Source organism: Rhyacophila brunnea, unplaced genomic scaffold (assembly GCF_057557595.1).
Source record: "Rhyacophila brunnea isolate RB1 unplaced genomic scaffold, BYU_Rbru_1.0 scaffold_40, whole genome shotgun sequence".
In the NCBI taxonomy this organism is placed as follows: Eukaryota; Metazoa; Arthropoda; class Insecta; order Trichoptera; family Rhyacophilidae; genus Rhyacophila; species Rhyacophila brunnea.
The window spans coordinates 1,290,837-1,362,925 of NW_028233069.1; positions in this window are offsets into that span (position 1 = coordinate 1,290,837).

Sequence of the window (72,089 nt, forward strand, 5' to 3'; positions counted from 1 at the left end):
ATCTGCCATAATCGGCGAAAAATTTCAATGGGGTAATGGTGTTTTAATATTCAAGGATTGTTTGATAGAAAATAATGTTATTGTTGATGATGAATCGATATTGGTTGATAAATGCAAAATTGGTAATGACTGTAAAATTGGAAAAAACTGCATAATTGACACGGAAGCTGAAATTTTATGTTCAACTATCATAAGCGATCAAAAATATGAAAAGAAATCTTAAAGAATAAACAGCAATTATCGTAAAACAAGCAGGATTGTTTTTTATTTTTGTGTAAAATAATTTTATAAAAAATCAAAGAAATACATTTATTCTAATGCTGTAATCAACGATGTAAATTAAATTTTGAAATTATGGCCTAAATAATTTAGTTTTATAATATATTTTAAAATTATCTATGCCTTCCATTTTTTTGTATGAATAAATCTTTTATATTTTATTCGTGTGTTTTATTCCATATTTATATATCTCTAATTGACTTATACATTTTTATTGGTCGATTCTTTACCTTAATCCATACAAATAAAAACATATAACATACATTTGTTCTATAGTGTTTAATGGTCAAAGCTTAAACCTGAACATAAGCTCACACTATAATAAGATCTATAAATAAGCATAAGTGTGACAAATTAAATTTATTTTTAATGACGTCTATAAAAAAGTTAAGACTTAATCGACACAAAACAACTTAAAAATCTCAATTTACATCAAAAGGATAAATTTGATATTATAATTTTGCTGCATATTTGATAAAAGTATGCAAGAAGTTACTTTTGAAAAACTAAATCTAAATGAATTATACTTATAATTGCGTTTTTGGTGCTAAAAAATCATTAAACACCCTTCTTCAATAAATAGTTTTTTTCTGCAAAAGAATGAATATTTTATTAAAGTGAAAGTTAATTATTATATATTTATGCCTTCTTAAATTACAGAAAAACTTCATCAGTGTAATATTATCTTACAAAATTATTTCCCCACTAATTGGATAAAGCAAAATTTTTCCGCATAACGCTTTTTACACCGAACATAAAACTATAAATTATTCCATGTTTTCATAAAACGGCTTTATTCATTTAGAGTTTCGACTAAATAGATTTAGAAATAATATGAGTTTCAAGGAATTATTTTCTACTTTAATATTTTAAATTATTCACACACTGTTAGAATATAAAAATCATTCTTAACATGATTTCAAAGCTGACTTAATAATTCATTTCTGTCTTTTTTTTATGGTTTTGCTCAAAATCATCCTTAAATTTTGGTATCATCAATATTAACATTGTGTTTAATTGTTAATTTCGAAAATCACAAAATATTTAATATTGGGTTTTAGAATTTATAAAATACATAAAATTTGATATTTTCATGGAGATATAAAACAATAATTCGTTGCTGTGAGCTATATATTTTAAAAACTTTGGCCTATTTTTATAAGTACAAGGCACTTATATAAATGAATTCCTTTTTTAACTTTTATTTATAAAAATTAGTGACATTCATATTTAAAAATATGTTAAGGAGTTAAAAATACCAGACGAAGTAGAAGCATACATGCAAGCAACTACACGCCGCAAGACACTTGAACTCATCTCATTTATAAAGAAGAGCAGTTGATGTGGATAGATCAGGGGAAGGTGTCAAAAGATGCATCAAGAATTGTGCAATATTACTAATGATCTGACCTCGTCTCAATAGATTGAATTGATAAAAGAAACTTAACCCAAAAATATAAAAACTTTTACTTTTGCTTATCAAGGAGTTGTGCAATATTCTCAATGGGCTGACTTAGTCTAAATAGAAGAAATTGATAAAAAGAAACTTAACCCATAAATAAAAAATTATAATGTCATAATTAAACTTCATGATTTATTCTTTTTGTTTTCTTTATACCTTTGACTCTCTGTAGGGTAAAATTTAAGAAATTTTTTTCTATTGAAAATTACATTCCACATTTTATTACATTTTTCTCGGTTTTTATTTTTTTAGACTTAGGATAAAAATATTAGCATGTCTTTAAAATATTTTAAATTTAGCATGCAGCAATCGTTTTGATAAAATAAGACTTCTACACATGTTTTAAAGTATTCTTGACTGTAATATGATGTTTTACATGTCGTTTCTTTAGTATTAAAAGTTTGCTGTTTAGCTAACCTTGTGCCATAGTTCGGTTTTTCTTTATTCTCAAAACTTTTTTGTAATATAAAGATCCTGTTGAATCAGAATAAAAACTACATAATGCATTTTAATATCATATGATTTAAATCCATGTTTTACACAAATAAAACATCATTTGTTCCTTTAAATCAATCCCTTATTTCATTTCCAATTAAGAAATGAAAATAGGCAAAATAACTTTCTATACTAACAAAATATCTATTTTGATTTTTAAATCAGGTGTTTCAAGCAGTATTAATATTTAGTATACATTTCAATTTCTTAATAAGTATTTTGATTATTAACCCAAAAAAAATATCTGCACAAAATTTTAAGCGATATCTGAATGTAATTAATCATAATGGTATCAGTTAGCCATATAAAAATTATTTTATGTTAAAAAATAAATCCGCATCATAGATATAGATGTATTTAACGGTTAAGCAATTATGTGTGAATTTAAAAAAGTTATAAACTACAAAGAAATATCTATATATCAATTATCGGTTACTTATTTTTTGTTGTCACTAATAAAATCCATTTCGATACCCTTTTCTTTGGTGTGTTAATATAAAAATACAATCATTGATGTCAATTTATATTATCTTCTGTTTATTTATATGTAAAATAGCTTCAAAAAATAATGAAGTCTTCTTATCGGTATTGCATCTACACCCTTATATCTACCCTTCTCTATTTAGTTTTTCTTTCGACATCTCTGCTATAATTATGTATACGCGGGTTATGTTCACAATCATTTTGATATATTATAGGATTTAGTGTGATATTTCAAGCAATAAAGGATCTTTGCTGCCAAAACATGGTGTCAACCGTGCTGTTTTAGACACTTACCATGGAATAATTTGGATTTTACATCAGTAAATTCACCATGTGTTTGTTTTCGGAGAAATATTTATTCAATTTCTAACTGTAATATGCTGTTAGAATTGAATAAGTGAAAATTCAATTATCTTTCATTTAATAAATAAATTCTTTTCAATTATCTTTCATTTAATAAATAAATTATTTTCAATTCCATATATATAATAAATGAATTTCGTTTGATAGCTTTAACTTCTGTACAGTATAAATACTAACCAATAATTCGAGTTTTATTTGCGGGTTGATTTTATATTTTACTTTTGCATTTTGTTAGATTGATTCTGTGACACAATCTTTGGTACAAACTTCATAAATACCTTTTTATCATCTCTATCTCTGCTAAATACACATCAATACCCCTTCTTCTCTCAAGACTTATCAGTTCAAGAGTCTTCTTCGATTTTAGACTAGTCAATAATATATAACATTTTTTTGATGCTAACTGTTTTTAATGTTGCCTAAGCGAAATCCAAGATCTTTACACACCAATAAATGTTCATTTTCATTCTACTATGATTTACAATCACACAAATTTTAGTTAAATTAATGCCAAATGGACTAACTTAAACTCACATTAGGTCAAATTTATACATTATAATATTAAAAAAGAATTTTTTTGTGATTGGTTTGACCTAAAAAGATAGATATAGATAGCTAAATAAGGTCTTTAATTACATAATCAATATTTTTCTTTTTTCTTTCTTGACTTTTCTTATGATTATGAAATTCTTTTTGATCTTCACTTTTAATAATATTACCATTTTTGTCTCTTAAAATTTTATTTTTGTGAACATATCCTTTTTTGAAATTTATTTTTATTTCGCCGTCTACTTCGTAAACGCTAACTCTTGTAATTGTATTATAGCCACAAGATTTACAAAATATCAGCTCGTGGTCAAAAATAGTGAAGCATCCATAGCATCTATATTTCCATTTCTTTTCACGGATTCCCTCTAACCCATTAAATTGTGATAATGCTTGTTTTACACCATTATCTTCACTTAAACATACTACTTTATTTTCGTTTTTAGAGATCCAAACATTAAATTTTTGGTTTGATAATTCCAATGTTAGAGCAACAAGATCAATATCCGGTTCTGATAATTTTAGATTCTTCGTATCATTTATATTTTTGACTCTGTCAATATAAAATTTGGATGGTTCTTTAATTTTTATATTGAAACTGTTAAATTCAAAATAAGCTCTCGTGTCTGGATCTCTTAATTCTGAAAAAACCGATGATGGTACATAAATTTGTTCATATTCTAATGGATTCAAAATTCTTTTTATAAATATATTTGCGTCTGCAATTGCAATCATTTCGATGGGATGAAATTAATTAGCATCTTTTTAAAATATGTGGTCACATAAAAAGTACGTAATATATTTTGGATGAATATTCTGAGATGAAAATTTATTATTACACCAATATCTCGAACGGAACCAAATACACATCATAAAACCTGTTCGTCCTATTCCGAGCAAAATCCACACCTTTGATAGTCTATTCTTTCTAAATTCCTTATAATTTTTTCTTTTATACATTATGCTCTTTGATTTCATTTTACTCAATAATAGCAGCTATACATAATCAATATATCATTTTAAAATCCATAGTTTAGCGCATTTAAAAAGAAGCACAGTCCATTACTTTAAAACTACATTAAAAGGATATTTTTTTCTTATAAAATAAAATACTGATAGATGCCATTCAATGACAAGGCTAAAAGCATATTAATTTAAATAGAAATTGAAACATGATTTTATCTCACTCTGTGATTTTTTCGAATAATTTACCCTTATTTATCAAGACAAATGGGGAATCTTATCATTTAATATATAAAAAATTTTAATAATTGTGTTTTTAAACGATAAAATAAAACTGAAAAGATATATTTCCCATGATTTAATGCAATAAAAAATTTGTTTAATAAAGTTAATTCATATCTTAAATCATGGTGTTTTTTTATCTTGAAGAAAAAACGCATCTAGAATATTAATAGCCTTATATCTATATAGCGGATCTAATATCAATCTGGTTTTTAGAATAATTATCTGGAAATTTCTTCAAATTAAAAATTTATTGCATGTAAATTCCCTTAACGTGTTTCTTACAATCTATGAATTTTTTGATTAAAATAATCTGATTTAGAGCATAGAAAAACCATATTTTTGAATATTTTCAATTTTATATTTAATTCATGAATTATAAGATTTTTTCGGGATTTATAGATTTTAATGTAGAATACATTTAACTTTTTGGAACTAAATTAAATATGATTTTTTTTAAGTACATAGTAGATATCAAGCAAATTCTAATAAACCATTTCTAAGCTTTAATTAAGAATTTCTTAATAAAAATATATTAATAAATAATATTGATAAAGAAAAAACTTCAATTTAAATAGATGCAAAAGATTTTTATAATGTATTTCATTTTAGTATTAGGGCGTTATCGAACACGAAAGTATATTTTGCGCAGTTTATTGAGGCAAAACTATCTATTTAATTCAAATGAAACCTTTAGAAATAAAATTGAAAATGAGTTCATAGATCTCGTAGATACAAAGAAAGATAAAGGAAATTTAGAGGTCAAGAAAAACGAACACACAGAAAATATAAACGATTCTACGTATTTTATCATGCGAAAACTATGAAATACTATTTTTGATTTAAAAAAAGTTAAATCACATCTTTTGGGCTAATAACACCATATATACGAGAGAATATTGCGAATTTATATTTTCATAAGTTACATTTTAACATATGCACATATTTTTTTGAATGCAAATACTTTACTTCTAATTATTATTATTTTTAAAAACATGGAGTATATAATATTCTTTTTCAAGCCATGTGTTTTATTTGGCACAAAAATTTATGATTAAGTATAATCAATATTTTTTTTCATATCAAAAATGAGAATAATATATAACATATAACGGGGGGAACCTTAGTCAATATAGTTTTTGCATCAAATTTTTGATTTTATGTTTCATATTCGGATAAAGAAATACTGTTAGATATTCTTTTATAAAAATTTTCAAGTCTCAAATAATTATTATTCACCTGATCTAATAATATCTATGGTTTAATAAAATAACATTGACCTAAACATATTAAATCTATACCAATAAACAGACTAGATCTACAAAAAATAAATACAGTGACGAGTTTTAATCTAAAAATAATGTACGGTTCATATATATTTTAGTTCATCTAATCGCTAAAAATATATAATACAACTGCTTATCTGTAAGAGCTTCAAATTATAAAATATTCTTATGCATAACATGTAGATCTTATAAATAGTCATACTTCTATAATTTGTAGTTTTTTTGTGGTTTTTGGTTAAAAAAATATTTAGTAAGAAAAATACTTACTACAAAATTGATGGGCAGTAATTAAATCAAAAGGTTTTCAAGATTAAATTATATATAATATTAGATACTTGATTGTAAAGATACATACAGCGTAATTTATTAAAACACCAATTATTTAAAAACAGTGAAATTTGCTATTTTAAATATATATTAAAAACCCTACTCTTTTTAATTAAATTGTTTTTAAAATAAAAATCGATATTAACTATTGTGAAAAAGGCTAAACTAACAAATTATACAGGCTAAAAATAAACGTATAAAAAAAATTTCGATGTTATCTAAGTTTAACCAAAAAAAATATTACTGGATTAGAAAAGCCGTTTATTTGATTAGAAAAACTCCAATTCATTGATTTATCAAAAATTTATACAGCATAAGTTTTAATAAAATCGATTTAATATTATTAAGGGTGTGGATTCAATCACCATCATCAATTAAAAAAACTCATGCATAAATGTAAACAGAAATTATTTTCTATTGAGTATCTATATATCGACCATAGAAACATTTTAAAACACAATATTGTTAAACCTAAGTAGATTTAAATTTTATTATTCCTTTATATGTTTCTTAAATACATAAAATGAATTTTAGGCGGATAAATAACATGAAAAATTACCAAATGCATGATTTTGTATACAGTGTGAGCATTTTTTTCGGTAAAAATAATAAATGTAGACACATTTGTTATTTTGATTGGGTGCAAATGACCAATTCGTGCTCAAAATATTGTTTATTGATATTTAAAAATAAAGTTTGTTCTACTAAGAATGAGCTGTTAGTCTACCAGAAAAATATAATGTATACGTATAAAATTACAAGATAAATTTGAGTATTTTTATCTCACACCACCTGAAACATTACACATCGTCTGATTGCATAAATTTAGGCCATCGACATAATATATCAGTATTTAGTCATAAGTGCTAAAATTTTATTTATTTCAAAAACAAAATCGTAATATTACCGAAGGAATTTGGTAATTTTTTATTTTATTTTATTTTATTTTAATTTAATTTAAGATAAAGTGAATAGAATAAAATTTATTAAGCCATTATAGAAAACCTATTTACATTACTTCTTCTTATAAAAATGAGGATAGACATATCGATAGATACTCAGCTCATTCGATTAATTTTCTTTGGCATGCAACTAAAAGGGTCTAATTGGGTATATTTAATTTACTGTATCGGATAAATTCACGATTCAATATTTGTTTTTTTAAATATAAAGATTTAGTTGACGTTATTATACCTTTTAGATATCATGTTATCGAAGATAATATATTTTCAGCATCAGCTTTTTTTTTGAAGCTGTCAAAAACGCATAAACTCTGAGAATATTGTATTTAACAAAATACCATGTTTTCAGTAAATTAAGATTAAATGCGAAATAGGGATGATTAAGAGAAAATTTAGCGGAATGTTTATTCATGGAGATAAACCTCTGAGCAGCAATATTTTTATTCTCGTGTTATGATCAATATATTTAATTTTTAAATAAAAAATTACGAAAATGGATAATTTACAAATTTAATTTTTTTATCTTTTGAATTTCATTTATTTTAAAATCATATTATTTTAAATCTTTTTCTCTATCAATTTCCATTTTTATAATCTTATTTAAATTTAAGCTAAAACATCGTATTCCAGTTATTTATAATATTAAAATAATCTTTCTGACATTTACTTCAGTTTAAATTCCAGCGTATAAAAAATTTAAAATTACATTTACCAATAAATTTTTTTCTGATCGATGCACTAGCTTTCGCAACAAAATTATTTCCCCTCCCAATACTCAGAATTCATCAACTTCAATATTTCATCGAATTTTTTAAAAAAAACAGTTCAAAAGGATAAAATTATGTTTAAACTGAATATTTATATTAAAGCCAACAATTTTTCCAGTATTCGTTTGGCGTGGATTTTTTTGAGCCTGTGCTATTCGCATACGGATGACTTTCCGTATATTTGCTTTGTTTTTATTTATCATTTTATTTTTTAGCTACTGTTATTTTTTTCAATTATGGGACTATTAACATCTTTGTAGCATATTTTCTCGAACAAATTAGAGGTTGATTATTTTTGTATATATAAAAAAATGCCATGAATATATTTGAAAAAGCATTTTTATCATGATTGTGTCATTAAACAAAACTCTAGATGTTATTTTTACTAAAGCATTAGATTCAAAGCTATTACGCTATTCTGTATCTAAAATATGACAAAAATTCTACCATGGTGAAGTTTATAATGAAGCCTCAATGAATGCAAATATGCATCTAAAATTGTAAAATATTAACTTCAGTTGCTTGAAGATGAGTATAAATAACACATAATCAATATATTCAGAGACCAACGATCCAATTCGAAACTTAAAATGATTACTGTTATCTCTTATACACGCGTGCATATGTATTGCCAGGATGACTATTTAGTTTAAAACGTCATTATAACATTTAAATACTTATCAGATGGTTACTTATAAGTGTATTTGTTGCTTTTAAAAAATATCAACTGGGATTTCAGGCACATAATATTGTAAAATATTTATAGATTTTTTTTATAATTATTGTTAAATTTTTTTTCCGCATATAAAATATCGAAATTTGGTTTGTTTTTTTCGTGTGAATAAAATATATACAATGCAATAAAATAAATTTTCATTAATCCAATAATCATTTTGGAAAAAGCGAATTTAAGTGTGCATAAATAATATCAGTTGTAGCCATAGTTAATTTTTATATATACATAATAAAATTTTATTTTAAGAAAAAAATACCAAATTTCTTGCAATTTTATCAATCAAGACTATAAATATGAATATAAAAAAAACAATATAAACCATAAAAACTGCAGTAATACATAATCCAATTAGAAATCTAAGAATTCGAGATTCGATTTAAATCGCAAAACTCTTGATAAAAGAATTTATCTCCAAATTTATAGACTATTCTCTATGTATGTTAGAGACTCTTAGTGTTCTTTACCCGTGGCAAATACTAAACTAGATCAAGATATTTTTAGTCTAAATTTTATGACAGTATAAAGAAATTTACACTGTTATATGTAGCGCTAGAATTAATTTTATCTTGTAATTTTTGAGTTTGTCTTATTTTTCTATTTATAAAACTTGTTTTCTCTATCTTTTGCGTCATATAGCAATTTATCAGCGTTTTTGTGTGTAACATAAAGTTATAATCGATTCATCGAGGTTAATTTGAATACTTAATGTTTAAACTTATTTAATCTTGACCATTATTCTTTTCAAAATGATTACAGACGAATTAATGCCAAGAAAAATATATGTAAACTCAAATATCTTACTGGTTATTTAGAGTTTCAACGACTTTAATACCATTTTTGACACCCGTAGCAATAAATTTGTGGTTGATATAATCAAAGGACGTGATGAATATGATATATATGTCAAAGACTTTGACAATATTGATTCTTTAGAATAATTTTTTTATGATCAAAAGACTTTATTTGTGTATAAATATAAATTATTGAATTTTATCTGTAAAAAAATTACGATTATGACTTTTTTCTAAAAAATTTACAATGGGGTTCTCAAAAAATTAGAGACAAACTTATAATTGTAAAAAATACGCAGATTAAAATCTTTTTTTAAAAAATTTGCCCGAATTATATATAAATCAAAAATTAGATTTCAAATCTTAAAATTAATTTTTTTGTGTATTTAGTTTTTTGTATTTTTAATGCCTATTTATCAGCTAAAATAATTTACCCTGCAATTAATTTAAAACAACATTGGTTTTCATTAAATTCATGTAATTATATTTAAAAATTCCAAAATTGTAGTTAATAGAAAATTTTATTAAATTGTTATAATTAGAAGTGTAATATTTGCTTTTCAAATAAAGGGATGTACTTATAGAGAATTTATAAATTATTCGAAGTATTACACAAGATATATACCTTCTTTTATTTAACTAGCCCAAAAATATACGGTTATATGCTATTGGTATGTAATATAATATCTAAAAGTGTTTTTATCATGATAAAGATTGCAATTTTATGGGATTTTACTTTTTTTTCTTGCCTCCTGCACCTTTTAGTTTTCATTCTCGAAAGAGAGTGTTAAATTTTTTTGCATGCTTCTGATTTTGTATTCGTACAAAGCTATTTATTTCCCTTAATAAATGTCAAGGTGTATGTTTAAAGGCATGAAAATCACAGGATACCGAAAAAAAATATAAGATAAAAAACACGTATACTAAAATTAAAAAAAATTGCAAAGTAATAAGTTTCTATACCTAAATAATTGATTATACAGAAAAAAACTGGTGAAAAGCACAATAATTTCAAAAACATTGAAAGTAATTTTTATGATACAAAAATGCTATAAAGCCAGAATGAGAGGCGTAATGTGCTTTAGTTTCACGGAAACCTAAATAAATCAAAAAAACATAATACATGTATTCATTTTTAATTTCAAGAATTTAACAAATTTTACTTCTAAGTTTAAAGCGTATTCTGCCCTCACGGGTACAAAAAACAAATGACTTATTGTAAAGAAATAATATTAAAAAAGCTCTCATATAATTATGAAAATGTGATATAAATTCTACGTAGAAAAAAATGGATCGGTTTTATATTTCGGCATGTTACTAAACTACCAAAATCTAGGAATGATAAACCTTAAGTGAGATATTTCAAAGTACAATATAAACAATTAAAAGGTTAATTTTATTGGAAATTTGCAAGAATTTATGTAAAATCCAACGAAGAAGCAATCAGATCATTGGAAATTTTTAAGAAAAAATAAATTACCTTTTCACGTGGAAAATATCAAAATTTTATACTATAGAATGAAAATTATATTGGCAATTACGAGAACTATTTCCGTTAATATTTTAAACGCATATACAACCTTATAAGATTTTTACTTGTATCATGATAAATGCACAAATAAAACAATTTTAGGGCAAAAAATCAATTACTTGGTAATTAAAGAAGAAAATAACGTTGATTGGCACACAATAACACATTTAAAAGAAGTTTTCGAAGAAAAAAATATAAAATAAACAATAAAATATTGAACCTTTGACTAAAATACATCACACAAAATCTATTAAACTATTTTTATGAATTAATATAAAATAAAAAAGCATTATAAAGAAAAAATTTTAAGATTTTGATGCAAATAACAAAATAAACATATAGAATTTAACAGAAAAAGTATGTTGCATAAATACTTGATATGAAAGAATTAAATATAAGATCAATAAAAATTAAATTTTACGATTGAAGAAATACGGGTGATAATAATGCATAAATGTTGATTTAAAATTTGTAGTAGATTGTTGCGTAAATATTACGTCAATGAAGAAATTTTTATTACAATAATGTAAAAAAAATAAAAGTATTTGGGACTAATTAAAAAGCAACAGAATCATAGAGAATTTCTAATCTTTTTATGAATCATATAGCATGAATTAAAAAAAAATATGCAATAATATTAGGTGATCATATTTTTAAAAAATTAATAACTATTTGTTTTGTACCAAAGCTTCATATCTTATTCAAATATAATATGTCATAAACTTGTGTGCCTTTGGTTGTTTAGACCAGATGAAATTTCTTAAAAAACTTATCAAAATAAATGATTATTAACTTTATGATATAAACAAACAGAAAATAACCTTACATCATAAAATAAACCAAAATTTAATGAAAGTTGTGTTTTCAAAGAGAAGATAAATAACAGCATCTAAATAAATAATTAGCTATATATAGACCAAGCACAGCCTAGAAATATGCTTAGAAAGAAAAAAAATTATTATATAATGGCAGTACCAGAAAAAAAATGAATTTTCTAAAGTGGATTAATGTTTTATAAGTTGAATATGCACATATGGAATTTTAGTGCAAAGTAATAGTAAAGAAATTATTAGAAACGTGTGAATAATGCAATAATATAGGTATCAACAAATCATAAAATTCATTTCTCATATACATTAGTAAACCAGACAATTTCTATATGAAAAATAACCCTTGGGAAAACATACCATTTAATACATTTTTGTTCTGAACCAAGCAATTTATATTAAAAGAAATGATTATTCCGGCCTATTAAATAATTCTATTGATGGATAAAGTTGGATTTTTAAGTAATAGAAGCAGTATTAAAATATTTATAAACAGGGGACAAATTTCGTCAGATTTAGCTAATATGAAATATATGTAGAAGCATAATTAACGTTTCAACTTAAAAAATATAGATAGTATATCTAATATATGCCGTATAAAGTTAAAATCAAACGTGCCAAAAATTGTTAAGAATGCCAAATCGAACAAAACTTAACAAAAAATTTTATTCAAATCCTTTAATGAAAATTTTTTTTCGATCTTGGATTTATACTTTGATTTTCATAAACTAAAACTTAAAATTTTGTCTAGATTAAGGATTACATAAAAAAAATTCTAGCAAAAGAAACGAACTATCACAATATGCAAACAAAGACGTTACAATTTTTAAAAATAATTGGGTGAGTATAATACCTAATAAAGAATTTTGAATAAAAAATCCCCCCTTAAATGGAATAAATGATTGATTAGTGTTAAATGGGTATCACAAAATTGTTAGTGGCATAAAAAATGAAAAGAAAGTAAAATATGCATCCTTAGAATTGTAAAAGAGTATTGAATAATATAATTTAACTTCATAGGCTGTACATAAAAGCATTTGAGCAAAAATAAAAATTAAACGAAAACGAGTTAAATAAATGAAAAGCAAATATATTACAAAGCCTTTCTGCATAAATGGTAACTGATTATCGTATATCCTATCAGAATAGTATAAAATCTGATCAAATGAAAAAAATAAAAAGAAACACTTTATTTTTAGCGGATAACATACGTTTTTAGGGCAAGTATATAATGTTAACATTTAGGCGCGAGCAGTAAAATATTGTATCTCTTAAACAGTAGATTTTAACGATTTAAGGCTATGAATGCAAACTGAGGCGCAAATAAGTTCGCAGATCTATCGAATTCGTTCATATATGATATTTAAACTCTAAAGGCTTTTGAAATCGAGGTACACTTAATTCAATTAATCATAGAAAATAAAATAACACAAATAAAAGTGCTAACATAAAAAAATATCGTGCTTTTACATTTAAAATCTAGTACTTATGTGTATGATAAAAAATAAATCGGATCACGTTAAATAAAAAACGAAAAACAGATGCGATAACCTGAATAATATTGAAAAAGAAAAACAGAGAAGATATAATTTAGTTGTGAATAAGCTCCCTGAATTTAAAAATGCCGAATAATTTATGGCAAATACGTCATAGCTAAAAGTGGTCGGTTATAATATAATAATTCATGGATTAAAAAGTCAAAATCCAACTGAAAAGGAATAAAAAGCTCAAATAATAGGATTGAGAATTAGACTTGGATTAATAGGAGAAAAAAGAGAAGGCGCAAAATGAAATATAAAAAATTGTGATTAGACCACTTGCCGTGGCTTTTCACTAAGGTCAATACAAAATTTCAATAAAACAAATATAAATAGTGTCGAATAGATAAAACCTAAAAAAATATTGATCGTAAATTTTTTGCAATAGGAATAAAAATGAAAAAACCCTACATATAAATTTACGGTAATTTTATATTGATAAAATGAAAAATAATATACATAAAAGGAACATATGATTAAATTTATAAAAAAAATTAAATGCTAAATATTTGTAAATTTAAGGGGAAAGCCTACATTTAGTATTTTTCATATAAATTGCACTGGAGAAATACATTTTCTTAAGAAAGTTAGAATAGAGTCTTATATAAAATATATAATTTTTGATTATTATAGAATAATTTCGTAAAGGTTGTTATAACGCGCTAAATTTCATAAAATTATATTTAAGTTAATAAAACGCATATAATATTTTCAAAAAAGATAAAATATACTCTTATGGAAGCCACCTTTTATATTCAAGCAAGAAACAATTTATAACGATAAAAATATTTGTGGATAATAGCTGGGTTTTCTATTGTTTCTTTTTTTTCATAAAGTACAGAATTTACATACTAGTTATGATAATAAGATTCATTCAATTTATCGCCTATATCTAATGATTGATCTTTTAATTTTGCGAATTAAATTAATCAAAAACCTGTTTTATAATTTTATTTTTATGTCGGGGAAATAAAGAATCTTTTTTGAAATTTTATGAAGGTTTTAATTTCTAGGTTTGAAAGTAATAATATTATAAGGTATCAATTCTTATTATATACAAATAAACAATGTAATATTTCCATCACTTAATTTGTTTCATATTTGTATATGTTTAGCTATGTAAAAGAAAAATTTAGCATGTTTAGAGACCATGTTCAGGTAAATGTTATTTTTTATATATATTTAAGCATAAATTTACCTTAAACTTGTTTTTATACCCTAAAGTATGCATTTTAATGCAATTTTTAATTATGTATGGCTGATATTATTGAGTAAAATGAAATCAAAGAGCATAATGTATAAAAGAAAAAATTATAAGGAATTTAGAAAGAATAGACTATCAAAGGTGTGGATTTTGCTCGGAATAGGACGAACAGGTTTTATGATGTGTATTTGGTTCCGTTCGAGATATTGGTGTAATAATAAATTTTCATCTCAGAATATTCATCCAAAATATATTACGTACTTTTTATGTGACCACATATTTTAAAAAGATGCTAATTAATTTCATCCCATCGAAATGATTGCAATTGCAGACGCAAATATATTTATAAAAAGAATTTTGAATCCATTAGAATATGAACAAATTTATGTACCATCATCGGTTTTTTCAGAATTAAGAGATCCAGACACGAGAGCTTATTTTGAATTTAACAGTTTCAATATAAAAATTAAAGAACCATCCAAATTTTATATTGATAGAGTCAAAAATATAAATGATACGAAGAATCTAAAATTATCAGAACCGGATATTGATCTTGTTGCTCTAACATTGGAACTATCAAACCAAAAATTTAATGTTTGGATCTCTAAAAACGAAAATAAAGTAGTATGTTTAAGTGAAGATAATGGTGTAAAACAAGCATTATCACAATTTAATGGATTAGAGGGAATCCGTGAAAAGAAATGGAAATATAGATGCTATGGATGCTTCACTATTTTTGACCACGAGCAGATATTTTGTAAATCTTGTGGCTATAATACAATTACAAGAGTTAGCGTTTACGAAGTAGACGGCGAAATAAAAATAAATTTCAAAAAAGGATATGTTCACAAAAATAAAATTTTAAGAGACAAAAATGATAATATTATTAAAAGTGAAGATCAAAAAGAATTTCATAATCATAAGAAAAGTCAAGAAAGAAAAAAGAAAAATATTGATTATGTAATTAAAGACCTTATTTAGCTATCTATATCTATCTTTTTAGGCCAAACCAATCACAAAAAAATTCTTTTTTAATATTATAATGTATAAATTTGACCTAATGTAAGTTAAATTAGTCCATTTGGCATTGATTTTACCAAAAGTTGTGTGATTGTAAATCAGTTTTAGAATGGAAATGAACGTTTATTGGTGTGTAAAGATCTTGGATTTCGCTTAGGCAACATTAAAAACAGTTAGCATCATAAGAAATGTTATATATTATTGACTAGTCTAAAATTGAAGAAGACTCTTGAACTGATAAGTCTTGAGAGAAGAAGGGGTATTGATGTGTATTCAGCAGAGATAGAGATGATAAAAAGGTATTTATGAAGTCTTTACCAAAGATTGTGTCACATAATCTGTTTTACAAAATATAAAAGTAAAATGAAAAATTAATCCATACATAAAACTCGAATTATTAATTAGTATTTATACTGTATAGAAGTTAAAGCTATCAAACGAAATTCATTTATTATATATATGGAATTGAAAAGAATTTATTTATTAAATGAAAGATAATTGAATTTTCACATATTCAATTCTAACAGCATATTACAGTTAGAAATTGAATAAATATTTCACCGAAAACAAACACATGGTGAATTTACTGATGTACAATCCAAATTATTCCATGGTAAGTGTTTAAAACAGCACGGTTGACACCATGTTTTGGCAGCAAAGATCCTTTATTGCTTGAAATATCACACTAAATCTTATAATATATCAAAATGATTGTGAACATAACCCGCGTATTTATAATTATAGCAGAAATGTCGAAAGAAAAACTAAATAGAGAAGGGTAGATATAAGGGTGTAGATGCAATACCGATAAGAAGACTTCATTATTTTTTGAAGCTATTTTACATATAAATAAACAGAAGATAATATAAATTGACATCAATGATTGTATTTTTATATTAACACACCAAAGAAAAGGGTATCAAATGGATTTTATCAGTGACAACAAAAAATAAGTAACCGATAATTGATATATAGATATTTCTTTGTAGTTTATAACCTTTTTAAATTCACACATAATTGCTTAACCGTTAAATACATCTATATTTATGATGCGGATTTATCTTTTAACGAAAAATAATTTTTATATGGCTAACTGATACCATTATGATTAATTGCATTCAGATATCGCTTAAAATTTTGTGCTGATATTTTTTTTGGGTTAATAAACAAAAGACTTATTAAGAAATTGAAATGTATACTAAATATTTATACTGCTTGAAACACCTGATTTAAAAATCAAAATAGATATTTTGGTAGTATAGAAAGGTATTCTGCCTTATTTCATTTCTTAATTGGAAATGAAATAAGGGATTGATTTAAAGGAATAAATGATGTTTTATTTGTGTAAAACACGGATTTAAATCATATGATATTAAAATGTATTATGTAGTTTTTATTCTGATTCAACAGGATCTTTATATTACAAAAAAGTTTTGAGAATAAAGAAAAACCGAACTATGGCACAAGGTTAGCTAAACAGCAAACTTTTAATACTAAAGAAACGAGATGTAAAACATCATATTACAGTCAAGAATACTTTAAAACATGTGTAGAAGTCTTATTTTATCAAAACGATTGCTACATGCTAATATTTTTATCCTAAGTCTAAAAAAATTAAAACCGAGAAAAATATACAAAATGAAGACGGTAATTTTAAATAGAAAATAAATTTATTAAATTTTACCCTACAGAGAGTCAAAGGTATAAAGAAAACAAAAGGAATAAATAATGAAGTTTAATTATGACATTATAATTTTTTATTTATGGGTTAAGTTTCTTTTTATCAATTTCTTCTATTTAGACTAAGCCAGCCCATTGAGAATATTGCACAACTTCTTGATAAGCAAACGTAAAAGTTTTTATATTTTTGGGTTAAGTTTCTTTTATCAATTCAATATATTGAGATGTAGTCAGATCATTGGTAATATTGCACAATTCTTGATGCATCTTTTGACACCTTCCCCTGATCTATCCTCATCAACTGCTCTTCTTCTCTCAAATGAGATGAGTTCAAGTGTCTTGCGGTGTGTAGTTGCTTGTATGTATGCTTCTACTTCGTCTGGTATTTTTAACTCCTTAACATATTTTTAAATATGAATGTCACTAGTTTTTATAAACTAAAGTTTAATGAGGAATTTATTTATATAAGTGCCTTGTACTTATAAAAATAGGCCAAAGTTTTTAAAATATATAGCTACACAGAAACGACTTATTGTTTTATATCCTTACGAAAATATCAATTTTTATGTATTTTATAAATTATAAACCCCGCATATTAAATATTTTGTGAATTTCGAAATTAACAATACAACACAATGTTAATATTGATGATACCACAATTTAAGGATGATTTTGAGCAAAACCATAAAAAAAAGACAGAAATGAATTATTAAGTCAGCTTTGAAATCATTTTAAGAGAGATTTCTATATTCTAACAGTGTGTGAATAATTTAAAATATTAAAGTAGAAAATAATTCCTTGATACTCATATTATTTCTAAATCTATTTAGTCGAATCTCTAAACAAAATAAGCCGTTTTATAATAACATGGTATAATTTGAATTTTAAAATGCTCGGTGTAGAAAGCGTTATGAGAAAAATTTTGCTTTATCCAATTAGTGTAGAAATAATATTGTAAGATAATATTATACAGATAAAGTTTTTCTATAATTTAAGAGGGCATAAATATATAATAATTAACTTTCATTTAAATAAAAAATTATTTTTTCTGCAAAAAAAAACTATTTATTGAAGAAGGGTGTTTAATGATTTTTTTAGCACCAAAAACGCATTTATACTTATAATTCATTCTAGATTGAGTTTTTTAAAAGTAATTTCTTGCATACTTTTATCAAATATGCAGCAAAATTATAATATCAAATTTATCCTTTTGATGTAAATTGAGATTTTTAAGTTGTTTCGTGTTTATTAAGTCATAACTTTTTTATAGACGTCATTAAAAATAAATTTAATTTGTCACACTTATGCTTATTTATAGATCTTATTATAGTGTGAGCTTATGTTCAGGTTTAAGCTTTGACCATTAAACACTATATAACAAATGTATGTTATATGTTTTTATTTGTATGGATTAAGGTAAAGAATCGACCAATAAAAATGTATAAGTCAATTAGAGATATATAAATATGGAATAAAACACACGAATAAAATATAAAAGATTTATTCATACAAAAAAATGAAAGGCATAGATAATTTTAAAATATATCATAAAACTAAATTATTTAGGCCATAATTTCAAAATTTAATTTACATCGTTGATTACAGCATTAGAATAGATGTATTTCTTTGATTTTTTTATAAAATTATTTTACACAAAAATAAAAAACAATCCTGCTTGTTTTACGATAATTGCTGTTTATTCTTTAAGATTTCTTTTCATATTTATAATCGTTTATGATAGTTGAACATAAAATTTCAGCTTCCGTGTCAATTATGCAGTTTTTTCCAATTTTACAGTCATTACCAATTTTGCATTTATCAGCCAATATCGATTCATCGTCAACAATAACATTATTTTCTATCAAACAATCCTTGAATATTAAAACACCATTACCCCATTGAAATTTTTCGCCGATTATGGCAGATTTGTGTATTCCAGCAATTTTTTTGGTTTGTTTATTTCGGTAAATTACAAATTCATGAAAATTTTCAAAGGGTGCAGAAAATTTCTAATTTTGTAGATTCAAACTTATGATTACGAACACAAATTTGTTCGGGATTTTTTTCTCTCCATTCGTTTAAATCCACCCAGACCATCGAGAAATATTTTATTCTCCACATAAATTTTCGATATTTACCGATAAAGAGCAAAAAATTTCGATATTTATGCCACATTCAATTAATTTATTCTTAATATTTATATCCAAAATGTCGATTGGAACGTATTCAATATCTTTTCCGTAGAAGAACTTGCGCATGTAAATCAACAAACAAGGAAAGTACTGACTTTCTAACGTTATATTTGATGTAATTTCTAGCCTCGAACAAAATTTTTGAAAAAGAATCTTCTCATAGTAAGATACAAAAAAAGATCTATAACCAGGATATATAAAATTCCGAACAAGTATTGGTATCTTTATCGGATGATTTTTACTGTAATCGTGATAAATAGAATTCTGCTCTTTTAAATCAGTTTTATTTTCTATTGAACTTGATATGAACACTTGGTTTGTATTATTTGTATTGTTTAAAAGCTGATTTGTGAAATTAAAGTCGTTATAATCTTGAGTCTGCTCAACAATACGCTCTATACAATGATTTTCTAACAAATATGCATGATCTCTAGCGTGTAATTTTTTTTGTACTCGATGTTCCTTGAATTATAGATGCTCTTTAGAAGATTCAGCGTCAATATTAAGATCACCAGAATGATTCACTATAACATTTTTATCAATTTTTCCGAATCCATTGGTTTTCTGATTGTTGGGTAAAGGTAATCTTGGTTGAAGCCATACAAATTGTGGATGCATGTTAATATTAACATTGAAATACTGCCATTCTAGTGGTTGGCTCGTTTTATAATGATAGCAATATTGTATGGCGTTTTCGGTGGAATCAGAGTCTTCAACATTTTTAGATGAATCAGTAAAACTATGAAATTGAGTTTGTATAGGTCTTTGTAGAATATTATCCTTTAAAGGTAGCAATGCTGGAGTATTTTGCACTTGCATATTCGGTTGATCGTTATCGAATATCACTGGATTGAATAATTGATTTAGATTCATATTTTTTGGTTCCTCAAAGGATTTTTGGTGTTGATATTAAATTGTTTCAAGTGTTTCTACACACTTTATTGGGCTAGAATTCTCTTCATAATGATTGTATTTTTTTTTAAATTTTACAGTAGATTTTGTATCGTAACTAGCAGTAGTGTTATGCTCACCTGCAAAAACATAGCTGATCAATAAATGTAACATTTTTAAGGGGCATATCAAGTGAATAAAAATATACAACAAAAAATCCATTATTTTCAGTACAATTTGCTCTAGATATTACTTAGGTAATAATTATGTTCTATGAACGAAGTTGATCAGAAAAAAACTTGTTTTTCAATTCGATTTAGTGAATATTAAAATATTTTGTTTTGAATTATCCAGATTATTTGTGACTCAAAACCAAAACACACATTCAAATAATAATAAAAAAATTGTATTATGTGTTATAAGAGAATTACCGCAAAATTTATGTCTTTTTAATAATACAACAGTTAAATTAATAAACAGAATAAAAAAAGAAATTCCAATGAAGTAATCATTCGACAGGCGCCAATAATCAGAAAACATCATTTGTGTTTTCTAATTAAAAATATTTAAAAGTCGATTGTTTATTGCACTTTTCCAATGTGATAACACCAGAAATTAACTTGAAAAAGCTATTGTTTAATCGGAAACTAATATAAAGCTATTAAACATGAAAATATCATTGTATTTTTGAAATAAAATTTGATGCACTCTAAAAACCTATGAACCTGAAATTTTATAACCAATTCATTTTTGAATAAAAAAGCCATTATTAAAATACAATTGTTAATTAGAAAATTACTGGTGTTTTATATGGCGCTTAGCTTTTCCAGTTCAAAAAATAGCGAAATATTGATAATTGATTTACAAAATTGTGTACGGTTATTATTTTATAATTTTAACTTATACAAAGAATTTTTGAAGATAGAGTCTATTCTCCATCTCGTGTGTTTTATTTCTTTTTCTTTTATTATAGATGAACTTAATTATCTAATAATATCCTTCGGCCATATTAGCCAGAAGCATTTTAAAAAAATAATACAATATATACTAAATTCATAAAATTTGACTGATAGGCTTTATTATGGCATAAAATGAAAATAATTCTTTCTATTCTCTGAACAGACCAAAGCCTATTAAAAACGACATAATTTCGTGTGCTCAAAGATACCTGAAATTTGATTTTTTAAAATAAATGGCACAGTAAACCATTTAATTATTTACCCTTTAACAAAAAATCACAGAATGAGTCTATATTTTCTATTATTTTGGCTTCTAAGCGATTCAATATAGGCAAACAAAATATTAAAATTTCTTTAAAAAGCCCTTTTAATATTATATTTTATATATTCCTGCTTTTAGGGTTTTTAATTAATTAAAAGGCAACATTAAATGTTATTCTTTCTTGGAATTGTTTTAAATTGTATTATAAACGATTTGAATATAACTTCGATATTTCTATTGTTTGATTAATTTTATTTTAATGATTTTCTTAAATTAAAAAAGATGATGAAGTTACTATTTTACTTGATAAGTGTAACAAATACCTTTTTTTATTTATGGAATCATTTTTTAATTGTAATTTTAATTTTTTCTTCAAGCATAATGTGATTGATTTCCAATGGGTACATCAAATATAATCTTGAGTATATTTTCTTTTCTTACATCTTCTTCGATGCCTCTCCTTTTTTTAAAGAGCTATTAGTTCAAGGGTTTTTCTCAATCGTATAGTTAGGATATGCCTCGATTTTGTTTGTGTCTTCTAGTTCTTTCTTTAATAAAACGTAATCTATATCGAAAAAATACATATTTAATTTATGTCAGTTAAAAATTCAAGATTTTTACGCTTTATTAAAATCCAATAAAATATTTAAACACCCTATAATTTATTCATGTTAAAAATATATCACAGTTATCGACACATAAAAGATCACGATTATCTAAGTGTCATTAGAATTTTAATTTTATTTAGTATTCATCCTATAAAATTTCTTGTAAAAGAATAATAACAAGATATTTTATTTGCAGTGAAATCTTATCTTTTTTATTATTAAAAAATTAAATAATATTAGAGGTTTGTACCATAGGTTGTTTATTAATATGTGGAGTAATACCAAAACGAAGCAAAAACTGTGTGCAAACAATAGGATAGTAAAAAATTTTAATAAAGAAGATGTATAAAGTAAATATTGTGCAGAATATGAACGCAAAAAATTATAAAAATGAAATCTTCAATAGATCCATTAAAATTTTAGGTAGGTTGAAAAAGGGTAATTTCACAAACTAAACCATAAATTAAAAGGGAACAAAAGACTTAGTAAATAATTGCATATTAAATTAACAAAAATAATTTGGCAAAAAAATTACACATTCATATATGAAATATAAGAGAAATATGATAACACAAGAGTATTAAATAATCTTTCAAACTAAAAACCTTTGTACATTCGATAATAACGACAAAAGACTGATCATATTTTTTTACTTTTTCCAATCAAATGTTTAGAACAATAAATGCAAATCTCTTGTAATAATAAATGATTTAAAAAAACAAATACGATTAAAATGCTTGAATATACAATGTTCAGATATTTAAAAATTCAATAATTAATTTATGATGTAATTTAATTTATAGCTATTTGAAATCGTTAAATAAAAGGGGGTACTCCACTATACAACAGATTTTAACAAAATCCCATCTGCCCCATAATATTTATAATCTTCCTCAAATCACATAATTCTTGTAAAGCTTATTAATTGAAGGCTTTTCCTCTATCCAAATAATTGTGCGTATGTTTCGGTTGGAATTCGTCACTACTTATTTTAAAACTTATAGCTTTTTGTGAGTACACCATTACATTTTACGATGGGGAAAACTACAATATTAGAAAAAAAAATTTATAATTTTATTTTACGTTAGATTTTACATTATATTTTAAATTAATAGGAAAAATAAAATTTCTTGTGATTATTAGATCCGATTCGCCACTATTATTTTACCTTTTAAATAATATAATACTTATTTTTAAAACTTATTATACTTAATACAATTTAATAAATATTGTGTGTGCATACGGTTATATGCTCGATACATGTGGGTAATAATTAACACTACCAGATATTTATGGGCGTAAATGTGCGGATTAGACAGCAAGGCATTTTATCAGCTTTCACTATTTCAAAGAAACACTTATTACTTAATCGAAAGGTTTTTATGGATTATTTGTTTTTCAGGGATTATCTATACTATTATAATTGCTATATAACTAATTTTCTTTTAAATGTGTAAATAAAATTATTGTATTTGCTTTTAAAGCAAAATATATCTGTTAATCATTCGAATTGCATTCGTATGTTCTTTTGTAGTTATATTATTTCGCCTTATTTATATTTTTGAACGCATATATATACTTTAAAATAGGAAATCATCTGAATTAAAATATATATTGTAAAATGGGTCTATTAATAAATGTATATGTTAGCATAAATATCATATCCTTTAATATATGATTTTGCTAAGTTTCATTGCAAACAATTTCTTCATAAAAATACATACAAAGAAAGATTTTTTAATCACATAACATTTATAAACACATATATACCATGTAAATAAATAAATATTTATTTTTTCTTTTATTTCGTGTTTATTTTAATTATAATGTTTTTTTGCATATAAATGGTACAGGATATCCATTCAAGTTATATGTTAATACTGGTAAAAAAAGAGAAATTAAAAAATATATATTTTTGATTGCATGGATGATCACAATTAACACTTAAAGGAACCGAATTCTAATTTTATGTATTGTTTTCGAGCGATTCGATATCTTGGTAAGAGCGTTTCTTAATCCTGCTCTTGAATATAATGAATTTTTATATTTAGATTGGGTTTCGTCTTTAATCAAATTTCATTTACTGAGATTTAGGCATATTATTAGGAATATCGCACAACTTCTTATGCATCTTTTGATACCTTCCCCTGATATATCTTTGTCAACTTATCCTCTTCCGTAAAATGATATTAGTTCAATATCTTGCGAAGTGTGAGAGTTTGCATGCATAAATTTTCTTAATCTGAGAATTTTAAACTCCTTGAAATATTTTTTTATTCAATTTGGTCCCCCTATCATCCAATTCATTACATAAGGTATTATTTTTGTTTTACATTTGTAAATTAAACCAAGTTCATTTGCTAAGATGCTTTACTTCCTATATTTCACATTCTCACCTTCATTCAAGCAGTCATAGTAAGTTATACATACATATTTCAATCAACGTAATATTATTTTCTTTTTTATTGTATAAGAAAATATGAGGTATATTTATTGATAAGTATATCCTTTGTAATTTTGGCATCGACCTTTATTTCTGCATTTCTTTTTTGCAAATATCCTGTACTGAGTGGTTTCTGATCTTTTAGGTTTTCTTAAAGTTGTATCATATTGATAGGGGAAGTGAAGATATCTTATAATTTCATTGTACCTAAGCATGTAATCATGCCTTAACATTCTTTAACATTTCGTTGCCACTAATTAATATAATACTTTTTGCTAATTATAATGTATTAAGCATAATTTAGTGACATGAATATTCAAAATATAAGTTATTCGCGTTTTTCAGTTAAAATTAAACGTAAAAAAATTGAATGAAATACATTTCACATAGCATGGTAAATGGCTTAAAAATATAAAATATGTTCTTTTGAAACAGCTTGGCTGATATTTATAAATTTTCAATTCTAATTGCTTAAACATCCATTAAAAACAAGAATATATGACCCTGCATCCAAATCAATTTTACAAAGTTTTTTATCTTAAAAAAATTAGATTTGAACGTGCTTTTAATCTAAGATAAAGGGGTAAATTCATTTTGATCTTAGGGTGGTTTTAGGCATGACAATGTATGCATAATTATCATTAATGTTATCTCGAAATTCCGTTTAAGAAGTAGATATTCAAAGATAATTTGAGTTCATAATGTTTTCAAAAACCGAGTATAAATTTTTTTGCGTACATATAGACATTATTGTTTCCTTTTGGGTATATCAGCCTTAAACACTTTAAATTTACTAGCAAAATCAATTTTATAAATTTCATATTAAATATGGGTTTTTAGTGTATATTAAGGTGGTATGGTTGAGTGGTTTACAAGTCGGACCCAGTGTGTGGGGTTCCACTTCCACCCACCCCACTAATTTCCAAAACGAATTTACTCTAAAGAAAAATACCAAAGGAGGCGGTCGGTGAACAATAAAAGATAAAACATAAACCATTGACGAGCCATGAGAAATAGGAGGTTGTTGTGTAAGCCGTTGAACTGTACCTCCAGAATGAAAAGGATCTCACACCGTTCAGCAAGAATATAGGTAAGTGTAGAGTGTGTTTATAGCTTGTAACTCTTAGCGATGAACAGTATACAGAATCTCATTCCTTCCACATAATGACTGCCGCCTATGAGAAAGGGCCCAATCCACGGTAATTACGGGTTACAATGAGTGCGGGGGGAGATCACAGAGAGGCGAATCACTTAAACAATAGTTCCTTTTAGAATAAAGCGAACCTCCCAAAAAGTAATAGAAGTAAAACATAAATAAATTCAATTAGAATTTAGTGTATATTTAAGGTGAGGCATATATGTAAACCATAGGATGAGAAATAATCTTGAACTAAAATTTAATAGAGAAGAGGAGATATCGATCAGGTATAGCTGAGGAAGAGAGGGTAAAAGGCATTGTTATAGTTTGATCCAAGGATTGTATCACACTATTTGTTTGAGAAAATATAAAAATAAAGTAAATATTAGGTCATAAAACAATATTTATTTGGTATATTTTCGTATCAGAAAGGATATACAAGCGAAAATAATGAGCATTAAAACAAATGATTGCAAAAATAAAAACAAATGACGCTTATCTTATGTAACAAATCGAATTTTTTGGAATTGAATTATGTTTAAAAAGTAGCAAACAACATTGCCTAAGATTCTTCTGCTTACCAGAGGAATGAATCGAACAGCAGAAACTTACATTAAACAGCAATATATTATAATTTAGTAGTTTTAAAAAAAAGAGAATCAGCGCATTTTCATATCAAGAAATGTTCAAACACCTAGAACACAATCATATTTTGACAAATTGTGATGTAGAAATCTCATTTATTTCATAAAGAAAAGGTATATTCTCCCCCTTTTTGCAAGTTCACTTTCTAGGCAGAACATATAAAATGTGTAATGCTTTTAATTATATTGAGAAGATTATATAAAGAAAGTTTTGTGTGGGAACATAAACTTTTATGGATCAATATTAAGATAAACCAGAGGTTCAACAAGAAAAATACCCAAAAATGTTAATTTATATAATTACTACATATATATTTTTATTTATAGGTTAAGTTTCTTTTTATCAATTTATACGTATTCAGCATATTTGAAATATTGCACAACTCTTTAATGCATCTTTTGACACCTTCCCCTGATTTATCTTTATTAACTGCTCTTCTTCTCTTAAATGAGATGAGTATAATTGTCTTGCAAAGTGTGAGACCTTGCATGTACGCCTCTACCTCGTCCGGTATTTTTAACTCCTTAACATATTTTTTATGCAATTCGTAACTGCTCTATTCCAAGTCATTCAATACAGAATTATTCTTGTATATTAGTAGATTAAACCAAGTTCATTCGCCAAGATGACATACTTTCTATATTTTTCATTTCAAACTTCATATAAATTGTCAAGACTAGTTATACATATTTCAATCAACGCAATAATATTTTCATTTTTATCGTATCGAAAATATCAGCTAAATTTTTTTAGATTAAAATATCAGTTTTATCTTGTTTTCAACCATTTTTTCTGCATTTTAATTTTTGCAAATTTCTTGTTCTGTGTGAGTTCTTTATATCGGTTCTCTAAAGTTTTATCGTCTTGATAAGAGGAAATGAAGACATCATACGATTATATTGTGCCTTCGCATGTCATCATACCCCAACATTTTCTTGCATCTGTTGCAAAGTGGTCGATTGTTTTCATGGCTTCGTTAAAATGTGTGAATTATCTCCTCTCACCATAAAACACATTTCCGTCTTAAATTAAATAGAATTTCCTTCTTCACTTGGTTATACATTACCGTTTTTATCCTTCTTGATGATCCAACAATATCAATGATACTAATATATTTGGTTTCAAAAGGTTTTTGAAGTATTGGTTTTTCTTTGATTTTACACAATAGACTTTCTTGATGCTTTTTTTCCAGTTTCACGGAATCGTAGATATCGACATGATATTTATTTTCAAGATATTTTGTAATTAGTATGAGATATGTCTTGTTATTTTTTTCTACTTTTAATATTGTAGGCTTCCTCGGTATACTGTTTTTACTATTTTTTAACCGGTAGATCATCTTCTTCGGCTTTGATTTCATGTTGAATAGCCCACGTTCTTTTTAATTTTTTTTACACAATCTTTGTTTATTACTATGCCAAAGTTGGATAAAAATTCATGCAAAATATCTCTTATCTTATAATAAAGTTCAGTGTATATTCAGGTTCTAATTTTAATACGCCTTTTTGGTAATTTTTAAGTTATGTTACATGTTCATTAATGGCTTTAAATAAATTACCAGCATTCAGTTTATACTTACATATCTTCTTATTCGATTTATTATTTTTTCTGAAATTATAATGCTATTTCTTAGATTTATATCGGGGTTCTTATTCTCAATTACTCCAAGATATTCATAAGTTGCCTGGCCTTAATTTGATTTTATTACTGCAGCGCATATTTCATGGTTAGTGGCAGACTTATTTTCGTTCCTTTATTGTCTTACTGCATTAAAGAATGTTAGTGTTTCATCGATCCTGTGTTTAAGTTTTTCTGGAGTTATATTTATTTGAGTTCATCCATGAACAGCGGATGATTTTTTGAATAATTTTTTCATCAAACAATACACTTCACCCATGGAAAGCGTCCATTAAATTTTCTGCACAGTGGATCCATACATAGAACAAATAAAAAAGGTGTAGACTGTCTCCTTGTATCATACCCTTATGTATTCTTTTATGAATGATTTCTTCTCTATTTAACCTGCAAGATATACTCCATTTGCTTGTAAATTCATTGATAAAAAAAGTTATTCATGAAGGCAGGTTCAAGTTTTCAATACATGCATGTAGGTAGTTATGGTCTTAGAAGTCATATGCCTTTTTACATCAATCCACGTTGTATTTTGGATTTTTACCATGCTCTTTACATATCGAAATTAGAATCTGTGTTTGTATTATTGCTCCTTGAAAGCGCCTTCTTATTCCCCACTGACTTCCGAAAACAATTCTCTTGTATCCACCTCATATATAATATTTTTAAATCCGCTTTTGTCGTTAACTTATATAAATTGAAAATATACGTTATTTGTCTATATTCATATCCTATTTTGACATCTTCTTTTGGTATAAGGCATGCCATACCAATTTAAAACCTTTTTTCCATATTTTTATTTCCAAGTATTCATTCGATATATTCTGATATATGAATTTATATAAGCTCGTCATATTTTCAATATAAAAATTTAAGATTTCATCAGGTTCAGAGGCTTTTAAGTTCGGCAGTGATTTTATTATGTCTTCAAATTCAAATTCTGTTATGATGATTTTTTCTTGTTTTTGGACCAGTAAGAATGGGTATAGTTAAACTTTATTATTATTCTTGGTGTAATTTTCCGTACCTTAACCCCACATTTTTATTATAAAATTTGAGATTTGTTTATTTAAAGCTTCGTTTGTGTAATTTTTGTTTTCAGTCAATCCTCTGTAAAAATGTCTCCTATTAAGCTCAAAGCAGCTATTTTATCTAGTAAAGTCACATCTTTTTTTATACTGCTCTATCCTTTTCTTATATATTCTGATTTTTTCTGTATACTCATTAAACGTGTTTTTAGATGATCATCTATGTCTAGGATCATATTTCTTGATCTCATTATATTTCTTAATTTTTTTCATTCAAATTTCTCAACCTCACTGCGATTGTTTTTATATAATTCTAGTCCATCACTTATTCTTTGCGAAAGCTAAATTTTATAAATTTTTTCCGAAATATATTCGTTATCTTTTTTTGGTTTTGTTGTGAGACATTTGTAAGGCTGTTGTGCGGTTTGTAGTAAGACTGCAACATCGGACATATTCTTGGGATTTTGGGTGAATGTAATTGTTATTGTTATCTTATTAATATTTTGAAGAATATTAGATTCAACTTTGTAGTATGGAATTTTTCTTGTCCTTTCAAATTCAGCGATGTTTGCCTTTTTAAGCTTTCGTATATTTCATTTTATTACTTTATAAATAAGTCGAATATTCTATACTCTTCAATTTCAAAATGGGATGGTCACTTAATTTTGTTCTTTTGGTGTTTTTGACGTTTTAGGTATCAAATCGTTTAACAGTCGACTTCCTTCCATTTTAGTCTATTAGTACACTCATCGCCCTTCTTTTTAGTTCTTCTTGAGACAAGTTTCATTGGAATTTTCCATTATAATATTTTTGATGTTTCTCCTACCCGAAACGGGGCATACGATAGAAGCGTATTAGTATTGCCGCATAAGCTGATTGAACCCATTCATCCAAAGAAATTCAGTTGAAGTGAAGATCGATCATAACTTCAAATTTCTTGTTGATCTTTTAAAGGGATTTGCGCATATTACAACGCCAACCTATCTTTTTGTTCGCTTACAGCTGCAGTTCGCATGATTTGTCACTGTAGCGCTATGCTTCTGATTTTTATGTTCAACCCATTCAAGTCATAAAATTTGGATAATTAAATAAATTAATATTTAGTGAAATAGTTCTTGATTTTCCCCCATATAACCATAAAGAAGACAAAACATCAAAATTACCATAATTACTTTCGTGTCATACAGCATTTAAAAATTATTCAAATACATATTTAATATTAATTATTTACATAACTGCTACAACAGATACATTGAGCACAAAACTATGAATAATGTATTTAATTTATACTTATAAAATTTTTTATCGATTCATAATACTGATGCATACACAGTTTACTTTATATAGTCAAATACTTATATTTCAAGAAGCGTAAAGTTTAAATTTTTTTCTAGTTTTTTATTTTAATGTAAAATAATGTTAGCTTTACTGATTAGAATTTTAAGATTTTTCTTTTGAACATTTAATACAATACATTTATTTTTTTATTTATAGTCGCTTCCTCTTTGAAGATCAACGAGTGCGAGCAATTACATTTGTATTATTTTTATACAAGTCTTTGACTATTTCTGTAAAAAAACATGATTTTAATACTCTAAAAACACCTTTTAATGCTTTAAAATACTTTAGTACATATAATTATCTTAATAAATTATTTGAATCCAAATTTATTGTCTTTCATTGATATTTTTTAAGTTTTATGAATATTTTATTTTTTAAAATATTTTTAAGTTTGTTGCATCTTGAATATACTTCTGTATTATTTTGTATTTATTTTAAATAAATTGTGGTTGAATATTATCAATTGTTTAATTTGTTATACTTTTACTGTTATTATAGAACCTTGATACTTCATCTACATTATTTTTCGCTTATTTCTCTTGCGCACAAATTAGGACCTAGAAACTAATATTCATGTGTTTAAGAGAACGTCATAAAAAAATATTAAGACTGTGGTCGTACAAAACTTATTGGTTTTTATCTACATATCATGTGTTTAAGATCAATAAAAAGCTTTTTATACCCATAATTAGTACACTCATATGTTTTTTATCTAATATTTTAGATGATTTTTTCAATACATGAGCCTCATTTTATATTCAAATGAATTAAATAACCGTCTTCGCAAAACAGACGTTATTTGCGGTGTTTTATATAAAATCAGGCTTGTTTAGACTTTTTTAAGGCTAAATATTTAGTTTCACAATAGTTTTAAAAAAAAATTGCTGTGTGTTTGAGAGCTTATATTTATTATTTCAATACGCATATCGATTCTATAAATTACCATGAAATATTAAATATAAAATCGGATTCTCGAATAAAAAGAAAAAATAAACTTTGTTGTTTTTGCTTTTCTATCTTCAACAACAATTTTAAGAAAATAGTAAACGTATAAGTAACTTTTTATAATTAGCTCTCCTTTGCAAAATCATAATATTGGGCTAAAGTACTGTTAGGATTTTTATATTTTATTGACAGGATCATGACCGAGAAGATTTTTTTATGATAAAACATCGTATTCAAGACTTTAAATAGGATTTCTGCTTTATTTTTTTCGTCTAGATCTTTATACCATTTCGATTGTGTAGTAATCCAGCATGTAAATTGTTCGTAAATGAAATACTCATAGTATTATGATTCAAATCACCATTTTTGCGTCATTAAATGTGCAAATAAATTTGGTTGTTAAGATTCTAGACAATTTTAAACTTTTAACTTCATATTTGGAGGTAAGGAAATACGAACTCAACTAGATTAAAAAATAGTGCCTTAAAAACGTAAATTCTTCTTTTCACTAAATAGGTTAAATGCCAGAAATATATTTTTAATTATAATAATGTGTGCAATTAAAATTTTAATAGCCAACTTAAGCTGAGTGTTTTGCTTTTCTATTTGGTTATGTAAAGAAATACTTGGCCTGTGAAATCAAAAAATATATCTATACTTTTAATAAGCTTGATATGTAATATAAAAAAATTTCCAGATTTTTAAACGATCAAATAGGATCAATATACAAGTTTACTATAACAGACTAAAACCATAATCATTGATATGGGGAATTTTCGAATGAAAACACATTTCAACCTTAAAAATATAAAAACCATGCTTTAGTAAATTTAAATGCTCTTAATGCAAATTTTACTGTTCAAATATATCGTTAAAAATTATTATTATAAATTCGCATGATTTAATTGTATATAAATAGATATCTAAAGATGTTTTAAGTCTTTTAAAATCGATTATCACAGTAAAAAAATATGAATACAAAAGCTAGAAAATATGATTTTTGATATATTGAATCAAAAAAAGCTTTTAAAAGGTTAGATGACATAAATTTAATGGATAATAAGAAAAATTTTTATATGGACAAAAAATTAGAGAATATAAAAATAATATGGAATTATAAAATAAATCATTAAAATTGAGAAAATATAATTAACTAATAAACACACAAAATATAAAGATTTTATGGTCTCAAAATACCAAGATATTATATTAATAGGATAGGAATGGCAATATTAGCAGAATAATATATGCAAATAATAGAATTTGATATAAATATATGAATTAGTATGTCCTTAAAAATTAAAAACATTGAGGAATATTTTAAATATGATGAAGTAAAAAAAAGTATTGAAAAATATATTCTATTGTGCAATCACAAGTTTTGCACGGCAAATAAACTAGTATAATTTAACGTAACCTAATAATTTTATCTCAAAATTTTCGATTTAAAATAGAAAATATCAAGATTGATGGCTTTTTTCTCTACAAAATTTGCTAATTACAAAAAAATTTGGAGATACATAAATGATTGCCATCACATGTCCGGTAAATAATAAAGATTTGTTTTTCGTCCTCATAAAAATATATTTCATTATGTAAATCAAACAGTATCTGCCTAAGTAGTATCTCGATTTCGAACATATTTTTAATTGTGTAATTGATTATAATTTTTTGACTTAAAACTTGTTGACCTGTAAAATACGTGTGTTCCATAAACATAAATTGCTTCGGCCAGTTACAAAATTGATATATTAAAAAAATAATATTTTATATCTAAGTTAGTGATAAAAAATTATTTTATGATCTAAATTATGGCATATTAATACTTTAAGCAGGGTGACCAATAAAAAAAGAAAAAGTACAAAAAAAAATATTATGCATAAATAAAATGAATAATAGGAGATCAAGAACTTTTGTAGCAATTCTAATGAATTTTTTTGCGGATATAAGAATTTTTCATAGATGATCTTCGTGCAAGTTAAAAATAATTAAATTTTGTATCAAATTCAGAATTTGATTTCCTGCAATTGAAATTAGGATATAATAAGAATTGCTTAAATTTTTTTTATTTGTGTTTATTTTTTTAAGCTCTGTAGCTATTTAATAGGTGCAAATAAGCTCGAATTTAATGGGCTTTTTTTAACTAAAAAATTTATAGATGGAAAAACAATATATTATTTGTCAATATCTGATATATTAATGAATAAAGAAACCCTTTTTTATTAAATTACATTAAAAAATAACGATAAATAAAGAATGTAACACAGTTAAATTGTTTATATTATGTATTTAAATGTAAAATCATCACCTAGAATCTATTTTAAATACTTATAATGTTATTGATACGATTGTTTTTTTGTGATTTTATTAAACAACAATTTTTTTATCATAGGAATCTAAGAAGGCATATTTCTTATTTATAGATTAGAAAAAACAAAAATAGACTAATAATATTGTGCGAACAGCATCATAATTTTTTTAAAACAATACTTACCAATGAAAAACTATGTTTTTGAATTTTTACGTGTGTTCTACGGGTTAAAGTTGTATAATCAGACTACATTATAAACAGGTAGAAGACTTTGAGCAAAATGATTCTAGTGAATACAGATAAATAGAATTAAATATACTTTTCAAGCCATTCCTGTTAAATTAGATTTCTTAATTTATGTTTTAATATCCAGGGGCTTCTTACATTCAATTTAACCGTTTTTAGTCGTAAAGAAAATATGTTTTCTTAACGAAGAAAAACCTCGGTAATTTGGAATTTTTGAAATATTTGTAGCATAAAGTTCATCAAGTTAGGCCTGGATATAAATATAAACATTGTATATAAACTACTATGCAATATTTTTTTTGTTTTATTGAGTACCTTGATTTGACGCTGTTCTTTAAGAAAACGGAATTAGAATGCACGAATTTAATTACGTTCCAAAATATAATCAAGGGCTTTTTTAATGATTTAATGTTCGTGTTAAAATCTATAACATATGAAAATTCTCTATTTTTATAATCATCGTTTAGTGACCGTTTTATAAATAAAAGATAAATTATAAATGTCAGAGTAATATTTTTTTAACTCAAAATATAAACATTTTCTTTTTTGTAATTTGGTATTTGACATAAAATATATCTTATATAAACTTAAATTTTGTATTTATTAACTTATTTACAACTAAATTGTGTAATAAACGGCATCTATATAAAATAAAAGGTTTTTATACGTTCTTGGTAAAATAAAAATATTATTTATCCATAAATTCTTTAAGTAGTAATATATCCAAATTTATTGAATTAAATTCAAAGCAATATTTAAAGACTATTCTATTTTTAAACATGTTTCATTCGTTATTTCATTATATGAATATTAATTTGTGCATGGTGATTCATTTTTATAATAAGAGAGATGACGCTTTACAGGAATTGAATCCCCATAAATATCGATCCATGTTATTAGAAATTGAGAAAACAATAAAAGTGCATAATTTATCAATTGATACATACAAGTATTTTGATTTAGATACGCTTTCTAAGGAAAAATTGCTTGATCATACAAATATGTTCTCGAAGGAAAAAAATGGAAAAAATATGTCTGTAGATAAAAATAAATACACAGAATTACAGAAAACCAATAAATTGAAAAAAAATAAAAGACATCCACTCATGGGTGATCATGCTTTAAATCACTAGTTTTCAAAGTTTAGCAAACAAAAGATTAATTTTTTAAATTAAATGTATTTATTAATAAGCATAAATCCGTTCCATTAATTTTAGAATTCAATATACTTACAAAATCAACCTATAAACATAAAATCTTATCATTTTAAAGACAGAAAATAAGTACTTTATATAAAAATTTATATGAACACTGACACTGGGTGGCAAATTCAGAGAGTTAGACTTTTTCGAATATGATTTATTTCTTATTGTGATATATTAGACCCTTAGTTACTAAAATCACAATTTTCTCACATAAATAAATATTACGGCCTTAAGAATGATTTTTATGGCATCAAATAAAAAGATTTATGTTTACAAATTCTTTAAAGCCATAAAATATTTTCATGATATTTACATTGCGAAGAAGGTAAAATAAAAAGGTATTTATTAGCCTGTATCTTTGTTTTGTTAAATTATCTATAATATTTTATTTCTAAATTACCCAATAAAATAATAAGCTTAAAATTTTTTAAATTATATTCATCTAAGCTAAGTGCAATGTTGGTGTTAATTTATAGAGCTTTGGTATAAAAGCAATGTTTCATATCACTTAATTGTGGAATAAAGATTAATCCTCGCATATTTTAAATAAAAAAATGTAATAAATTTATATTCTCGCTCCCAATTTTACGAAAAAAGAAGGTGCAATGTTATGGCAATTTATATAGTGTATTTGTATTAAACACTGAGATTATTTTTTTGAACGAATAAATGTATTTGTGTATCTTTAATTAAAAATATGGGTCAAAGCATACCTATAGAAATCTCGCATGGTGAAAAATATATTTATGTAATTAAATTAAACATAATCATCTGTTAAATAAGTAAATATTGTGATATTTATGGTCATTTCGAGTTGAATTTTGTCAATAAACAAGATGTGATCGACTATAAACAAGAATTATTTTTACATTTATTGGGGGCTTTTAAATCCTATTCATGTAATTTTGATTTTAATTAAATTATTTTATATTTCTTGCAATTAATAAAATTGTTACCATGACTAGATAATTTATATTTCTTGAGTATTAAATAATAAATTATTATTTTATTTATATTAAAAGAGATTTCTTTGATTTATATCTAATCATAACCCGAATTAAAGATAATATGAGCTTATGGTCCTTTTTATTTTAATAATATTTTGATTAACGAATTTCATTGTTATCTGTTTTACTTAGTTCAAAATATATAAAAATTTTTGATAAATTTTATTTTCTTTCACCTTCTTCAATTTAAAACATGAAAAATCCATTCTTTTTCTCAACAGTTTTAGAATATAAAATGATCCAAAAAGTAAATTATTATTTTTTTATAATTTGATTTAAAATAAATTTGTGCCAGTCAAAGGTTTTCTTTCAAGGTTTGATTTCTAACGCCACGAAAATAATTTGGGCTCCAATAAATTATAAGCATCACAACTAATTTTATGTTCCAAACGGTACGAATTTATATTGTATTTGATAGATCTAACCAATAAAAGAATTATTATAAACATAAACAATCTTTCTAACCCAATAATGTTTTTACTTATCCCTCTAGGGCCAGAATTTTTTACTTGTTTCATGGTTTTTTCCAATCTTAAATATTCTAGGTTTAAGTTTTATAGCTGTTTTCTTCAATATTTAGGGTGATTCAGTTCTTAATTTGTATCTTTGAACTTTCTATTTTACGCAGCTTAAAACAATCCTTATAAAAATTTCCGAGCTCCCGATTTCGTCATTCTAAATATTAAAAAATCGTGAAAAAGAAAATTAAAAAAAAATTCATAACATAAAAAAATAATACGAAATAAAATTTAAAACTTTAAATATGATTTTTTTTATTTAAAATAAAAAGCGCACAAGTTCTAATACATATGACATCTTTTCAGCTCACTATTATCATATTTTTAGACGTTAAATATCAAAAACATCTTCCTGATATAGATTTATAAAATCGGGGATTTTTAATACTAATATTACAAAAAATGACGAAGTTATGAGACTTAATAGTTATTTTAATGCTTTTTATTATTTTGAAAATATTGAATTAAATAAAAATACAATTTAAAAGATAATGTTCGACAGAATGAATAATATCAGATAAAGACAAATGTTCTGGTAACTTTAAAACAAAATCTATAGCGGAAATTTGTTTAATAAGAATTTTAATGTAAAAAAAAATTATACACATCAATATTAATGTGTAATTTTAGAGTTTTAGTTATTGCAGAGTATGTGATTTGCTTAATATGTGCTATTTTAGCTTAAATACACCCTAATTTTTTTGTGATAGAAAAGTACTATCAAATAATATTAAATACTTTTTATAATGTTATTAATAATATTTGAATTTAAAATAAAATATAAAATAAATCAAATGTAAATTTAAAAAGGTAACTATTGATAGTTTAAAATTTATTTTTTTCGACTTTTTTAATGCTCGCATCTAATATTATGTGCTATTTACATATTTTTTTGTTATGGATTACAAGATTAGGAAACTACAAAATTATATTCATATTGTTCAAATTAAAAATATTATACGCTAGAAGGGCATATGATATTAATGAAAATAGGTAAATATAATAAAATAAATATTTTGCCTTTTAGTCACTAAATTCAAACAAAAGTCAATCTATAAAGAAAGAGCATAAACCAAGCGCATTTAAAATGGTTTTTATTCATTTAAATGTTTTTTTAGAAAAATTCTCTATTTTATTTGTAACAAAATGGCGAAATTAAATTAATTTATTACACCTTTTTTTATTAATGTGCCCTAAATCCGATAGAAGTGATATGGTTTCATTTTATAAATTTTTTTTTCTATTTTTTTATATTGAGTTGTTCTCCAGTTTGTATGTTTTCCCTCAAGTATATCATAGAAATGCGCCGTTTCGAATTGATGATGAAGGCTCAAAACTAGAGGCTTTCTATCTGTTATATCCGAGTTTTATAAATAAACATGAATTTACGGAGCAAAAAACAAGAAAACCTAACAAAAATAATATTTCAGTTAAAACCGAAAGAAAAAACGAGCAGTTAATAGATTTAGTGCCCACGAAAGTAGAAGAATTTTCCAACGATTTTACAAAAATAAGGGATGAAGATTTCTTCAAAAAGATAAGTAATCATGATCAAAAACGAAAAAATATGGGAGAATTAGATAACAATCCATTTATAAGGCTTTATAAATAAATAATACTCAAAGTATCAAGTAAAATAGCTGTTAGAATTCTATTTTTTTAAACGTCAAATCTTACATAACTTTATTACGATTGTTGCAGTTTATAACCTCGCAAATTAAAATTTAATTTTTCTAAAAAATAAAATAAGATAAGTTTATAAATTTAAAAAAGAAAATATATGAACATAAGTTTGATTTATTATGATTAATGATGCCATCAACTTCGTTAAGTGCGCGTGAATAAAAAGGTAAGAAGGTTTGGGCTTTAATTTATCTGAAATTTCTACAGACCTTGCAGACTTTATATAAAATAGGTCTTTAAAGCTATAGATACTCAATTTAATTGGTTTTTTATATATTTTTTTATTTTAATGTTGTCTGCTTGGGTAGGGTCGAAAACAACCTTTATTATTTATTTTATAGAACATTAAAGAGACATAGAATAAAAATATATTGGCTCTAGTTTATTTATCGTGATTTAAGTGCAGTTTTAATTAATTTATTTACAGATTGTATTTAATGTATACAATCGATTGCTTATACATGATGAAATAACCAATGGTCCACATTTACCATTTAATAACTTGGTTTGCTCATTAAAAGTTTTCATGTGTTGAACTTTGTGCATCTGACGAGGTCTTGGGCGTATACATTATCCTATATTATCACGAAATCATGGTTATAAGGCTTCATATGTGAATAATCGAATAATATCAGCCACGATAATAAAATAAAATCCAAAATTATTGAGTGAATTCTCATAGGAAACGCTTCAATTAAGTAAAATTATATTTTGGAACTAAAATGATATGATATGAAGCTTGTATATCGTATATCTCCAGTTTTGTTATGGAATTCACATGGTTTTTTTACTAGAAATGCAATATTTACAAGTTTGATAAGGAACGAATTACATTTAAAAAAATAACTGATGCAAATTCTATATATTTTAATGATATCTTTAAATTCAAATAAAAAAAAGCATATTCAACTGTGAGGGTTCAAGTACCTGTCGATATAAAAAATCAAAATTATTTTTTCCTTTTTTTCACTAGCGAATTTATTTTAATTTGAATATTGCGATTCGTTAATAATTTTGGAAAGTTATGTCATGGGTAAATATATCGGAAATTAAATGATAATAAATGTTCTAAAACCCATTAGAATAAAAAATAATATGTTCGATGGCGTCTATGTAGCTATTTGTACAGATTAAACTAAATTTAACATGGTCAAAAGCAGAAAAATATGTGTGTATGATGAAAGAACCCTATTTTTATATTAAAGAGAATAAAATGAATTTTGAATCTAATATAAAAAAGACATAAAAAGGATAAATTTAATATAATACCTGGCATCGCCAATAATTAAATAAAAATTAGATAGAGCAAATTTAATGTTTTATATTTTACTCGTAATCACTCTCTAAGTTCTATGAATTCTAGTACTCACTTTATATATACTATTTTTGTTTTCTATACAGACTCAATGCTTCATTCTCTAAAAACTTCAAGCCTCTAATCAGAATTTGCTTTTTAAAGGCCACTATTATAATAAAACCACTTAAAGCGAATTTTTCATTACTTATATATCAATGGGGTAAAATAATTGCATCATGGCTTTAAATTAGAGTTGAATGATTCTATTACTTATAAAAGCCTATTTGAATTATTAATCTTAATCCAGCAGCAATGATCTTCATATATACTATCTGGGTTAGTGGCAATTATTTGATTTTTTTTAGATGTGTCATAATTGAAATAATTTTAATACATGGTTCATCACTGTGCTACTAATATGGTCTATTATTTATTCCGAGGTAGGATGAATATTCAAAAAAAACACTATAAAACCATGAATTTGATATTAAAAAGAACATTGTCTGGGAATCTAACTCCTTTTACATAATTTTTTCATTCAAATAAATTTATCCAGAATCAATAATTTTTCATTTTAATTTTTTCGCTTTATTATATTTCAACAATGCTTATAAGAGCCTATTTTTTTTATATATATCTATAAGTATTTCATTTTATATAAATCCTGGATTAACTTTTGCAACATTTCCTTCTAACATTAATTGATAGTTAAGTGTTCAAATATAAATTTATTATTTTCTACGATTTTAGTATACAAGAAAAATGAATTTAAATTTTCCTTTTTGATTTTTTATTATATTACTAAATTACTCTTTAATTTTATATACCATTACCCAAGCATCTTCTAGATTTGAATAATATTCCTTTTCTATTTTGATCTTTTCAAATCCAATTTTTTCATAAAATATAATCGCTATTTCGTTGCTAATTCGAACTTTCAAAGTAACATCTACTTGTTTTTTTGTTAATCCAATTTCACAACGTTTTAATTTTATGGCATCTAAAAGTTTCATAACAAGATTTTTTGCAAGACCTTTCCGTCGATAAGCCTTATCAACACATATAGATGCAACATGCACTATGATATAAGGCTCCATAGAATCTGTTTCATTATCGATTTTACCCAAGACGTATCCAACTAAACATTCCTCTACATTTATTTGATTTGAAGGATTTTTATCATTATTCTTCTTCATATGAGTACAAATGAAATTTAGTCCAGGTGATGTAATTAACTGGTATGTGTAATATTTCATCTGATAATTTTCTGGTAAATTTCTATGATTGCACATTTGAACGTCTATGAGGTCTTTGTATCTCATTTCTTTGATTTCAAATTTATAATTCTTATCTTCTAATATATTGTCCATGTTTATAGAATAAAATATCAAGGCTGCTGAAATGGGCAATCTTTATCATTATTGCTCTAGTTCCATAAAAAAAAGTAAAAGGAAATTTTCAAAAAAAAATATGCTATATTTTTCAAATTTTAATTTCTAATCAGAATTTGGATATGTAAACTATTGAACTGTGGGAAATTCTTGTATTATTTTTCTTAAAGATAGAATAAGTATAGGAGACGATGTAAGAGAAGAAAAAATAGCCAAAGGTATATTTAGGATTAGCTCGCAGTAAACTAATCTATGTAAGCAGGAAGAAGAATAAATTTATGGTCTCAATGGGAGAACCAAACCATAAATAATATTTGTTATAAGGTCTAAAAACTGCCGAACATAAAACTTTTAAATAATATGATTCAATTTATTGTATCAAAGGAATCGCAGATTTATTATCATGTGATTTAATTATTTGATTACGAACCCAGTTGTTTAGTCATATAAAAACATAAAAATTAGTCATAGCGATCGGATTTAAACATTAAAATGTGATTTGGTTTGCCTGTTATTTGAAAATTAACATCAATATACATTGTTTAAAGATTTGACATACCATATAAATATAATCCGTTGTTCTATTTTACTGTAATATTTATATATAATTTTTTGATTTTGATTAAAAATACCCAAAAACCCTATATTTCTAGAAGACATCTATGGTCTCTATATATCTAAAAAAACTAAAAAATGATTAAATTTCTTAATTTAACTTAATTTTATTGTAGATCATAGTGCAAATATTTTTCCTTGATTTTTTGGTTGCACTGAAGATTTTAGTCATTTATTGTAAACACAATTAATATATAAAAATTTTATTATAAGCTTTGTAAATTTTTTTGTTTTCTGTTATGATAGATATTAAGAATCAGAAAATAAAAAACCACTCTTTTTTTTTTATAAGCAACCGATTTTCATGCAATTCATTATTTGAAGTAACTTATTTTTATTTAAGAATAAAAAATAAATGTTAAGGAAGGACTGATAAAGAGTAAAGAAATACATAATTTGACTTATGTATTCGGGAAACAAATTAAACGCAAAATGATTTAAATAGTGTATGTTTTTATAAATATTGAAAAATTCTCTGATGTGCGAGTTCGCAATGTTTTAATTTTGTAGGCCTAAAAATTATAAATACGAAAATTATTTTCATGGATAATATTTGGTTCTTAATTGAAATTTTAAGAGTTCAAAAAATTATCTGGTAAAATTCATGCATCTATTCTTTATTAAAAATCACATATGCCATTTTAGTTTCTCAAAATTTATGGGTCAACTTAGTATAACTATTGTTTTGAAGATAAAAGTGAAAATAAACTAAACGATGCCAAATGATTATTCGTAAAATTGTAACAGTTCAATGCAAACTTGAAGTACAAGGACTAAATAAATATAAACCCCACAATCCATTTCAAAATTCTAGTAAATATATATGCTCGAAAACGTTTTTAAATGTTTTTTTTTGCTGATGTAAATGAATTTTCGATCACAACTAATCATTTTTCACCTTTAAAATAATATTAGTGATTTAAAGTAGTGTTCTGATATCAAAAACCAGGTCTAAAAATGCGCGCTCAATTATTCGTGATTTTTAATCATACATACTAAAAACATTTACTTTTTTTGTCATTAATATTGAAAATTATATAAATTAATTATTTGAAAATTACTGTATCTAACTAACCATATCTATAATTCTATGTATTTATAGCTTTTAAACACCTGTTTCCTTGTGTTTAGTGGTAGAAGATTTCGATTTAAAGCCTAAATTCTTGATGAAGCTGTCGCATCATTTAGATTTTTTTTTAATTTATTTTATAAAATTGAGCGAGGATAAAATTTCTAAATATTTGATTTCCAAAAAATGTACATGTTTCTTGGAAGCTTAAATTCAAAACTTCTATTTTTACGCGTAAATTTAAGCTTATAATAGCACGATCAAATAACTACCCTTCTGTTTTTATGGTGTTTTGTTCCACCTGCTATTTTTTGTATTTTATTTTATTCTTTAACCAAATATATGACATTTCATATATATTATGAAGTATAATGGTATTTTTTAGCTATAAATCTTGAAATAACCATGTTAAAATCTTATAACATAAAATATATTGCACATCTACTTATTTTTAAATAGAAAAATATACATAACTGTAAATTGGGATGGAGTGGTTATAAATTCCATTAAAAGCATGTTAAGGTGTGAAAAATCTCGGACGAAGTACTAACATACATGCAAGCTCTCACACACCGCAAGACACTTGAACTCATAATATTTGAGAGAAGAAGAGCAGTTGATCAAGATATATTAGGGGAAGGTGTCATAAGATGCATTAAGGAGTTGTACAATATTCCCAATATGCTAACCACGTCTAAATAGATAAGAAGAAAATTAACCCATAAATAAATATTATATTTATAGTATAATCAACCAATTTCATACTTATCAATGATATAACATATATATCTAATTAAAACGATATATCTGGGCGCGATATAATTTTACGCATTCATAGATGACCATATATATACATTTAATTTTATTTGAAGTTTCTGGTATTTTTGAAGTCAGAAATAAGCTCATTATAACGCTACTTATAAGAAGAAATATTTAAATCATTAGATTGAATTTCATATTTTATATCGATAGATGTTTAAGATTCTAAATTTATTTTAATATTATAAGGTTTTTGCGCTTCATTTTTATTCATTTATTTCGATCTCTAACAATTTGCTAAATCCCCTGTTATATTATATTTATTATCTTTTTTTAAAAAAATTTAATCCTATAACTTCGAGAAAAAACAGCAAATATCGATTTTATAGATTATGTACAACAATCTACTTTCGAATTTACAGTTTTAGTTCTAATATAATCTTCTAAAAATATATCTAAAGAAAGTTGAATAGATAAGTCGCCAGTCTCAGCTTCAATAATCGTAGCCTAAATAATATTAGCTTTTACATATTGTTTGTTAATAAAATACGTATCCGTGTGAAAAAAGTCGGCTTTATTTTTGCAACAAAATCCTATAACCTTATTATCTTCAATGATACATTTTTGATCTCTTTTCTCGTAAAGCATATATTTTCTAACCACTCACTTATAAATCCATAAAGTTAGAAATAAAAACTATATGCAACTAAAACCCATAGAATTTGATTTGAATATTTTTTTATACTCCTAGTTGTCAGAGTTACCATTTATTCATTGAAAGTATTGGTTTTTTCGATAAAGTAGATTGAAAAAAAAGAAAAAACATTTATTAAAGCCTTTATAATCATAAAGTTTATGCGGTGTGTATACCATCAGATTTATTTGCGAAATAGTAGCGCTTGTAATGCAAGAATTATACGGAAATGTGGCTAAATTTTAAACCTAAATCATGATCTTTATATTACAGGGATTTCAACTTAATTTAATAGTTTTACTTAATTAAATTCTATTATTATTACATTTGATTCTGTTGAAATTAGATTGTACATTTTTGTAATCAATTTAGCCTACAAAAACCACTAAATCAAAAAAATTCGATTAGTCTGCGTAAAGTCATTATCAACAGTAATTTTTACGTTTTTCTAAAACGATCAGAGCTATATTTGCTGTTATGTAAATTTTTGTAACTTGGAATTATTTTAAAGTGAAAATTTTTTAATTATATAAAAGTATGAAGAAGACAAAGATCATACTTCATAGATATAGTGTTTGCTATAGATTCGAAAATATACCCAGAACCATGAATTTATGTAAAAATGCCGGAAGGTAGCATAAAATCGCACGGCGATGGATCAGCTAGAAAAAAACTCGTAATCATGGAACTGCTATCTAATGCGATACTTGATGATTTTTCTGTCAGTCTTTGATAACTTCAGATTAAGAAACGTGAAAGGCTGTATAATATTATTTCTAAATCTATGATATATGATTCAATTAGAACCATGAATAGCTCTTTTAAGAGAATACATTTAATTCCAATACTGAGAAGTTACGAACAATAAAGAGATATATTGCGAATGTTGTGAACGAATATCACTTTCGATGTCATTAAATCATTTTTAATATGGTTTCGGAGGCAGTATATCAAAGAGACAACTATATTGCAGGTCTCTTTGTAAACTATTTATAAGATGGTAGATAAAGAAAAATATCCAAAAATAAAAGATGAATAATTTTCATTATCAAAATAAAAATGTATATTATAAGATACAGGAATTGTCATATAAGCAAATAACATAAATAAGGATTCGTTCAAGGAACATTATTTTATTTTAATAAATAACATGCATTATATGAAAATAATTATTGATAATCATAGCACACTTATAGCCACAAGCTATAATATTAAATAAAAGAAACTGGGCATGAATTGGTTTTCTTATCTCCGAATGCCCCACAATTTTACCGAACAAGAAGTATTCTATAGTATAAGATCTTCGATATAATCTTACAATTAATAAATGAGAGATGAGCTTCTAATAGCTGGAAGTCATTCAGAGAATTATATTTCGGAATGGACGGCTGTTATTTTTTTTAATCATGCAAGAAAATGGCTTTTAAGGGAATTAGAATGAAATTTTTAGAATAAATATAGTTCTACGTAAATTTTATTTTTGATTTCATGATATAAAATTTCTTTTAAAATTATAAAATGGTTAATGGATTAATTATATCTAAATAAGATATAACTTAATTGCAAAAGGGTTAAATTATGTTTTAAAAGTGGTGAACACGGTTTCAAACTCTCTATATCCAACAAAAAACCAATTTATTCAAGTTTTTCGGCATTTTAGATTTATCAAGTTATATGCCCCGAAAAAAATACCCTATAGCATTTTATCATACCATACCCGTTGCATTTTAATTTACCTTCGGGATAATAATACATCCCACAACAAAAATTTAGATAAATCTAGACGCCGGGAAATGAATGTGTCCAATATTTCTTTTTTTCTAGATAGCAAAATAAATTTAAATAAAAATTCTTAAAAAAACTAATCGAAGCATATACAAACCTTAGTATTGAGAAAGACCCTTAAAATACTATATCTCTAAAAGATAGGAAATGTGATACAAAACTTCAAAGATGAGAATAGTACCGAAGTATAAATACGCTGTGCGCCGATAAATAAAGAAAGTTATGCTCGAGAACAAAAACTAAAATATTAACGATAGTTGCAGCATCATAAATACATATAATGATAATAAAAACTAAATTGATATGCTTTAAAAAAATAAATCATATTTTTCTGGACCAATTTGCTATTATGTCCTTTAATTTAGTTTCCGACGTACCCTTTCCAATATAATAGGAATATTTAATATTTAAATCAAGTGTTTTTACTTTTATTCACTAATTAAGTATAAAAGAAAAATCATTTGAAAAAATATAGTTTGCAAGAGTTTTGCAACATACTATTATACCCCAAATAAAATAAACCTTTGAGTGTCGAATGTAAAATGACGCAGTATAGGTCATAAAATGTAATTGCTGCGAAACTATATAATATAATGCCCTTTTTTAGGATATAAAAAATTATACCTTATTTCTAAAGCACATATCATGATATCGATATGATATTGGTAATTATAAAAAGAAATGAGCAATCACAACTTTATAATACTTGATTATATGTAAATAAAACATTTAATGTCAAATCATTCACCATGTGCGATCCAAAAAAACCCAAAATTTATGTGGAACTCATATTAATTCTACTGATATATTTGAAATAGTCATAAATATATACAAAATAACAATTTCTTATGCTTTAAAAGAGACTGTAATAGTTTTTTTTTGCATATTCAACCCAAAATATATACTATAAAAAAATAGAAACAAACTATAAAAACACAAAAAAATACAGTGTTAATTATATTCCTATATTTTTTTCGACAATATATGATAAAACTAGAAACTAATTTTTTTAAAACATGCGTAAGACTAAACGAACTTTTTTCTGTAAGTTGTAAGAATAAGATCTAAATGCAATGTGATGTACGTCATTTAATAACCAGAGAAATTAATTATGATATCACAAACTATACCATTAAATGATCCTTTTTATAAGATTTTATTTTAAATAATATTGAAAACCGTTTCAAAATATTGATATTTTGGTTTAATACACAATTTATACTTTAAAACCAGAAAAAAACAAAATACAGACAACCAAAATGTTTTTATCTGTTGTGTATGTAATAACTACTACTATAAGTCAAATGTTTTATTAAAATTTTTGATTAACTTATGTGAATATTTAATTTATGGTTTGTATTATAAAAGAAAGTATAAAATATGAGTTTAAATTCCATTATCACCAATAATAGCACGAAAAAGAAAAAAAAAGAATCATAATTTACTTACAGATAAAAACACTAAATTTCGCATATATAATGGCTATTATGCTTAAAATCGAGATCATACGAATTAACTAGCGCATTAAAAATATTTATAAAATTTCAAGATAAAAAAATTTCGAATATATTATGCTTATGCTTAAAAAGTTTTACTTTGAGTTTTCTCATGCTTAAAAATTTTTTATCTTTCTAGATTAAATTTTTTTAAACATATAGCAACGATTTTTATATAAAGATTTATTTAATATATTATCATATTTGTAGAAATCTGATTTTTATATTTGTTTTAAAGCATAAAAAAATTTTATCGAATTTTCAATAAATTTTTTCGCGGAAAACTAAGGCACAAAACCCCATAATATCATTTCAGCTCGATTGTTTACGAAAACTTATATTTTAGTAAATTCATATTCTTGTAAGAAAAATTTACGTGCGTTTATACAATTAAAATAAAAAATTAAATATTTTAATTGTGACTATGATGCTATATTTACGAATTAGTCAATGTCCATGGCACAATCTAATGTCATTAAAAATATAACGCTTTAAATATGAATATCGAGGCCTATTCTTTTAAATATAAAATTATATCACAACGGATTTGATTACGCCAGATATTTATGCAAAATATAATCTACAGGCTTATAAAACTATAAATTAGGTTATACACCAACTTTTATGCTGATGTGGTTCGCTTTATAGCACACAGCACATTCACGCCTTATAATGGTTTTATTTGTCATCCATGGACTTCAAAATCGCAGTTGAAAATCATAAAAAACCCAATTACTATAAATTTTCATGTGAATTTTTTGCATTATGTTTTTTTGTCAAAAAAAGCCAGTGTATAAAAAATCATATTTTTTTAGAAATATATAATTTGCTTTCTATCATCATGAAAACTATATTTTTAGTGTTTTAAGAAAGGTTTATTATTTATAAAAAATTTAAACTGCGTATATTAGCGCCTAAACATGTTAAAGTTTGCTTAAAAAACCTTTAAGAAACGATTCGTAATAAAAAAAACGTAAGGCTTGATAGATTCTATAGCTTGCAAGTTAATTTTTTCAATATTTTTTTCAGAAAAATATCAGAAAGCAAATTTTGTTATATTTTTTCCAAAACACTTATATATTTGCACGCGTGTAATAATGTGAGTATTTAAACTATTAGGGTTCAAAATAAGTTATTATTAGCAAGTATTTGTAACTTTATATATTTAATTGGTGCAAAAATGCTTAAAATCGCAGTTTTTTTTGCATTTAAAAGTTTATTTTTTTTGTTTCGTCGATTTCTTCATTATTTTGTGATTTTACAAAAATTGTATCCGCCATAACTTTTTCTTAATATTAGGTTGTTGTATCTAAATTTACTCGTTTTAATATATAAGTGCATGAATATATTATATTTATGTGTATAAGTAATTTCAAGGAGACATAAATTTTACAAGAGAGTTCATAAAAAAGGATAAGAGAAAACATAGAATATAAGCGTCATATACTCTAACTCTAATATAAAAAGCGTTTTTCATTAGCAATAATATGAAAAAGCAAATATTTTACATGCTCACAGAACTTAAACAATTACCTAGATGTTTTTATTTTTGGCTAAGCGCATAAAAACAAATAATAATTGTTACATATGCAACTAAATCTATTTTCTAATCAGCTTCGATTTTTTAAATGCTTAGCTTGAAATCTTTGTGAAAATCATTATTCATATGTGGAAATATTTTAAAAAAATTAATGTTCCACATGATTCAGCAAAAATTTATTTAGCGCTAATAGAAAAACTGTTAAAAAATCAAACATAGATCAAAGTTTGAGGAAAAAATCTTTAATATATTTATAATTTGATAAATTTACCGGCTTAATGTGTATATAAAAAAAGTCATTCTTTGATAACCTTAAAAATGACTCGAAGCAGCAATTATGATTCACTATTAAACTTATTTCTCGAAAAAGTTCTTTTTTTTATTTTAGATACATATCCACCAAAAATAAGTTTCAAGTTTTTTATTTCACGCTGGTATAAATTAAATATGCTGGAATTATTAATTTCCATTCTTAATACCAGTAAACATAAAGGTTAGTATATCTATAGATCTCTCCGTATACTTCCTATATCACATTTCGAAATAACGGGAAAATGATGATAAACTTAGTGGAATGCGTTATTTCAAAAATGCTTACTGCTTTTGATCGAGTATACGCAATCCCTTTTAAAAAAACAAAATTTTTGGGTCTTTTTTTTTTATAATTTTTTATTGTGGATTTGTAATTTAATTACTTTTAAATATTTTCCCTGTGGTATTCGTAGAAAATTAGCCTTAAAACGACCAGTATTATATGCAATAGCCTCTTAACTTAAAAATTATGGATATACATATCGTAAATTATCATTTTTTACGTTTGAATGTGGCATCCAATCTTTAATACAAACATATATTTTCTAAAAATCAGTGCCCCACAGAAATCGCGTAGAATAGAGCGTAAAAATTTTCAATTTTTATTAATTATCATGAAATTTCAGCAAAAGATATGGCTTGCTAAAATTAATTTTATATACATAATCTATTACTTTCTAAATTTCAACTCAATATAAATATCGAATAATGACAAAAGGACAATAATTTAGGGGATAATTTCACTAAGAAATACTGGTTTTAAAAAATATATTATTCAAAAGTAAAAATTATGGGAAAATACTTTTTAGATTTTTGTTTTTCTATATTGCTAGCTGGTTCCATTGCATATTTTCGTATTTGTTTCGTTAATTGTACCTCTAAGGTATTTTTGCTTTATAATTTAGCACTATTTATGTCAATGATGTAAAGACCCCTGGTATATTGTTCAATGTAGCCATCGAAATCTTTTCGACGTAGATATTTTTTATTTTCAAATATTTTTTTAAAACCTGCATAAATATTTAATCATTTATTTTTACTTAACTGTTATGTAGCTTCTAACAATTTCAAATTAGCTGCTACATGGTAATTTAAGTTCTTTATTTAAACACAACAATTTTTTTTTTCTGGTTATTATTATGCAAATCATGTTAATTGGGACTTAAACCGAGTGTTTTATATCCATAGCCGAATTCCTGCAATAGACAACCCAATATTTTTATTTTCTTATCTTTTTGATTGATCAACATGTGTTACTATACAAGAAAAAAATGTGAATCAAACAATTTAGTTTTTTATTTATATTAAATTTAAAATTTTAGCTTTTTACCCTTTGTTCACCGTTATAGATTTATAATTCAAACCTGTGTAATTATTTCCAAGATGTTTTCAATTTGTTCTTTAACCTACTAAATTCGCGACTTTAGCTTATAGTGTATTTTTATTTATGACTTGTTCGCTTTCTATTGTAAGGATTTCATTCATTTTTAAGTACTGGAATGCTTGGCTTTATATATAAATGGTGGTCTGTGAAAGATTTGTTTGCAGGAAAAGATGGATTTATTTCGTTTTTTAACTTTTTTACGAACCATCTCGCGCATAACTATCGTTTTGCTTGGTGATAGTTTTTTATCTAGGCTTCAAAACCATCAGAAAATCGATTATATCATCTATATATTTAGTATCTTTATTGTTTTTATACATCAAATCCTTTGAAGTCGAATTTAAATTTGAATCGAAATACAAAGTATTAAAATCATCAAGTATGCCGGTTAAGGGTTCTAAATATTCTTGGGAAATCAAAGAATAGTTAAAAGTTTCTTCCATACTTGAATCTATCTAAGCGAAACGACTCTTTTAAATTTATGTACGATGTTACGAAAAAAGCACATAAATATTTTTTTTTATTTCTATCAGTGTATATTTTATTTATTTATGGGTTAATTTAATTTATAACATTTTATCTATTTAGACGTGGTCAACATATTAGGAATATTGCAACTCCTAGATGCATCTTTTGACACCCTCCCCTGATCTATCTTCATCAACTGCTCTTCTTCTCACAAATGAGATGAGTTCAAGTGTATTGCTGCGTGTGAGAGTTTGCATGCATGCTTCTACTTCTTCCGGATTTTTTAACACCTTAAGATCTATCAGTGTATATAAGATTTTTTAAGGTATCACAAAAATCAATAAATGCACTGTAGAAAAAAATAAATACACATCAAAATAAACATATAAAGAATCATTGCAAATTTGTTTACGAAAACATATAAAAAAGGTATCTGTCATAATTTTCTATGGTGGAGACCTCATAACTTGGGATTGGTGGTTAAAATATGGAATAATCTGTCGTTAAGAAATTAGGAATGCTAACTGAAGCTGAAGAATGCGCACAAAAATATGTTTGTTATATACACTTTAAATAATATGTTTGAATGGACGAATATACATTACAGATGATTTTGAAAAATATTGAGGTAGAAAGAAGTAACACAAATTAGTTCTATTGAGAAATCTAAAGGTCTGCTTGGACACCAATATTGCCCACAAAAAAAAAATTCACATGTAAATAAAATTACGTACAATTATTTTATATTAAATAGCAAAATTGATCAAATTAATTCAAATAGGAGTAACTAGTTTTTCAAGCCTGACTAATATTGGTAATGTGGAGCTAAAAAAATATGATTTACCAAAAAATGACATCTTCCCAAATTTTTGCCCGCAGAAAAAAATACTATCATGCGTAATAGCATGGCATTTTGTGGTCATAAAATACCATAACTGGTATATTAAGGAGCTAAAAATTAGAGGTCATGCTAGAGCGTGCGCAAAAATCTTAGTATTGAGATAAAAACGTATAAATAAGTCAATAAAAAATAAGGAAATATCCAGAAAGTTTTAAATATTATAAGTCTGAAAGAAAAATTTACCAAGTAATTTCTGCCAAAAATAAAAAATTTTACCTGTAACAATTTATATTGCTAAAATCAAATCAATGCATAAAAATATCATCATTATTGTTTAAATTATAAGTTATTATGGTTATATTTTAGTGTTGTAATTTGAGATTTTTTCTTAAGCTTAGCTTGATTAATTTCACATGAAAATATCATATCTATAATCTTGTCAATATTTTCTTCTCATGCCTATTATTCATATCTATCATTTTATCAATGCTTATTAGTTCAATAGTTTTTCTCAATTCTATAGTTTCTCTATATGGCTATCTTCGGTTATGACTTTGTATTTTTTCACCTACATTCTATTTTTTGTGTATCCGCTGCATCTCATATTAAAAAATATCATATAATTTGTAATATTTATTATATACCTTATAAAAATTAAAGAAAGCATATTTTGACACACAAAAAAAAATGAAACCCGTTCTAAATGGTAAAAATAATAGCTGAACATTTAATTATACGAAAAAGTTAGAAAGATGAGCATAAAAATAAGCTTTGAAAGATAAATATATTTGAAATATATTACCAATAGAAATGAAATAGATTTTCATTACAATATATAAATAAATGATAAAAAGGAATGTCTTTAGATTTATTCAAAGTTTTTTTGAAAAATAATTATAAGATTGAAAGTATAAAACTAGCATAATCCTACAAAACAATTTTGTGTCATATAGTTATGAATTATTTTAATAATAACTTAAGGGGTCTAATCGCAGGCGTAAAATTGTATTGTATATGATTAACCTGTGCGATTATTAAAAGTATACTGGGAGATCAAAATAAAACAGTGCAGTTTTCTTTGAATTTTTATTTCGGTGTTTTGATTTTTATGTGTGGATTCAAATAAAATGAAAATTACTAGCTTGAAATACATTTTTTCGTTTTTTTATTTGTTCTCGAAACCAGTGTTTAATATTACCTAAACTTTAATAATTGATATATATACTACTTCAAATACTTAGCCAAATTCATAGATTTTTAAACCATATTGTATATTATTACATTTTATGAAAAATTTATCACATCTTGACTATATGAGCATATAAAGTACAATAAAAAATCATCCTATAGGTAGTATAGTTAGTTCAAATAAATACAATTAGCAGTGTAATATTAATTTGTAAAGGAACCCAGGGCGTCGTAAAATTATAGTTCTTACGGAAATTTCAAAAGAATGGTCTTGATAACTCTTAAAATTCATCACTTTTAGTTATTGTTTATGATAAAAATAAATTTAAAAATTTTTCTGTATCATTCAATTAGCTTACATTTTTATTCGGTTTACTTCCAACTAATAATGAGTTAGACTGGACCCTAAAAATCAAAAATTGATTTTGTGACAATGAGAACCCAAATAATGAATCAAAAAATTTCTATTTTATGTATGTAATTGTATTTATGAGGACACAGTATAAAATTTATACATAATTTTAATTAAGATAGCTCTTTTTATGTATGATACATAGGTAAAAGCATGGTTATTTTCGTTTTTATATTTAAGACCCGTAAATTCTTTTTAACTACAAAATCATGCGCTGTTCACCTTTACACGTGATTCTTACTTTTTAATTCTGATTCTATAACAATTTATATGTCTAATTAGTTTTCTTAAAAGGTTTTGCATATCTTCGTTTAATGGCGCGATATTTTAATTACAAAAATACATTTTTTAAAAAAGAGTTGGATTATAAATAAAAATTTTTAGTTTATTACTTTAATAAGAAAAATTTTGAATGAATTTTAAACCGTGCTAATAAAATTAAAGCCATATAAGTATTTCACTCCTATAACACTTATAGTCAAAGAATTTATTTTTATAAAAATATCATGGAATAGAATTTAACTATTTTTATATCTAAATAGTACTAAAAAAACCATAAGTCGCATACTAAGGGATTGGAGATTCTGTGAAATCGGAGCATATGCACAAAGAAAGGTATTATGATTAAAACTAGAATGTATAACTCTTGAGCACATAAAATGCATTTGAAGACTTTAAGAATTATGGCTTAAAAATAGTATACAGAAAATCTGTAGTATAGAGCAATCTAAAGTTTAACCTGCAAAAATGCATATTATATAGAAAAATTAGCCTTTAAAAATGTAGTCTAAATTTTAATATAATATATAATCAAACATGATATGTATGATTTTTTAAAGTCGCATATATAAACGAAATTTATTAATTCTGCACTGAATGTGTGGTATTTCTTTGTGTTTCGTTTTAATCTTTGATTGATTCCATTATTACTAATATAAGAAATAATGCGAATGGATTTTTTTTCAAGATATTTAAAATGATTTTTTGCACTGTGAATTTAACTATATACATCATATATATAAATATTTCAATACTGATAATAATTTAATCTATTTACGAAATTTAAATTCAAAAAGATAAATTTTGCATGATATTGTATATTTTTATGTTGATTTCCTATGAAATATATAAAAAATTTGTGAATTTCACCAATTTTTATATATTCGCGAAATGATAACCTTTTGGGACCATCTAATACAAAAATTTTAGTGCTAGCTTTTAAAAAATCAGACGCTAAATTTTTAATTTGGTGACTATTGCTTTAAATTGTAAATAAAATAACTTTTTTTTTTGCGATGTTATTTTAGATATTCTGCATACATTTCGATTTTTTATGTATAAAAATTATAAACTTTTTTTTGTAAAATAATAATCTAAAATGTCTCGAAAAAAATTGAATAAAGATCTAAGATAATTTAATAAATCGATATTATAAATGCATGTTATGTGTTCGATGTATTTATTTTATTATATTGGGGTACTATATATGACCAATTATATACGTATTCATATTAGAGGATATATACGACATCACTTTTCCACTTTAATAGCAAACGATCTGCGTAGTTTAACTGCGATTTGTTGACTCTTAATTTTTTCATCCCATCAGTTGCTATGTATGCATCCGGGTATTTAAAGCTGTTAATTATGAATGCCTAATACTAGTTTCATTATATTTGTCTGTCAGTGTCTTATTTATATAAACACATAGTTTCATATTTCAAAGATTTTTTCGCACTGATATTTTTTTCCTAATCCATGACTTGTATTTTATAAAGTGTGAGTTTCTTTTTGATGCTGTTCGGTTATATGATTTATATTTTTTCCGTTTTTACTTGCCGTCATAGTCAAATAAACAATTTTCTGATATTCTAGAATAATTTATAGGTTTTTATCCGCTATATAACTATATATTTTGTGCTAAAATCGCTTGCTAGGATTTCTCTTTCAAGAATACTTTCATTTCTATAATTTATACAGTATTTATCAATGTCTTATTTACTCGTTCTACAACTTTAGTGCATCATATGTGATTGAAGTGTCAAGAGTTTCAGATGAATTTCTAATTGCCACTCGGCTAAACTTGTAATTTTTTGTATCCTTGCAATGTTCATAATAATTTAGACGATAGTTGAATGTTTTTTTATATTATGTTCTCAAGGAACTTCTATTGTAACATCTTATTTTTTACTATAAACGACTTTTTCTCGTATTCATTTCTAAAAATATTCAATCGTCACCACAAAAAAATTATTTGATCCATCATTGTCTTGGATGCCTTTATCAGATTTATTTTTACAATTTCACACAAAATTTTACATTCTATTATTATGTTTCTCGAATAAATTAGAGCCCTTTCAGTCCTTAGTAGTTTCAAACCGCTTTATATATTTGTCAATATCTTTATGGATATTGGGTTGTCCAAACCTTTTTTTGCCTCTGTGATATAAGTTTACAGTCAACTCATGCTAAGGAAACAAATCATATCTTCTAATAAATATTTCTTTTGTGTTTAGCAGTCATTTCAACAGCAAAATTTAATTCCCATGGTTCTATGTGCCAACTTAATACATCCTAAATGTTGCTTTCTACTACAATATAAATATTTGAGAAGCGATGATTTTATATTTTAAGTGCAGTTTTGAGTGATCGACTGTTCCTGTGGATACTTGTGTCCAAGTGTTTAAGAGCTCTATTATATGTTTTCAACGTAAATTTTCTTCCCGAAAATGATGTTTGAAATACACAATACTTTATAATGGCATATTGGCTCGTAAATAGTTTCAGAATAATTGAGCTAGCTTTTTTTATTTTTTTACTTAAGAATGCAGTTATTATATATTCACGTTGGATTTTTGTGGCAACTCATCACCCATTTCTTTCTTTCATGCATCTGTTTTGAATATTAAGGGTTTGTTCAAATACAATTGAGCGCCGAGAATTATTCTGTGGTAAAATGGTTCGATTATAAAAATTTTTTCTAGCATCTTAATTCCATTTATTTGTTTCTGCCTTTTCCTATTTTTAGCCTGTAGATGATATGTCAGTGGGGCGACTATCTTTGCATAATTTGAAATGAATTGAACGCAAAAAATAAAGAGTACCAGAAATTATCTTATTCTTTAAAGATTCTTAGGTGGATTAAATTCCATTATTGTGATATTTTTCGGGGCTTTTTTTATAATACCTTCAGCATAAATATAACCAAGGTATAAGATCACCTCTTTGAAACTTATATTTTTACATCATTCCGCATTTCTCATGCAATTTTTTTCCCCAACATACTTTCTATATATTTTATCTTCTTCAATTTTCTGTTTATATATTATTAAATATTTAAAATTTGTACTTGTAAACTTCCAGTTTTCGTGTAAGAGAATAGTATTCACCACTACTTGAGAAGTTTCTGGTGCTTTACAAAGTTCAAAGACATATATGTATATCCATTAAGGTTTCCCTTTTAGGTTAATTATGTTTTTCTATATACTTTTCCCTGTGTAAGCGTGTGATAGCTTCTGTGCATAAATAAAGCTTGATATTAGAAAATTTGTCTAAAATCTCATCTATTATTTGTAGTCTGTAATATTATTTAGACATTATATTGTTCAATACTCTAAAATTTATGCGTATTCATTTTTTCTCACTTGGTTTTTCGATCACCACTATTCACACCTTCAAGCGCTATTTGATGGTCGTATACCATCAGAATAAATATTATTTAATTTCTTCATTAATTTGTCTTTCATGAAGAATCACAACTCGTTTATTGGCTTTTTAGATAAGAATTAGTATACCAGTACTAATTTATAATTTTTTTCGGGAAACTTCGTGTGGTGTAAGCTCGGATTCAAATATTATTTTGTATGTGATTTTTTTATTAAATTTTTCCGGCTTTGTATTAATTTAAATTTATTTTCATGATATTCTCAGTGTTTTTTTTTGTGCGTAATATAATTATCATTTTGTGATATACTTCCATGAAATTCACTAGTCGATCAATGCAATGTTAATTTTACTATTTCCATAAGAATTTGAATAATATCATAAGATGATATCGTATTTCTGGTCACCTAAAAGAATACAGCGTACATAGGTAATGGTAATAAAGATTTTTTATTATTATGTCCTCTCCAATTTAAATCTCGTAATTTTTTTAGGCTCTCTGATTATCTAAATAGGCGTATCATTGTCCGCTGAAGCTTTTTGAAATTTTCGGTTATGTTATTACAGGCATTAGTTTGAATCAATAGTGGTACTTGTTCATTTTTATTTATTTACTTCATAAAAACGTGATTTATTTTATGCTGCTATATATTAAATATTCTTAAGTTTCGTTTTGATATATTCTTAAATTATTCAACCGATTCAAGATTATTTGAAACAATTATTTTTTTTTCGTAAATTTTTATATACAAGTATTCTATTGTTTTATGCTTCTTTATCGGGATATAGCGCATTATTATATATATTCTATAATCTAGTTTTTGATTTATAATGCATTATTGTTTAATATGCCAGTGGCACTATCTCTCTTCGGCTTTTTTTTCATCTAAAATGTTAAAGATGCGGTGTCTGTAACCGTCGAATGAGCTATGAGATTTTGAACAGATATCTAGTTTTTCCTCTCATAAATAACCGAAAGTGCTGTTATTTTCTGTTAAAGAGCTATTCAGTGTTTTTTTTACATTGAAAGAAATTGATAACACTGCAAGATTTATTTTAGAAAAATCTCAAAACTTTCTGTCTGATAAGAAATCTCTATTCTTGGCGCTAAAATATCAACAAGACAGTTATTTTTCGGTATTTTCATTATTATAACACATACAATTTTGTTACACCGTGCCTTTAAGCAGTGCAAAGTTTCTACAATATAATCTATATACGGCTGAACAAATTGTGTACCGTTACTGCATTGAATACCCATCAGATGGCATCTTCTTGTAATAAAATACCGAATCATATAAAAACCATCTGCTTTTCTGTTTTCGAGCTATTTATTTATTTTTATATTATTCTGGTACGAGTTTGAGGTTTTATATATGATATTCTTTATATTGGAGGATATTTAAGACATCACAAATCCAAAAAAAATACAAAAACATTCTATAAACAAACTATTTATAAAAAATGTAAAATCCGATTTGCTTTTTAATTTATGTATATATAGAGTTTTAACCTTGTGTTTACACCATTTTAGCATGAAAAAAAAACATCTTTTTAAAAATCTTATTTAGTGAACTACATCAATTGCAAGCATTTTTTCCGTATTACTATAGTTTATCAAATGAAAAAATATAATTTAAATAAAAAATCTTGGTGTTCTTAATATATTTTCAAATCAATTTCATTTGTCAAAGTTCTAAATCATCCTATTTCCTATGGGAAAAATTTAAATTTTTGCTTTTTTGACTAATAAGAAAGATTTTACGGATGAAAAAAACAAGATTATACATTTAAAATCTCTAAAACACAATTTGCATATACATGCCAATATTTATGCCTGTTTTAGCATATGCAAAGGTAAAAACTATAAAATTACAAATAAAATACATAATAGAGTTATTTTAAATTACACGTATGAGTAAATTTTATTTCTAAGCAATTTAAATATAATGCTATGTAGATATAAAACATTATAAAAACATTTACGATACCTATTTCAAATTCAACCCAGTAAGTCGAAGCGGTAAATACTCGAATAGCTGTTAATATAATGAAAAGAAATATTGAAACGAATTTTTTAAATTTAAAATGTCAAATTTTTCCCAAATATTCATAACATGAAAATAATAATTTTTACATAGCCTAAAAATAAAAAATTGCTAAATTACTATTTTATAAGGAGCTTAAAAAAATTTAGTATTGAAGCATATACAATGAAAATTAAATTTTACGTATTATGAGAAAAAATAATTTCATATTGTATTAACACTAAAACTGTATGGTATAAATACAACTGTCAAATAAAAACAAAACTTTGAAATATTTTTTCTATTCATATATTTAAGTTGGAGTTATTGTTAATAACTTGTCTTATTTTGTTCAACATATGCCTATCTTAACAAATATAATTAAACTACCAAATTATTGTTCTTATCAGGGTAAAATTTTTATACATAAATAAATAAAATTGTATATTAGACCTTATATCATGATTTAAATACATATAGGCTGATTTTATCTACATGCATAATTTTAAGTCTTTTTTCTAGATATGCGAAGCACGCTTGGCTATTTATTCCCATATAACCATCTCGAGTGCTTTATATAAATCATTTAAAAACAACTTTAATATTGCTCAAATATATTAAAAAATTTTTCGTACTTTTTATAGAAAATATATTTACATGGTTTTGATTTATCTATAATAAGTGCGAGTCGCTTCAATCTTTTTTAGAATAAAATTTCTATTTTATTGAAAAATTTGTCGAATTAATTTAAAAATATTTATTTTGTATCTAATACATGCATGATCTAATTTAGAACTCTTGATTTCTAAAGATAACATAATATCTTGCCGATTTTTAGCATAAAAATCAAAATCCTTCGTTAAAAAATGTTTCATGCTTTTATATTTTTTTAAGGCATCTATATTTAGGATTTTTTACTTTTCTGCGATTTACACATACCACAAGTGGGGTTATCATCCCGGTTCGAAATATTGAAAACTATACTTTTGTATCTCGAATAATTTATGTTTTTAATGCACCAGCATAATTCTATTCTATTTTTGAAATGTGTTGTATATTTCTGGGTTTGTTTGTAAGAAACACATAATAAAACTTATTAGATGCCAAAAAAAATGAAAAAAATGCAGATTTGTTTAGAAAAAAACAATAGAAATAAAGGATGATTTTTTATATGATTTTACAAGCAAAAAAAGGTATAAAAACACCCTTAGAAGGGTATTTAGTTTATTTAGACTTTGTTGAAACATTAAACAATATAGAGCATATAAGTACAGTACAACTTTATACCATGTTTAATCTGTCATTTTTATGTGTCTTTTTTGTGCATAAAAATTTACACTTATAATAAAGCATTATCACACAAATATTCCCTTTAGTTTTATGCTTAAATTATGTTTTGAGCACAGCTTCAATGTTTTTCGACATTATTATAAAATTATGGGTTAAAAAACTAATTTTTATATGAAAAAAATAATAATTTATACATACAAGTTAAAATTTTGCTTATAATGTGATACTCTAATAGAAAGGGTTTTTTGTCGTTAGTTAATTTGGTACTATTTTTTGAAAGTGAAAAAATGCGCCTTAAAATCTCAAATAGAAAATAAACCAACTTTTAACTTCTGAATTTTTTTTTATTAGATTTTATTTATTTATTTTTGTGAGATTAAAATAGGATTTTAATGACACAATATCTTAAAATTTTTCGAAAAAACTCAAAGTTCCAAAACAAATCAAAGCCTATATCCAAAATATAAGATTGATGGAAGCCCTTAAGCAAGGTTCTTGAAAAGAGTACAGGTATAGTAGTAGAATAAGATGTAAGAGAAGAGTATACAATCAAAATTATGATAAGATGTATTAGGTGAAATAAATATCTTAATTTTTAAAGATAAAATCCAAAATTAAACACCGAAATTTATTATAATTAAAAGGTATATATTCTATGTATAAAATAAATTTGACCCTCATCACATTCTCTCATTTAAGATGTTAAAAAAATCTTTGTGTTATTTCTTCAATTATATCCGAAAGAAAATTCATCGATATCGGTGTTTTTAAGTTTTCGTATGCAAATTTAAAAAATTAAATGCCTTGTGTTGTATCTTACATTTGCGCATTCAATTGTATTGAACCCCAATTTTAAATCGATCTATGTAGTTTAATAAATGTATATAATGGTGGTTTAAATGTGTGAAAATAATTATATTACACTGCATCTACGTTATTAATCATTCCAAACTTATTACTTTAATTTATTTATCGCTAATTTTATCGCATGAAACATTAAGATCAACCTTAACAGATAATTCTAGATTGATTAGTAGCATTAATATGAATTGTTCAATCCATATTTTGATTGGATTTTACTGGATATTTATTTAATTAAAACCATTTCGAAATAATACTAGGGCATTTAATTTTTAATTTATCCCACAAGCTAACATTAATAGTTTCTTTTTGCTTAAATATTACTTTTTGGAATTTACAAGGCATTTTTGTACTTCTTAACAGATTTTCTTTATTTAATTATCAAAATTCAAAAATAAACAAATGATTTCACATATTATTTTTGCATATAATATAGCATTGAAAATAATATCAGCTTTATATTTAATTTACCCCTCTCCGATTTTAGAACGAGTATGATATTCTTATTTTAGAACCAATATATTTACTTAAATTTAATAATATTTTGCAATAGAAAGAACCGTTCTTATATAACATCGATGAAAATGAATCTATCTATAAAAGAAAATAAATAATTTGGTCTATTATGTTGTATTTTCGCTATATAAAAGCAAACTTTTAACATGTTAACATCCAGTTTAAACATATAATATAACAATAAATTAGGATTATTTTCATATAATGAGAAATATTATTAAGCTATGGATATTCTACTGCCAAGTATTTGTAAGGGCTGATAAATACATATACAGGAGAATATTTAGTCCAAAAGGGTCACAATTACGAACATCACAAGATATCGAAAAATTTAAATATAAATTTGAGGATAAATACGAAAAGAGTGAAATTTTAAATGAAGTTTTAAATCGTAAAAAGTGGGAAACTGTACATGAAAAATAAAATTTTTCTTCTTTCTTTGTATTTGTGGTTATAAACAAATTTATTAATAATAGCACGTATCATAAAGCGATGTTCATAAAATAATCCGAGACATATTATATCCACTTATTACACCAGACACTGACAGTTTTTCTAATATAAACAATATTTCATTTGTAAATTATATTTTCGGCAGAAATCCAAATTTTGAATATTCTATAAAAACTCGAAAATCAAATGATATTTAATGTTGAGCAGACATAATTTCTACATTTATATTTTACAAATTTATCTTATAGGCAAATTTTATGGGGATTTTACCAAAGATAATTTTCATACTTTTCAACTTCAAAAAAAATTTCGGCTAATTAAAATTTTACCTACAAAAAATGGTACTCGTGTCTTTTTATTTAAGCTTTGAAAAATTCAATTCAAATTATTTGTGATAATAATTATGCTGTTTAAAATTCCGCGATGGCATCTGAATGTGATTTTTCATTTTATAAACTTTTATTCGTAAATTTACGTTTTTTCTAATTTATACAATTTTTTATAATGACTTAAATGTTAAAAAAATATGCTCGTGTCTTTAAAATAGATATATGGTTGTGTATATCTCTATAAAAAAAATTTTTATATAATTATGAGAATATTCGTTCAACATATACAAATAAAGGTTTTTTCTAGTTTTTGTTTCTTTTAATGTTTCTTATTTTGTTTTCTCCGTACTAATATACAAACATCAGATTCAATTTTCTTTGTAAATAACCTATGAGCATAATTTTTCATCTTAAAATCTCACATTGAAACTTTATAGCATATTATGACGTCTTTTTTCTAATTTTACCGTTGATATCCAGTTGTTTTTAATTTAAACTTATTTTATAGCTATGTTATGGGGAAACGATGGATCAAAATATAAAACTATAGATTATTAACCCGAAAAACCCTAGTTGCAAAAATTAAACCGCCCTGTATAATTTTTTAACATTTTTATGATACATAATTATGTGTATTCTATGGCTAATAATGAATATTATTTATTTTTCTATATTAAAGGATATTTTATCCCTGTTTGAGCTTTATCTATAATAGTTTGTAAGAATTCGCTACAAAAATTTAAATACTATGGAAAAATCACAGGCTTATTATCGTATACTTAATAATTTTATTCGGTAATAGTTTTATATTAAACGCAATTGTGTGCCAACGTAGCCATGAAAAGGCACAAAATATCATAGTTGTAGAGTTTTAATCATTTTTCAATCTTTCATATTTGAATTTTTGCTGTTTTTTACAATGATTGTGATAAAAAAAATTTAATCTCCATAAATAGTCAAAAACAGAAAAGCCTGCGTAGATATAATAAAATGAAAATATTTCGAGTATTTAAATTGATACATTTTTTGTTTTGTATCAAAAATTACGTGAATTTTTTTTGCAAATGCTTAGAATTGTTAACACTGATGCAATTGAAAAATCATCTTACTGTTTAAATTTATTTTATTATATTTCAGTTTTTTAAGATTGTCTACCAGAATTTACTTTTATGTGTAAATCATATAAATACTATAATAAAACGGAAGAATGTTATGAAATAGTGCTTTTTTGAAACTATTAAGAAGTTGTGATGTCATTCCAAGGCTATGAATAAATAGCAAGCAATTTATTATTTAGTACTATTAATTATATTATATTTGCGGATTTACTTAGAAATATCAAATCATATTTATTGTTTCTTTTTTAATTTTGTTAATCGCTACGTTATAAGAGCTTTCTTATGTTTAAATTTGCACATATAGCTATGAAAAAATATATTCGAAATATGGCGTTTATAAAAGAAATCTGGTTCTTGATTAATTTATTAAAATAGGATTTTGTGGGCCTAAATCTTGATTAAATTTAAAAAAAAATTCATGAATTACAAAAATAATTTTTGGTTTTAGTTTTTTATATTGATCTGGAACCTTTTATATTTTATATTTTCGGGTTTATCAACTTATAGTAAAATTTTTACGTGGATATATTTTTCGATTAATTATACGCGTAAACTAATAGGATCTAAGTTCGATTACATGTTTAATGTTAAGAAAACATACATATATCACCATCAGATCGTAATAAACTAGTATCCTTACGCATGAAAAGTCAGTGAGACTCCTTCTCTTTGAATTGATTACATGAAAAAAAAACATAGAAAAAATAAATTTTGTTTTATAACTTTGAATTTTTATCCAAAAAAAGGATATTTGGTTTTTAGCATGGATTTATTTCTTCTTTATCATTTTAATTAGGGTGGGGGACATGGCATGTCACTTTTTGGACACCTAAATTATTTTTTTATGCCCTTATTTTTTATTCATTATCAAGTACTATAGTGTAACTACAGATACAGAAGCAACGATAAAATCACATACAAACAGAATTTTATATTTATTCGGAGTTTTTAAAAATATTCAGATTCTAAGGAAATTTTAATTTTCTGGAATCATTTCCAAAATTTAAATGTTTGTATTTCTGTTTTTTTTTGTATCAGTGAATCTAGACAGCACAAATCGTTTTTAATGGTGTTTGTGTACATTCTTTCATTATGATCACGAACTAAATAATACGATTTACTCCTTCATGATTGAAACCAGAAGCATTTAATTAATATATACACTCTAATTATATGTAATACTGTTTAATCAAGAAAAATGTAATTCAAAACATTTGATGCATATCTTGATTTCTATTACAAACATGAAAAGATACATTTTCGTTCTTTCTCTGCATTCAGGATGCCTAAAACCTACACGTCATTTACTCTGTGCCCCGATTTATATATAAAATTTCAAATCAACTTTATCTGATTCTAAAAATATTTTTAGATCCCTGATTATATTTGATAGTGCCCAATAATCATCTTACTTATCTGATCATATTTGATTTTATTTTAAAATTGTCTTTCTTGAAATATCCAAAGAAAAATTATTTTATTTTTCGGACCTATATATTACTATCGTCCTTTTTTATTATAAATGTGAACCCATAAAAAATTTTTATTGCACTTTCGGCCACACTTTTTGACATTGTGCGCTTTATCGGCATTTTTCATGCTGAATAGTTTCCTAATTTTTTCTGCACAAATTTTACATTTTTTTTCTTGCATTATACACTAGTATATCCATTTAAAGTTTTATTTTTTTAGTTATAGTTATTCATGGTTTGTCATATATTTTTTAAATGTGTAATTTAACAATTTGGCAACGAAAAACATACCACACTAGAGTCACCTTGGACATTTATTGCATCTTTATTGGCTTTAATTACATTTTTCATAGGAACGCTGCGAACTTAAGTTATTATACTATAGTAACATTTACCAGAACTTAAATTGTATTAGCTACAAAATACATAGTTTAGCTGAATATTATGATATCCTTTTTCAAAAAAACCTAGGATCTTAAACAACGGGGAAAGAATATTTAATAGTGTTTCATCTATTCTCTTTACCTTAATGGTGATTATTGGGTTTTAAGGGTACTTGCAAAAATACCTATAAAAATCGGGATGCTTTAAGCTTTATGAAAATATTTCATATAATATAATTACATCAGTTCTAAAAAAAAGAGGGTTTTATGCACCTTTTTGATTTTACTTTCAAACGAAAATATTTTTAAGATAAAAAAAACCGATTTATAGAAGCTTCAAGCAGATTTGTGTGATATTAAGCATGTATTTAACAAAAATGTATTTTATTGTTTGAAATTTTCTTATAAAAACGATGCAATTATAATTTATGTTTTTATTTGTGGGTCGTCTTTGGAATTAAAATTTTGGATGTTTTTCTTTAAAGCTTAACATGATTATTTTCCCATAGATTCATAATATCTATTCTCTTGGCTATATTCTCTTATCCTGTTTTTTTTCGATACCCCCTCTATTCCTAGGATCTATTAGTTCAAGGCTTTACTCAATCATAAAGTTTGAATATATGCATCGATTTAATTTGTGACTTTGTGTTTTTCTGGAACCTTTTAGGATATTTTTATACATGTATAATTATACGTAATTAAGGAAGAAGCACAGTAAATAAGATAAAGTGAATAAAGTTATGTAATTTAAAGGCTAAAGAAATAGCTAGTGAGGATTATGCCATTTATATGGAGAAGTTTATTGAAAAAGAAGAAATATATGTTGTGAAAATTTTTTAAATCATATATGTTATAGAAACACAGGAATGGGTGGTTACAAAATATTATAAGTCATATATTAAGAAGCTTCAGATGCCAACTGAAGCTGAAGTATCCGCACAAACAATATAATTGATGAAGACACTTGAACTAATAAGTCCTAAGAGATGAATATTGTAAAGATGATGAGGTGAAAAGAAGTATAAGTCAATTCTGATTTAAGAGCAATCATAAGTCTTGCTTTAACAACTATAAAAAGCTAAAAATAAAATTAAGCAATAAATAAAAATATATAAGATATTAAAACACAAGAAGTGCTGTGATCTTTATGATCAAAGGATCATAAGATACTATATTATTTATTAGCTGTTTAAGACAAAAATTTATTTAATAATAAATGAAATTAGTACTATTGGCAAATTATAAATCCTAGAAACAATAGATTCTCCAGATAATATTGTTAAAATTATAAAGCAAATTTGTGAAGCGCGAATATAATGGGTTTTTTATAGGTATATTACGAATAGTGGGAGTGAATCAGAGAACTGAGAAGAAGATAATAAAATCACAGTGATATAATTTTTGGGAAAAAAAATACCATTGAAAATTTTAAATTGAAATGTTTACCATTTCTTCTTCGATTTACACAAACCTACGGAAAGGATATAAAAGACTCAAAGACCCATATATTATCAACTAAACAGACAACCATAGATTTTATTTAAAATAAAAAAAATATCTTGCCACAGATGAACACTAAAGGGGAATCGATTTATCTAAACTATATATTCCACCTAGAGCTATAACAAAAGAAAATTACAATTTATATGTGTGTGATATATAATGTAAAAGAACAATAGTTATATCCATCACCTAAAAGTTTCTTTAAATTTTATAATTGGGTATTAGAGTGATATTTTTATCTAAATATTTTCTCCCCGGTTTAATATAGTAATGGAATATATTTTTTATCATTGAAAATCGAATCGACCCTAAATTCACGGATAACGTTTTTTGAAATTATGTAAGAAAATTATTTACCATATACTTTACAATGCACGTATCTATATTTTATTACCAAATAGAGCTTCAGCAAATAATAGCTATTTTGTCAAAATAAATATTATCTGGAAAATATCCTTGATATCGCAAAATACAAAAATAATCACTAAATTAATAACTACATTTTTAAGATAATATAATTTGACAAATTACATACTGATAAATTTATCATTACTATTAAATTGCAGCAAAGGTTCTAGCTTTAGTATATCATCTATGGTATCTACGAGCCAAATATTAACACAAAATCGTTCCGAAATCAGCGAAATAATTTATATTTATCCCCCCCCCTTTAGTGTGTTTGCATTATATTAACCCATTTTTAAAAATTTATGTCAACTTTATTATCATCAAACCCCATAAAAATGAATATTTTTGAGATGTTTTTTTGACCTAAGTTTATTATACACAAGCCCTTTTAATATGGGCATAGGACAGTTTAATTCAACATATGTAATTTCTAAGAAGATGCTATATAATGTAATTATATGGGTTGAATAATAGAAATCTTGAATCCTTATGATACTTATACCTATAAAAGTGCGCAAATTATTTACAGATATGATAATTTAAAGCGATGATTATAGTCTTAACACTGGCTTAGAAGCCATATTCAGGCGATATAAATGCTTCAAAGTTTATTTAAAATTAATTTAAAGGTTTCAAATTAGATTAAAGAAAACCACAGAATTAAAGAAATTAGAACAAAAAACATCCAAAAACAAATTTTATGGTGTGAAAAGGGGAAATAAAATTGTCTTCCTGAAAATTATACTATAATATATAGAGAAAATAATAATGTTTTGAATTATTATGCTTGTTGAGCTAAATATAAATATTTATCTATTGAGCACAGATACTCGAAAAATTTATATACACAAAAAATAGTTTATTAAACATTAAATGATTGCAATTTAAGAGGTAAAAAAGTGCTTTTAACTGACACTATATTATTTGAATAACATTTGTGCTTACAAAGTATTAGATTGGATTAAAAAAAGCACTGATATATGGATACCGTAAAAAATATAAAAAATGTCAGTAAAAAAATTACGCGTGGATTTATACTGAAAAAAATCAAAAAACAAAGATATGCTAAAAGGGGTGGATTACTATTTTATATGAAACCAATATGATGTTTAGCTAGTAATTAATGAGAACTAGAATTATAATGAAAAACTTATGTCAATCATAATATTTTTTGAAGCGCTTCTAAAAAAATAACATAGAGGACTTAATGTTAAAAAAATTAATTTATTAAACAAAACCAAACCTAGATAAACCATACAAATCAACTGGTATTAGCGTATAAAATTTCAACCCTGAAATTTCTTATATAATAACATGAAGTCGATTCCTAGCCTTGAGCTATTGTATTTTGAATTAAAGGTGTAAAATAAAAGAATAATTGTGAAGAAACAAGATAATCCACACAAATAATTTAGTAAACTACTATTGAATATTCGACTTAGATTTTGCTGTTTAACGCAAAAATGTTTAGTCTGCACTAACATAAAAAAAATTCATGTTTTTAATAGTACTCAAATATATTCATCTTTTAATACAGATAAATAAATACTTTTTATGTTTTTAAAATATTCAATATATATACTTTTTATCACATCTAATATCTAAAAATTATATCCTTGTGTTTATGGGGTATTTCCAATTCAGTTCTATATTTTATTTTGCTATCTTTCTATTTGAGTTCATTCATAATTGATATATCGGAATTAAAAGTATCATAAAATATTTATAAAAGGTGATTCCAAAGCTTTTTCAATTCGAAAAAAATACCAATATATCGACAAATTCTTTTCAATGGCTGACACAGAAAAACATCTATTTGAATAAAATAAATACAATAGATACCAATTACTTGATAATAGCTACAATTAAAATATAAGAAAATCAATTTTAATTTAAAGCGAGAGTAAATTAATTGGAAATATTAATTCGGGTTTACTGTTGTCTGTGTAAAATTATATTCATTAATATTTTTTAACATTTCGAAAATTGATTGTGATTTTAACTGTTATGTTTAAACAAAAAGAAATGATACCAGCCTTAACTTTATTTTGTTAAACCTTTAAATTTGAATGTTTTAGCAAAAATTTTCGTCTTTAAAGTTATTTTCTATCTGAGATGGACGTTTCTGTTCTAAGCAATCTGTTTTTACATACTTATATCATATCTTATATTGTGGAACTTTTTGCCATGGGAATTTAATATAAGATGTCTCAATTGTCGCATATTATGACTTTTTCTTTAAATATACACTTTGGTTTGGTTTCAAATCTACTAGTAATCTTGATAGGGTTGTAAATTTTTGATTATATAATTAAATCCTCTGATTTAAGTAGGCATACTTTTTTTACTCGTAAAACCCCTTCCACATACTTCCATAGTGCTTATATAATTAGCAGTGAGGTTTTCTCAAAACACGAAATTTATTGTAGATTTTATACATATGAATTATCTCTCAAAATACATTAATTTTTTTTATGTTTTATAAATCCTCGAACGAGATGACTTAATGGATAAGTAAAAAAAACACCTTTATGCTTTGATAATCTCACGATAAATAGTCAAGTATGCTTTTTACGAGGCTTATATGCACTATTTGAATGCATCCCTGAATTCTATCATGTTTTACATTTTAAAATCATTTTGTGAAGAATTACTCTAAAAAAATTGCTGGTTTATAATATATTATGAAAAAGTGATAAAGGTATCTAAGTTATATTAATCGCACTAAATTTTTCTTTTAGAGTAAATTCAACGTTTATTTCTATATTTAATTCTTATGTTAATTGTATTTTGAAGTTCTAAACCAAAAGTAAATAAACTTCAAAATTTTATTATTGTATGACTAATTTCATTTTTAATAACCTTCTTACGAATGCTTTTTTATTATACATAAATTTATCAAAACTAAATTTACAAAAGGAGCTTATCTGGGTTGTTTTTATCATTGTTTAGACTCAAAAAAGTTTACAAAAAGTGAATAATATCACAAAATTTATATTAAAAAAAAACTTCTATTTGTTAAACCAAGAATAAATAGTATTAATATTAATAAATGAAATCGAAAAGCATAAGGATAAATAAAGATTATTCATGCACCACTTTTTTAATATAAATTCTATTATTCTTGGCTATCATTCCTATTAAACAATTATATTTGCTAGTGATTGTATTCAAATCAATATCCACCTTTTATTTGTTCGAAAAAAAAACCGAATGGCCCTGTGTTAATTAAAAAATAAAGTCTATTTATTTTTATTATCAATTCACATATTTCACTAAAATCTATAATTTGGCTGTTTCACAGAATCATATAAAATCATAAAGAATTTTTTATTATAAATCTAGCAAGATCAGAGATTTAAATGCCCTTCAAAATGGAGCAATTAACAGAGCAAAACGTAGACAGCTGCATAAGGAGACTAGAGAGTATAAAAGAAGAGATTGACCAATTATTAAGTCTTAGTTCAGATATACGGTCTATTTCTGCTAATATTGACAAATTCAAATAGCTAAATACGATTTTATTAATTAGTAGGAAGCCATTGCATATATACTAAGAATTTTAAATAAATTTTAAATCTTTAGTTCTACTTTCAGATCCTTTATCCTTAAATAAATAAACTTGTTTCCAAACATGTTTATTTCTGTTTAATATTTTTAAGCAGCACATACTTCTAATGGTTATATGGTAGAAATAAGTATAGCTGATTTTATTAAAATTAATTCTTAATTTTTATATTAAATTTGAATCACTTACTATTTATCAAGCTCTTTTCTTTTAAAAAAATGATTGAATAGTTGCTGAATGATATAATGTATTTGGTAGGTAATTCTATCGTGAAAAATACTATACGAAGTATTTTAAAATCTTTGCACATCAACTAGGCTAATCTTCTAAAAAGTAGATAAAATCAAGTTTTTGAATTATGCCTTATGATGCAAAATTAAGAGAACGGTCTATTATTGGTGTTCTTCTGTCGAATATTCTAAATGAATAAATAATTTAGTAAATTTTCACGCATGGTAAATACGAAATTAACATGGTTTGATTTAACACTTGAAAGTAGAGGAAAAGTAATAGTAGACGATGAGTCTGGTATAATTGAGCAAGGAACATTAACAGCACTTCTTGGAACAAGTGGTGCAGGAAAGACTTCACTTCTCAATGCACTCGCTGGAAGAATGCCGGAATCTATAGGAATAAAGGGGAATATTT